Source organism: Macrobrachium rosenbergii, chromosome 31 (genome assembly GCF_040412425.1).
Source record: "Macrobrachium rosenbergii isolate ZJJX-2024 chromosome 31, ASM4041242v1, whole genome shotgun sequence".
Classification (NCBI taxonomy): domain Eukaryota; kingdom Metazoa; phylum Arthropoda; class Malacostraca; order Decapoda; family Palaemonidae; genus Macrobrachium; species Macrobrachium rosenbergii.
Genome location: NC_089771.1, coordinates 19,208,923 through 19,281,011, shown reverse-complemented (window position 1 = coordinate 19,281,011; position 72,089 = coordinate 19,208,923). Strand labels below are relative to the sequence as shown.

Below are 72,089 nucleotides of genomic sequence, written 5' to 3'. Positions count from 1 at the left end.
CACTCTGAAACATAAGGAAGAAACTCCAGAAATTATGATTTGCGATTAAGAACTTTGGCCTGGTACTCTGCAAAGCACTTAGCAAAAATATACCTTGCTCCCTCTTAGTAATGTTACTTTTTATATTGCTATAATTCATTATTTCACCTTTTATATTTGTTGCTTTTCTTTCTTGATCATGCCACAATAAATTAAGACCATCATAATTCAAAATTATACTAAAGCCATTATCCTAGTATGAACAGTAACTTTACAGAATGCTAAGTTTTTGTTAAGTGCTTTGCAAAGGTGAGAGTCAAAGCTCTTGATAGAAAATTATAAAAAATTATACACATTTTTCCTTATGTGGTGAAATACCACCACCACAGAAACATCTCTAGGTTCAAAAAGTCTGTTTCAGACAAGGATACAGGGCCTTTTCCAAAAAACAGACTAGGTATTGTATCCATCAAACAAAACAAAGATTTCACAGCATCAAAACAATGTACAATTCTGAAGCAGTCTTTCAATTTTACTTCACACACACTTATTTGAACTTGAAGACCAGACACAAATACCTTGACTTTTTTATAACATTAATAATCATATTCCTTCAAGAGTATCATCTTTGAACACATAATGATAAATTAGATTCATCTTTAATCAAACCCATTTACTGTAGTTGTCACAAAGTTGAAAATTCCACAATTTTTGGAAAAATTACCTTTACTTTTTACAAGCATAAACAAAAACAAAAGGGGAACACAGTTAAAGACAGGCAACTCTGAGTGAGTATTTAAGGCATTCCTATGAAGCATTCAAGGGTCATGAATTCTGGTTGAAGTTGCAACATTTACTGACATTTTAGGAATAAACTGCCTTGTTGCAACTCTGCAATAGCCATGAGTAAATTCAACAATGGGTTGAACAAATCATATCTGGTCTTCTATAACTGACCCATGCCATTGGAGGAACTAGACCCTTGGTAGCTGACCTTGATCTATTAGGAATACTAAAGTGGCAGGTTCCCAGTTTGGAATGGCAAATTATTAATAGCCTTAAGGATGTCTGTCATTTCCTCTAGGGCACTGCATCTCAAGACAATGAACTAGTCCACCTTATTTGCTTCCAGGATTAGAGATGTCAAGACTTCTATTTATGAGAATGCATTCTAGGACTTTGGCAATGCAGTTCAGGGACTTTCGTCATCCCAGGGAGTATAGGGTGTCTTGTGGACATGTCTGTCAAAATCAATAGACATGCAACTAGATGGAGTTTGTAAAAGTGATATACTAATGGGGAACTGATATGAACAAAAATGACGAGACAAAAATATGAAAAGGAAAAATTAAAAAATAAAAAATGAGGCAAGACATGAATGCTTTGCCTCACATATACTTCTTCACCATGTGCTATTTCACATTTACGTTTTCTGAAAAGCCCAAATGTTCGTCCTCCTTCCACCACCCCCCTCCCTCTAAAAGGGATTGAAGGTTTGAAGAGTTTTTCTGCTTTTTGTGTCTTTTTGCTTTCGTTTGCATCACCCTGTCTTCTTGTTAACATTCCCTTGTGAGTTTTGTATACGGTATGCAATTTCTCTTTTGGTATTCATAGCCTCCTTTTTTATTTAATTCTGTATACAGTGCTGTCTTGCTTGTATAAAATAACTTTTGTCTCTACATAGCCTCTATTGAGATTTTAATTATTTATCCAATATCCAGTAATGTTTCCAGTGTATCATGTTTTTATGTATTTTTATTTAACATTCTTTGCATGCTCATTTATGATACTGAACTACAGCCTAAGCAAGGATTTTCAGCGGGTATTCTGTTTCCGGTAACGGTTGCGCTGGGCTTGTTTCATCTTTATATTTGTTCATATTTTTGTTTTTATTTCCTAAACTACCTGTATGTGAATTAATGTTTTTTACTATGGTATTGCTAGTCTTACCAACGGCTGTGATAATGTTTAGTTATCCTTACTTACACTTCAGAACTATAGGCTTGACCTTCAAGAGAATATTCTTTGCATATTCATAGAGAATTTGTTATTTTACACATTAATTCGGATTTTTGTTTTTGTTCTGTTCACTGTAATGGCTGCCTTGCACTTAATCATGGTTTCATATTTACTGCTATTTCAATGTCTTCCTTTCTTGAGCTGTGTAAATAAATGTTTTCTTATTGTTATTGTGCTAGCCTTCGGGGAAATGTTTTTGTTTTTGTCATGTATGTCTTAAACATAAGTGCAAGACATGTTATATAATGTTGTCAGTAGATATGTTCAGTTCAGAGCTCTTGCACTAGCATTGCATCATGTTAAAGCGTGTAAGTATAGCCAATTATCATTGTGTAGTGTTGAATACGACACACAGGCTTCAATCCTGTAAGTTCTACCTCATGTATGTAGGATATGATTCCTTATTGTACATTAAGCTCTGATGCTCATATGTTTGCTATGATTCCATTATATACGCTTTCATATTTTGTATAGTACATGCTTACCGCCCTTCTTCAAAATGTCCGCTCTGTAATAAAGACACAAGAAAGAAAGTGGTCTAATTAATCCCAGTACTGTACTGTACATCAACACAACTATTGACAAGAGATGAGATTCAACCTCAAATACTGAAAGACCATCATTCACTCCCCACAGGTAAGAGTGAAGAATTGTAGTATGTGTTATATATGCTAACACATGCGACAGTTCTCATCACAGTAACTGTTGCCTTGCAATCCAATTTAATTTTTATAATAACTGAAAATTTAATTTTGTAATTTCTTGGGTTATATGAATAAATGTTGTTACAAATACTTCAGCTGATGCCTTACTAAGCATTAACTGGATTTTTACTGCTTATTACTTTCATTATCTTACACATCAACTGCTTACACAAGGGCAGGAAGAAAATTGTGAAATTAAAGTTTTGACAAATAAATAAAACTTAAGAACTAAGATGTGAGGACATAAAAACAACACAAATGGGACCTGGCTTTTTTGTAGTAAAGGGCTCTTGTAATAGTTATGTAACTGTCCCGGGTCTTATCTAATGGATGCTCTTCTGGAGAAGGGTGCACAACCTATGGGAAAGTGATTATTCCCATTCACTTTTCTTTCCTGAAAGTTTTCTGTGAAAGAAGTATAGGGCAGATCTAGTTCTAATTTAGCTATATAAATATCTTATGTGAAGTCATGCGTGAGGATGGTGAATACTTATCTTGTATGTTTTTCTTATCTTTGGAAAGTTATATTCTCTTACAGAGAAATGCTGCTTTAATACCATTTAAAAGCTTCTTTATAAGGTATGAACCTCTCTCTTTCTCTCCACCTTAACTTGTGCTACTCGAGGAAACAAGTTTTTGAGTTCTCCAAACTACAATTACTCCTTTCATACAAAAGTCTGTGGTTAACCATGGGATGTTATTTCACTGAATCCCAAAGAACACATAAAGTGGCTCAAGTGCAGGTTCATGCTAACGTTGCTGGCCACTAAAAATTCTGGCTATTAACCACTAAAGTGGCTATTTAAGGCAATGGTCCATCCGTTGTATGACCAAATTATTTCGAGGCTATGGGTCAGATATATAGTGTACAGTCCCAGCTTTCTATTAAAGCATTACCATTTTTGCTTTTGTAAAATTTTATGCAAGCTCTCACTCTCTCTGTACCGTACACATAAAATTCAAAATTTGTACAGTAACTGTTCTTCCTCATTCACTCATTAACGCTGCAATATCAAAATTGAAAAAAAAAAAATTATTTATTTTGGAAAATCTTTTGATAGCTTGAATTTTATTCCTAGTTTTCATTTTAAGGGTAATTTAACAAACATCATTTGGAATCATTCTTCCAGCAGAAAATCAATAACAGAATCATACCTTTGACACAAAATGCTGTTGTATTTGTCTGGATTTGCTCATCTTCCACAGGAACTAAAGATCTGTCTTCCTGAAAACAAAATTTGGCATTTGTGAAACCATGGAGCAATGATGAGAATTTTAGCAAAATTCTTCAGCTGGTAGTAAGGCTGTTTAGAATAAGATTCACCCAAAGAAAGGGTTGCTTTTGAAGGTGGGTGGCTGGGGAAGGAGTTTTACTGCCTGGGAAGTGGGTGGAAAGGCAGTGTTTGATGGGTAGAGAGGGGAAAGCATGCATTTAACCTCATAAGAGCTTTTATGTTTAATGTTTTTACATTAATGATTGTTCCACATTTTATCAAAGGATATTAGGATATTAGAGTACTGTGTTGTAACCTGTAATGAAATAATCCAAATGCAAGAATGCAAGAGAGAGAGAGAGAGAGAGAGAGAGAGAGAGAGAGAGAGAGAGAGGTGAGAGAGAGAGATGAGATAATAACCCATGCACTCCTAACACTTTTTTACACACCTCTCACCTTTTTTATTTTTATTTTATGCTATTCTCAATTTTATTTTTACTGTGGGAGTGTGGGGGTGTGTTTATCACAGAATCATCGAGAGATGAAGGTGATCGTGCACACACAGAATGAGAGAGATAAGGCAGAGGGCAAGGTAAGTCTCAGTACTCAGTTGTCTCATGCAGAAAGAATGAATAATGCAGAATTTTGAGGTGGAATTTTAGTACTCTGATTCAAAAGAGGAGCCATCCTAAAGACAAAGACCCAAGACAGACTATTTCAACAAGCCATGACTGGCCTGGAGTTGAATATGTTATATTACTTGCTTTGAACAAATTAAATATTTTACATTTACTTTGTATTTTGATCACACCAGGTATAAAACCGGAGATCACTTCTACTACAGAACTTCATTTCACAAATTTTATGACACACACATAAGGCTATAGTAAAGTAAATTTGTATATGAAAAACTTTTTACTTAAGCATATTATTACAAGTAAAAAACTGCAGTTTTAGCAATTTACAAGTCATCCTTGAAATGCTGTTTTTACTTCAGGTCTGGTAATCCTGAATTAAATGTTACATGCCAAGGAATAGTTATCAAGATCATAAAGACACTACCGTATCCAGTAATACTTACTATATCCCTTGTTGGTGTACTGATAAGTATGCAGCCAACATATTCCATAAGAATAAACACACCCCCAAGAAGGAAGAAAACATTTGGAACTTTATCAAGAAGATCGTCATCATTAAAGTACCTATGGAGTCAAAGGAGATTTATCGGTCATTTGCAAGACTTACAGTAAGTTGTATAGACTTATAAAAACTATACTTTTAATCTGCTTTGCAATGAAAATGTAGACAAATTGTTTACAACATGTAAAGTACTTGACAGTCCAAGAAATTACTGTAATGAAATATTCAAAATATGTGATATAACCAATAGAAGCAAATTACACATGCAGTATTCCAAATGAAATTAAGTATATTTTTAGAGGAAATATATCCCAAATGGCAGTTGGAAGTACACTCTACTTTCCACATAGTCCCTAATTCTACGTATCTAGGTGTAATAGCTACTACAGTATTTACAGTGGTGTAGTTGGGACTTGAAGAATTCTTAATTTCACAAGTCTTGGAATGGAGATCACAATAAACATCGAATACACTTTTTCATATAATGCTTATAGAATGTGTTTAAAATTATAAATTTTTTAAAATAATTTTTTCAAACAAACCCATACTGATGATCTGGCCACATGGTCTACAAGTGCCCCAAGCACTTCAGTCTTTTGTTTAACATGCAAATGAAGAGCAGCAATAACTCTGTTAACATTCCTGTGGGGCCCTGGGTCCCCAATAGTTATCTAATAACTTTTCATGTATGCTGGACTGTTAGTTACTAGAAATCACTGGTTTGGGAGGTGGAAAATCTGTATTATATGTGCATGTAATGGGTTCTTAAGACTTACAAAAAAAATTAATTTGTCTCACCACACACCCATCAGGCTAAATGGCAATTTAGGTACGTACAGAATAGACCTACTTGCTCAATGCTCCCAAAATAGTCGGCTGGGACCTGTAAAAGCAATTAGAGGGTTCCTGGGGTTGGGATTAATGTATAACCAAACCCCATGGTTCTACAAGAAACTGGGAATTTGTAATAAAAAAAAAAACCCTGCTGACAAAAAATTAACTTACATAACTGTAAGCCTGTCAGGTGCTCCTGGAAAGGACTAAGCTTTACCAATTAAGTGAGACATAGCAGAAAATAATCCTGGAAAGTCTATGCCTCAACAGATTCTGTGACAAGAAATGAAAAGGCTAAGAAAAGAGATGGGTCTACTAAGTGAAAAACGTCAACTGAAGCAGGTATTACCTGTTCTGCTGTTACTAAAGATCTTAGCAAGAATGAATCTTGCCTCCTCAAAGTTATGTCCATAAGGTCTCGAAAGTTATTTAGCACATCCAAGAAACCACTATGAAAACTAAATCCACATGGGAGAAAGCTCTGCTCTTGTAGACAAGAACCTTAATTTGCCATGCGTTGCCTTCTGTTATATTACCATACTCATTTTTTGTGCTTTGAAGATAAAGACCAATATCTACCAAGAAAAATGCAGAAGATTCTCTTTGTTTTTGGTATTGGCTAAGACAGATATAGTGGAGAAGAATGAACTGGACTCGCCTCGGTAGCTGTAGTTTGTGCCCTTGCTAAGAAGTCAGCTGCAAAAGAAAACCCTATATATTTGCAATCCTTGATATGAGTAACCTTATGGGAGAGCAAATGTAGTTCACCCTGTCTTGAAGGTGCAGAAACTATAGGAGAGATGGTCTAGGCAGAATTCACAAGTGAAGCTTGAAGCTCATCTTTTCAGGAACCTCCTTCTCAAAATGTTGATATAACAGTTTAACCTCTCCTGGAGATAGCCCACGAAGCTCAAAGACTTAAGAATGAACAGACCTTTATGTTTTAATAACTAAAACTAACAGCTTCTGATATCTCAGGAATAAAGCTAAATTGGCCAGAAGAGGGAATAGTAACACTGACTGGGTTACAGTACTTCTTTCACTGCACCAGCTGGTTCCACTTTACCTGGGAGAGCCTGAGTGCTGAAACATATAGCTTGGAGATAACTTTGGGTATTCTACTGTAATTCTACCTCTGAATTTGTAAAGGATATGGTTTTAGGAACTTGATGTATAATAAGGTTATATCCAGACCTAAAGCACAGAGGCTCCAAAGAGGTCCATCAGATATTGGTAAAGTGAACTTGTGTAGTGAAGACCTCATGATAGCACTGTAAGCAGTAGTGTCAAATCACCTGAAGCATCTATTCTGAAACTCATGAGTGAAAAATATAGAAGTCTATAAAATCTGGATATTTTTACTCTAGTAAGAATGAAAAAATCCAAGTTCAGCTGCCATTTACCTGAATGGTTCTCAACATATGTATTTTACTCATAATATGACTGACTGGAAATATGGAAACACTTTTGTTCACTATAACAAATTATCATAGCAACATAACCTCTGCTTCTGAAATGCATCCACAAGTTTTAGGAATAAAATGAAGAATAGGATGCAAATATATAATAATCATATATGAAGTTAAAAATACCTTAATAAACTTACATTTCTTTAACTAGAGATTTCAAGCCAAATATGGATACTATATTATCTTGTTAATACTAAGTTTCCTGGTATTTTTCAGGAAATTTTCCAAAAATTTGAATACTGTACTTTCTTTCTGACAGAAAAATTGCAAGGCTGACAAGTTTATTGTGCAGATGATGCTGTCTTAATCAGCAAAACAACCACAAAATTTGCAAAGCTTGCTATTTTTAATAGAAGGGATTATATATCTTTAGAAATGGAACTCAAACTGAAGAAAAACTGAAGTAATGACAACAGAATATGCCCACAGAGACCATGTTACAGACGGAAAAAGGACCAATGAAGTTAAATCTCTCAAATATTTAGGAACAATGATATCCAATACAGGTTCTTTTGAGTTGCAATTTAGTGAAAGACTAAAAACAACAAATCAAACAATGTCAGCTTGAATACGATTTCAAAATCAGATAGACTGAAAATGCATACAAAAGCTAGATTATGCACAAGTTTACTATGAACTGAATTGCTACACAGACAAGATTATAGTATGACAATGAATCTATGCACAAAAGGTTTTGTCATTCTGAGAATAAGGCTTCAAGAAGAGTATTAGTGAGAGTCAAGTGGCAAAACAGTGAGAAATGACAACAAAAGGGAAATGGAGGAGGTTCTGCATGTACATGAGATAATGATGAAAGGGAGATGGAGATGGCTTCAACATACCCCTTCTACAAACCATGGGAGAACAATACACAATAGTGTCAGCTAGTTCATGTGGGTACTTGAAGAGCAGGAAGAGCCAGACCTTAGATGAGAATTATGCAACAGGAGGCTGAAAATAAGTGGTGATTTGTGTCAGATAAAACACAGGAAAGACGTAAGTGGTAGAAGTTCACCAAGTCACTGTGTTACTAAGTGTTGGAGGAAAAGACATTTAATTTCACCATTATATAATTTTATCTTTACAAATATTACCATGGAACTTTCACTCAACATTTCATGTGGTACACATACGTTCTGCCTTTTGGCTACAAAAATGGGCATTATAGTGGAGAGGCAATTCTATGTGCCCATTAGTCCATCATGCACTGGCAAAAAAGATAGATACAAAAATTAACTAAACAAATATTAAAATCCTTTTAGGCAATCCTCAAAACTCCTGGAAACCTGTAAAGATCTGGGGATCAAGAGAGCTCTATTCAGCATCACAGGCAGCGATCCCCCAACAAAACATTAGGCTATGGTTAAAACATCAAATTAATTATTAATTTATGCTTTTAATTTACAATACAGGTGCATGCTTTTTTGTCTATTAACAAAAGACTGAAGTGTCTGGTGGCATTCAGATACTATGAATATGGGCTACTTATAAATAGTAATGGGATTGTGGTTGTACATACGGTCAAAAGCTGAGCTAATTACAAATTTCCAAAATCAGTATCATATAGTTGCAATCAATTCTCCTTTTTATTAAGTAATGGTAAAGTGAAGATAACGAATCATATTCTCTTGACATTCATGAAAAATCTAGTGAAAGCTAAAAAGTTTTGCCCAATACTAGCCTTGGAACATGATTCGTATCTGCCTGTCAGAGTAACTGTCATGAACAAAATATACAGCACAGTATTCCATTCTTCCATCATATTGTTTTTTCTCTGCCCACTGACAATACTATGTCTCTGGAGACTAAATACTAGACACAGAGGAGCAAATGGGAATATTTCATCGCTGCTTGTTATTACCACCCTTATACTTGAGGTAACTAAGTTTTTAAAAAACTTTGTTTCAGAGATTCAAATTTCTTAATTATGATAAAGCGTTCAGTTAGTGTTAATTAAATACAAGATATTAACAGTAATTAATTATATCATACCCATCTGAATCAGGAGAAACGTTATCTGGATTCAAGAAATATGTCTGAATTGTGGTAGACAGCAGGGCACCAAGACCAAAACCTCCTACTATCAAGCCATTGATTAAGCCTTTGTGCTCTGGGAACCACTGAAAAGGTGGAAAATTGCAGTGAGGATTTTGTTTTTCTCCTCTGAAATAAAATTCATTCTATGTTTAGCAATAATACCAATCTTATCCATTAAGTAGTTCAAATACCATATCAGGTTTAACATATGCTTGAGTAATTCTAATGCTATAATTTCTGTTCACAATTAAGTTCAGCTGGCACAAGCATATAAGTTCAAAATACTTAGTAAAGTAATACAGTACATGTAAAAAACTATTACCACATAATTAAAACTTACCAATCTAATACAGGATGAGAAGTCAGTAGTGATGTGGATCAGTAAACATCTACCCAATAGAGCTTTGTTCTATTGCCAAACAATCCTATGCTGGTCATAGGTGAGTTAACATTTTAAATACAGTATAAGCTTGTTCCACAACAAACCCATCGCTATTTGAAGTAGCCCAATCTAGTGGTCCACAAAATCCCAGACACCACAATTCCTTGCAGGATCAGAAGAATGGCAGTAGAAGCATCGCAATGCATGCACTCTTGGATCCTCAAATCTCAATTCTTGTGTTTGGCAAGTTGATCAAAGCTCATCAAAGTTCTATTTTGCAGTTTTGATTTTTATCTTTTACTCTATAGACGTTAATCTCATCAGTAAAGCTTTTCATTGCCTATACATTTACCTTACCTATAACATACATTTACTTTGGGTCAGTCCTATTACTGTATCTGTCTTTGTACAGTATATACTACTTAGTACTGCCTGGTGTCATTTACAATCTGACCGTGCTCCTTTTCAAAAATGGTTAATCATTCAGGCTTTCCTTATTTTGTACTTTTACTGCATGATGTAGTTTGTACTCTGCCCTTTCACTGATGATTTGCCAGCCTCGTTCATACAACACTTGACCATATGTTTGATTTGTTTTGGTGATCATTTTTATATTACAAAGTGCTAATTTTACTTTTGAAATTTTCAATTCAACTGCATTACTAGTAAACTGGGATGCTTCGGTTTTATAATATGTTTTAACACAACTGCATCAGTTTACAATTGTCGATACTGTGCAGTTAGCACTCTTCAAACACCAAGAAAACTGCTTGTCAATGAGAAGTATTTTAATAAGAGTGTTACGAAGTGTCTTAGGAGTGCCATTATATCTCCCATAAGGGTTACCAAAAGGATTTATCATTTCATTGTGTTTAAAATTCAATCAGGGTAAAGTTAAGGAAGTTGGACCTTTAGGTAAAAACACTGTACAGTACATGAAAAAATTAATGAAAATTAAGAAAGACAAAGCTGCCACATTTTCATCAAAATACATCAGTCAATTTTATTACTGGGACATGATCTTTGCGTCAGTTCTTATACAAGAGAAAAGAACTAGTCACCTGCAAAAGGCAATGTTTCATGGATTTTCATCAGGTTCTCCAGTGGAATCTGTCCTTAAGTGTGAGGTGAACAACTCAAGGTAGGTAAGGTTAAAGAAGTAAGACACCAAGTATGAAGAGACTAAAAGTAAAAGAGTAAAACACAGATAAGGTCAAATTTCAAGACAAACCCTGCTTGGAAACAGATCAGTTGCTTTCAGCAATACAGTGACATGTACTACACCTTACATCTATTTTACTGCATCAAGAGAAAAAATCCGAAACACACAATAAAGAGGATCTGGATGTACAAGCATGAACTATAAGCCTACACATACAAATAGGAAATATAAATTATTACAGAAATAAAAGAAAAATAAAAAATTAAGAATTCATTACCCTCATGCCACATGCCAGTGGAGATGCGTATGATAGAGCAGTGCCAAGTCCAGCCATCAATCCATAAGTTAAATAAACAGTTGCCAGTGAATAGTTTATAGTAAAGAAGGTCAACATTATTCCTCCACTGAAAAGAAAAAAAAAGAAAAAAAAATTATATATATATATATATATATATATATATATATATATATATATACAGTAAACCCCCCGTATTCGCGGGGATGCATACTGCACCCCCCTCCCCCGCAAATAGCTAAAATCCACGAATACCTAAAACCCCTATAAAAATACTTAGAACTGCCTATTTTGATAGTTTAAACACACAAAAAAAACTCTAAAAATGCTTATACCTGAGTATTTTAATATTTTTATCACAAAAAATGCATTTAGTCATGAAAATTATATGAAAATACAGTAATTAGTGAATATTTCTCAGTAAAAAATACTGTGAATGGGCGAATTTTCCGCGAATAATATATAATATAAGTTTCACAGAGCAATCATAAATAGTGAGACCTGAATAAGGGGTTTACTGTATGTATACATACATACATAAATACATACACACACACACACACACACACACACACACACACACACATATATATATATATATATATATATATATATATATATATATATATATATACAGTAGTGCTCGAGTTACGACAATTCTACTTACAATAATTCGCTTTTATGATGGGGTTAGCAATTAATGCTCGATGTGACAATATTTTGAAAATCGTATTTTAAATTTCCTCAGAGCAACTGGCGCAGGCAACAACGTACAATCAGGAAGCGTCTGATTATACGATACGTTAGCCCGAGGCTGGAATAGGTACATTAATTCAATGAGCTGACCTCACTTGCTCTTGTTGTGTCGGAAGTTAAAATAGGTCAGTGTTCATTTGCAATTTTTTTGCGTTTGTAAACACAGGTAGTGCACGAGTGACGATAATTCATCTTACAATAATTCGAGTTTACGATGGAGTTAGCAATTAATACCGGTACGACAATATTTAGAAAATATTTTTAAATTTCGAGCGGGCACAGGCAACAGCCTACACTACAGTTGCCGTAGAATCAAGCAGCATGAGAGACCAACTTACAATAGACCAACTTCTTTTTCTCCATCTCTTTATTCCATCTTCCATCAACTATATTATACACTTTGGTAGGTCCTTAGCACTCAGGTTTTAATTTTGATCTGTCTTCTCATTATGCATCTGCATATTGAGAAGACAGGTCAAAATTAGGCCTCTTAACCTTAAGGGGCTGGCTAATATACATGTACACCCCCAGACTGGGCAAACTTTAAGGTTGGGCAATTTAATAAAAAAAAAATAACACATCAATGGAAAGAGGAAGAGATGCAAATACATACAGTGTAAGAAAAAAAAATAAATTCTAAAAATTTTTCCCTACCTTCCACAGGTAGTTGAAAGTGACTACATGTATTCACAACCATGTGTGGGGTCTCTTTTACAAGACACTCGTAAAAATATGCTAACTTTACTAAGTTATACATGTTTTATTAATAATTTATTTTACTGTATCTTGTTTTGCAAAATTATTATTACAGCTCACACAATATCATAACAGTTAAGAATTAAAATCAGTAACAAATTCTGAGTGTATTCACTGTAACATATTTATGAGATTTACTAACAAATTCTGAGTGTATTCATTGTAAAATATTTATGAGATTTACTGAGATGGGGAGATGCAGTAACTTTTTGTGAGGTATACATGTTTTTTTCTAATATTTCTTTGCACTTTTCTTTGCAAAATTACAATTGTAGTTGACATACTATCATAAAAGATAAGAACTAAAACGAACAGCAGTCTCTGGGCATATTTATGAACAAATAAAGAGACGTCATGGGATAGAGAGGGGCAATACATTCCCCCATCAAGTCTCAATGCACACTGATCCCCCTCTGTCCTGTGCTGAGCTACTACAGCTGCCATGTCATTTATGGACAACTGAAGTGCTGTGAATATCTTTCCCGCTAAATTCATCCAAATCATATGGCGTGTAATACTAACACTCATATGAGTTAGCTCATCCATCACTCAAAACCTGTTATAGATGATGATGCCTGTTCATTAGGGGTTAAAGATATAGTAACTAAAATCAAATAATTCATGAAAAAAATTTTAGACATCCTGGATTAGTTCCTTCCTACTAAGATTACTACTATTTTCAGAAGAGTAGTTGGACTTACAAGTTTTCCTTCTGTTTTGAGGAAGGGAAACAATTGCTGCATTACCTAAGGTTAAGTCTGTCCTCATGCCCCTCAGAATATAAGCTGATTTCAATTGCCTGTTTTATCTATGGTTTTTCAAAAGATGCTCTCTAAGTGTCTCTGTAGGTTTGCTGAAGATAACAACCTTCTACCAACATTAAAGCTTGGGTTTCTTAAAGCCCTTGGTACTTCTGATGCACTCTTGCCAATATCTACCATCTTGCAGAGTTCTCTTGATAAGGGTGCAGAGGCATGCATGGTCAGTCTAGATTTTAGTGTAGCATTTGACCATGTGAATCATGAAGGACTTACCTATAAGCTTAGATTGAAACTGGTGGACTTTTTATTAATGTTTTAAGTGAATTTTTAATAAGCAGAACCCAAGAGGTCTGCGCTGATGGCCATTACAGTAGCTTTAGTAGTCATTTCAGGTGTTCCACATGGTGGTGTTCTTGAACCTTGGCTATTTATTATGTATATTTTTAGTGACATGTGACAAGGTCTGGAGAACACACTGATTGTATATGGAAATGATGCTACTCTTCTAACTGCTGTTCCACCTCTGTGCCTTAGGTCTGTGATGGCAGAGTCTTTGAATAGAGATCTGACATGTTAACCCTTCTAAAACTCAAAGGATGATTGCCAATCAAGAACACTTTTGCCTTTGTATCCCAAATTCCATCTGAATGGTACAGTTTTAAATGTACAATGACTCTTTATGATTTATATGTAACTTTTGAAAATATGGTAAATCGACTTTTGAGAAGCATATAAGTAATACTGCTTCCTGTGTTTCTCAGAAGTTGGTATATTTTACAAGTGCTTTCGAATGTTTTGTGATGAAACTATTCTATCTATTACAGTATTATTACTATTTTTTTTTGTCTACCAGTCATGCTATTCGACTGGGTGGTTTTTAAAGAAAGGGGTTCTGGGTTGCATCCTTCCTCCTTAGGAGTCCATCACTTTTCACACTGTGCGCTGTTTCCAATAGAACGCTATTCTGCATGAGTCCTGGAGCTACTTCAGCTTCTAGTTTTTCCTGATTCCTTTTCAGGTATCTTGGGATCATGTCTAGTGTTCCTGTGATTATGGGTACAATTTCCACTGGCATGTCCCATATCCTTCTTATTTCTATTTTCAGGTCTTGATACTTATCAATTTTTTCTCTTTCTTTCTCATCTACTCTGGTGTTCCATGGTATTGCTACATCAATGAGTGATACTTTCTTCTTGATTTTGTCAATCAGCATTAAGTCTGGTCTACTGGCACGTATCACCCTATCTGTTCTGATACCATAGTCCCAGAGGATCTTTGCCTGATCGTTTTCTATCACTCTCTCAGGTTGATGTTTCTACCACTTATTACCACAAGCTAGCTGGTGTTTCTTGAACAGGCTCCACAGGAGGGCTTTTGCTACTGAATCATGCCTCTTTTTTTACTGGTTCTGTGCAAGTGCCAGACATTTGCTTTCTCTGTGGTTTATGGACTTCGTCTTTAATGCTGCACTTCCTGCATATGGGTGAGATGTTATTTCCATCTATTGTTCTTTGGAAATATCGTTCTTAGGGCCTGATCTTGTGCCGCTGCTGGCATTCCTTCTGTCTCCTTCTTGAGTTCTCTCCTCTGTAGCCACTGCCTTGTTTCACAGCTGGCCAGTTCTTACGTCTGTCTCAAGTACTGTCCATGCATTGGTTTGCTGTGCCATTCCTCTGTTCTGTTTTTCATTCTCTTGTCTGTATATTTCTGAGTCTTCGTCTACTTTTATCAGTCCTTCCCATTCACGCCTTAGCCGCTCGTCTTCACTGGTTTTCAGATACTGTATTGCCCTAGTGCTCTGCTCTCGATGCTGACGCAGTCCTCTATGCTTAGTAGACCTCTCCCTCCCTCCTTCTGTGTTGTGTATAGTCTGTCTGTATTTGCTCTTGGGTGTAGTGCTTTTTGTATTATCATGTGTTTCCTAGTTTTCTGGTCTATGCTGTAGAGTTCAGCCTTTGTCCACTCCACTACTCCTGCGCTGTATTCTGATTACAGTACTGGTACTGCTCATGTGTTTCTGGCTTTCGCCATGTTTCCAGCATTGAGTTTTGACTTGAATATTGCCTTAAGTCTCTGCATATATTCTTTCCTGATCATGTCCTTCATCTCTTGGTGTTTTATATCCTCTCCTTCTATTATTCCCAGGTATTTGTAACCTGTCTCATCTATATGCTTGATGCTATTCATATCTGGTAGCTTTATCCCTTCAGCCCTTGTTACTTTGCCTTTTTGTATGTTGACCAAGGCACATTTTTCTATTCCAAACTCCATTCTGATGTCTCCAGATACAGTCCTTACAGTCTGGATCAGGGTATCTATTTCCTTGATGCTCTTACCATACAGCTTGATGTTGTCCATGAATATCAGATGGTTAATTCTGTTGCCTCCTTTCTTGTGCTGGTACCCCGCATCTATCTTCTACAGTACTTTTGCCATGGGAATCATGGCTACTACAAAGAGTAATGGGGACAGTGAGTCGCCTTGAAAGATCCCTCTCCTGATGTTAACCTCTGCTAGTCTTATCCCAGAGCTTGTAAGTATTGTATTCCAGTTAGTTGTGCAATGTATTTTTAGGAAGCTGATGGCATTTTCCTCAGCCCCATATATTTTCAAGCATTCTATTAGCCACGTGTGCGGTATCATGTCGAGGCTTTCTTGTAGTCAATCCATGCCAGGCTTAGGCTGGTTCTCCTTCTATTATTATTCTTCATTTAAATGGCACAGTCCAAGGTTGGAGAAGGGTTGCCTTCCAAAGCTGAAGTGTTCCTTCCACCCACTGCTTTTGACTTTAGTGTGTCCTTCTCCTAGAAGAGTTGCCTGCCAAGGCTAACAAATCTCTTCTACCCTTACTCGTGTAGGCAGGGAAAAGCCACATTAACCCACTACCCAGAAAGCTTCTTCTTCCTTGTTTGGAGTACTGTTCTCCAGCATGGTCTTCCAGTGCTGACTCTCATCTCAAAATATTGATAGAGTTGTCATCAGTCAAGTTTATTTTGCCAATTCTTAACACTGACTTGTGGCACAGACGTAAAGTAAGCTCATTATGTCTGTTGCATAAATTTACCACAACAACATACATCCTCTGCTGCAAACAGTAAGTCTGTGAGAGAGGAGCGAAATAATGAGCAGGAAGACAAGTACTGCTGGTTTACTGATGAAGTGATCCACTTATAAAGTGGCGTGCGGACGTCTACGTATAACGCAGAGACCGTGGGTACAAAGATTTACAGGTGACCTAAGGTCAAACTATTTCTCTACAAAAAACAGGACAGGTACATACAGGAAACATATTGATTAACAATGTCTGGTCTGATATAAAAATACTCTTGTTACACATATATAATGCATGGTCACTTGCACAGACAATAAAATATACAATTCATAATAATGATAATAATTTGTGTTCGTCGGAGCCTAGATCGAATGTGAAGGTACCGCAGAAAACAGGATGTTCATTACAGAGAACGCGTTGAGTGGGAACTTTACAATACTCCCCCCCAAACCCAAGACGTAGGTAACGTCTGATCAAAGCAGGTATCTGCTGGGGCGATGGAGGGGGCCCCGCTTACTCGATGTCAACTGGAGGGGGTGGTTGTTTTCTCCGGCACCCTCTGGAGTGGTGTGTTGGGGTGGCCCCCTGCCTGGTTTCGGGGTTTTCCGGGGACGCCCACGAAGTTTTCCTGTGCATGGGGCTGGCCAGGGGGTTGCTATCTCCTGCGGGGAGCTTTGGGAACCGCCCCTGACGTCCTCCTCCAGGAATGTGGGCTTGAGGCGGTCTATCGATACCCAATCTTCCCTTCCATGGACGGCTACCCAGAATGCCATGGTGGCCTGTGTAGGTGGCCGCTGCCTCCCCCATTTTTTTGGAGGGGAGAAAAGGCAGGGGGCTTCACAATTCCGGGCAGCTTTCCCGAACCTATGGTGGTAATAGCAAAGCCCCGGCCTCTCCCTCTTCCGCTGGTGGGGTGGCTTCTTCTGGGCAACAACATTGATGCCCTTCATGGTGGGGTCCTCCGGCTGAAGGCAGTTGATGTGGTGTGCGGGCGTGGACACCCGCTTTGCCGCCTTCGTGGAGTCCGTCAGCTGCTGCGCCACCCTGATCAGGTCCTCGACCGGCAGGGTGTATGCCTCTGTGATCTGCCCACGGACCTCTGGTAGTAGCTGCTGCAGGAAGATCTCCCTTGACAGGCTGATCTCTTTGCGCCTGCCGTTGCTGTCAGTCTTGGGGAGGAGGAGGAGGAGGTCCTGGAGGGCATGCCATGTTTCCAAGAGGTTTCCCTCCTGCCAGGGGATGAGGGTGAGGTCGAGGGCGCGGGCGGCTCTCTCACAGACTGGCAGGGAGCAGGTCTCGACGAGAGTGGCTTTTAACTCCTGGAAGGTAGTGGAACTTGACGTCGTCATTAACCATGGGGCGATCTTGTATATCTCCTCCGGGAGGGCGTTGATGGCAATGTCCGCTTTCAACACCTCGTCGGTTAGGCCTGCTACCCTGAATTGCCCCTCGACTCTGTAGAGCCAGGATGCTGCGTTTTGATGGGTGAATGACAGCAGCCTTATGCTGAGGGTTGCCTTTAGTTGGTCTGTCGGGGGGTCATCGCACGGGGTGCAGGTACCGGCGCGGAGGAGCGTGCAGGAGGGGGTTGCACAAGGGAGAAGTCTGCCTCCGAGAAGTTTGGGGTAATTTGTATGTGGTTGGGAATGTCTGCGTCCATGCTCATTCCGTGCTCTCACTTGGAGTGTGAGGGAACACTCGCGTCAATACAGGCAGTCCCTGGTTAACGGTGGGCTCGGTTAACAGCGATCCAGTTTTATGGCACTTGTCTAGCTACGAAAATCGACAATTTTCGGCACCGAAAATTGCCAATTTCCGCTAATTGGTGCCAATACATACCTAACAGAGGCGCCAATAACTGATAATCAGCGCTTTTCGGGGCTGATAACCCCCAAAAATCGCCAAAAAAGCGCCAAAATCGCTGATTTTCAGTTAGCGGCGATTTTTGGTTATCATCATACCCTCAGAAACGGAACCCCACCGATAACCGGGGACTGCCTGTACACGCTTGGGAGCGTGCCATGTGGGTCCGCTAATGTTGCCGGTGACTTGCCGACAAGGGTCGGTAACACCCAAAAGCTTTGTTACAGCACCGTAGTTAGTCCGTTAGGGGCGTGGGTTGGTTCATTGGGCCAAGACTTAGTCGCTGTTTGGGTCCGTTAATGGCTTCCAGGAACCAATCCAGGGGTCACCATGGTGAGAGGTGTGTGAAATAATGAGCAAGAAGACAAGTACTGCTGGTTTATTGATGAAGCGATCCATTCATAAAGCGATGTGCGGATGTCTACATATAACACAGAGACTGTGGGTACAAAGATTTACAGGTGACCTGAGGTCAAAATATTTCTCTACCAAAAAACAGGACAGGTACATACAGAAAACATAATGATTAACAATGTCTGGTCTGATATAAAAATACTCTGTTACTTATACATAATGCATGGTCACTTGCACAGACAATAAAATATACAATTCATAATAATGATAATAATTTGTGTTCGTCCCAGCCTAGGTTGAGTGTGAAGGCAAAGCAGAAAACGGGATGTTCATTACAGAGAACATGTTGAACGGGGACTTTACAAGTCTCTTTCTGGTGTTAGGTTTAATACTACTCAGTTGGCTAAGAGTCTTATCTTGTCTACAACTAAATTGTGTAATAGTCTGCCTAGTGCAGATGTGGAATCTTTTGATCTCCAAATGTTTAGGGACCAAATTCATTTAAACTTTCTGCTGAAGTTTCCTGAATTCAGGTTAATAGTTTTATTTTCTATTCCCTCATATTTATTTATCACCTTTTCCTATAAGCTGTCTCTCTCTGCAGGCTGATTTCCCTTTGGAGCCCATTGGGTTGACTCTCTCCATAAGGATTTTCATTCAGCTGAAGATTTAAAGTAAAAGAGAAAGTACTTTACAAAAACACCAAAAAGCAAATAACAAATACCAATTGGAAAAAGTAAATTCTAGAACAGAACTTATTACAACTTACCTAAATATTGTGCTCCCGATTAAACATGTAAGTTTGGGACCCACACGCTTCTCAAGTAAGCCACCTACGACCATAAATAGCCCTTGTGATGCTAATGTGAAGGAATTCACCCACACAAAATTGCTAACAGTGACATCGTTATTTACACGTAAGTGCATATACGATACTCCATAGGTCATTATGTTACCTAGAAAAAAAATACAAGTCATTGTTAATATATGTAACAAATACCAGTTTATTTACATGATGTCTTTTCCACTCGCAGAGATGAACCTGAGAAATTTTGCCACATGGCAATAAGAGGAGCACAATAATTATCTGTTATGACATAGCATAGAAAGCAAATCTTTTAAATATATTTTTTTAAAACCAAATTTTAAAAAAATGTAGTAGAATCCCAGGCACTTCATTTCTTACCCAAAAGACAATGATCTGCTGGCCAGCAGTAATGAACATTCACCATGCAAATCCTCAGGTCCCAGTATATATGAATCTTATTTTTGTAGTCTGGTCATTTAGGTACAACAAATCAGTGGGAATGAAAGGTAAGAATTCTGATTTTAAGCAAGGGGTTTGTATGGAGAAACTAGTTTTCTTTTTAAAAAATTACTTTGACTTCATAACTGCTTGACTTACTGTGTATGCTACTGAGATGGTAAGAACAGAGCTGCTAAAAAGGACCCATCTGAAAACTCCTGGGATTGAGAATAGCAATCAACCCCAACACTCTATCGGAAATAGTCATAGTTTGTAACTGTAAGAATTACGGAATTGGAATATAAAATTTAGGCCAAAGGCCAAGCGCTGGGGCCTGCGGTCAATCAAAGCTGAAAACATACTGAAACAATTAAACAAGGAGAGGGTGGAAAGTAAGATGGAAGGAAGAGAATACGAACAGCTATACAGTAAAAGGAATGAAAGGGGTTGCAGCTAGGGGCCAAATGGATGCTGCTAAGAACCTTGAGTAATACCTAAAGGGTGCCGCGTGAGGTCCGTTAATGGCACTATCACCCTACATGGGCTTGGAATTAAGGTAGCAGATGACGCCACTAACCATGTGTAAGTACATAAGTAAAGTTTTGAAGGATGCTTTAATGGAAGAAGAGAGGTCTCAAGTGATGCATACAGTAAGTTTGCTGACTCTAAACTAAAGCAGTCACCACATATCCAAATGTTACTAGGGTCCTGACAAGCAGAGTCCAGGCTACCTTTGTACTGCATCCTCAAGAGAAGTTCATCATTGTCTGATACCTTCACTTCACTCCCAGAGAAAAAACAATTTGATGCCAAGAACTTACTTAAAAAGCAGAAGAAAGAACTTTGCTTAGGTGAACAAGTGTCTATAAATATGTTACAGTGCTGCCATCCATTACATTTCTTTACGCATCCAAAAAAATATACTGTAATTATTTCTTAATGGCTTCTTTCAGACTATGGTCTTGGCCATTGGGGTGTGTAATGATACCTTAATGTCATTTTAACACCTCTTTAAAGTTAAGAAAAAACTAATTATTTAATGTTTAAGCAAACCAAACATGAAATGAGCAAAAATAATATCTAACGCAATTCTAAAAGGTATGGTCAAAATGCTGATCATCAGTATTTGGATACTATATAAAATGCTGCTTGGTAATGACAATGGTCATGTGTATAAAACAAAAAATTGAAATGTTGCTGTAAAATTGCAGAGGATTCACAACAATAAAGGACTGCTGAAATACTGATAGTAAACTGAAATTCCAAAATGAGCAAAAAACTGAGTTCACAGTGTAGTTACTGCATACTGATGATGAATGGCTCCACCCACCGTTTTCAGTATTTTCATTAAATACTGATCACTTACATTGGTTATCTTGTCTGTTTCTTTTTCTCTCCTCAGAGAGAGAGAGAGAGAGAGAGAGAGAGAGAGAGAGAGAGAGAGAGAGAGAGAGAGAGAGAGAGAGAGAGAGAGAGAGAGAGAGAGAGAGAGATTTTCTCACTCCCCCAAATAAATAAAAAAAATTCATTCTGAATCAATATAAATAATACTATGCACTAGTGATGAGTCAAAGTTACCAACTCAACTTTTCCCATACTGACAGAGTATCATTTGAGGCCTTCCCTATAACAACAGCATACCTGTATGATTTTTTGGATTATGAGTTATGCATACCATAAAAAATGAGGTTAGGACAAGTTGGGTTGGTTGGGTAAGGTTAGGTGAAACCTACCATACATATTAATGGAGATAGCACAATTTGAAAGATGCCAATTTTCAACTTTGTATTTCTCTCATTTTTTTTTATTGTGTGCAGATAAGGTGTTGTTCTAGTGAATGCTTCACTTTGAAATTTTTATCTTATATAAAACACAGAGCTGACACACACCTGATTTGTTAAATAATGCTACACATGACTGATAAATCTGTTAAAGAAGTTGCATTATTAGTATTACTATTCATATAAAAAACAACACTTTTAGTACTGTAGGGTACTTTAGTAGAGAGATCCAGATTTGAAAGAAGATACATCAATGAACAGATAAGCGGATCTTATTTCACTCCTCCCCTTTCCTTTTACCTTGATGACTGGTGAAGTGTTCTGCCCAACTACTCAGTTGAAACTATAATTAGTGTAAGTGCAACAATACACTGCAAGAGTATTTTAAAATCATTTGTTCTACTTTGCCAAAATTAAACTATAATTAAGTGGTACTGTACACTGTTTTATTAATGATAGTGCTTCAAATTATAAGTGGATAACCACTGAAACAAAGACATTATGGCATGCTAGGTTAGCCAAGGCTGGCATTGGAGAACTTGAGTTCTTTTTCCCATATTGGTGATTTTTTCTATTAAAGGAAAATAAGGTTAGTAAAATTATACTTTAAATCTTTATCGCATTCTGGACTTAAAAATACAATTTTCCACTGTTTCAATGTGAGGTCTGAACGTTTCTGATGTTTGTTTTGTTAGCAAATGACCTAACCAACCACACTAGCCTAACCTTGGTAATTCTAAATACTAGCTCCACGCCTGTTTTTACCTTGGAAACTGGTTTTTTCTACACTTTTAGGGCTTCTGATACTGGCGGTGAGTTTGTTTGTTGTTGGCCAACTGTTATTTGCCCCCTAACTCTACTCAACAGTAAAGGGGGACTCTGGGAATTTGGGTTTTTGGGTGGGGGAGAACACTGAAATGGAGTGGACATGTTTATGTTGGTGAGGCACCCTCTGGAGGGGAAAAACAAGAGGGAGCCATTCGCCAACAGGAGGGAGTTAAATGCATTTCGCTGTGTTTAATACTGGCATCAGGGGGATGGAATGTCCCTTCGCCGTGTTTAGTACTGGCCCGGGGGGGTACCCATACGTTAACAAGTTATTGCACTTGCCGAACAGGATGTGAACCATTCCAAACAGATATACCTGTGCTCTGTCTTATGAAGAGCACGTATGGAAACCCCTTGTTGGATGGACTTCGGGGGATAATTACAGGTTCATTACATTCGTGCAACAAACATTGAAGATAAATCCATAATTAGCAACCAAAAAACTGTAGAAAAAGTCAAGCTCGACGGAAATCGCCGCCGCGGAGCTACTACTTAGATCTACCCTAACCTTACCTAGGATACCACATCCTGGTAATCCTACAGTTTAGGGGTCTAAATTCACTGCACTACATAAGGTCAAGATCTGCACACAGATTTATCAAATATTTATTGAATCATGAAAAACAATGAAAAATTAGCAGTTTATCTACTTACAGAAGCAGAGATTGTTAAAAAAAAACAAAGCAAATAAAGGGGAACATAAAAAAAAAACATGGCTTAGGGGATACGGACCCACAGAATTTTCAGAAAATTGTAAATCTCTGCTTCTGTAAGTAGATAAACTGCTATTTTTTTCAGATTTATAAAAAATTGACTGCTGAAGAGCAAGAGCCCATGCTAGGTTCCTATTCCTGATTCCTAAGCTCTCACGCCACAAACAGTGGCATGGGCACACGACACTATAAGTCTTGTGATTTGCATACGTTTACTCCTTTTTTTTTTTGTTTTACAATCTGCTTCTGTAAGCAGATAAACAGCTCATTTTTTTTTTTTTAGCAAATATAGTTCTGTTGCAAGATCTGTAGAAAGAAGAAACTGAAAATAGCAAAGAAAACTTAAACAAACACACTTAAGGGAGCAGTGAATTTGGACCCCCAAACTGTAGGATTACCCACATCCTTACCCTAATGCATGACATGCCTAGCCTAGGCTTTTAGTTTGAACAAACTCCATAAAATTACCTTAATCTGAATGGGAACTATCAGGGGAACAATTTCCATGTATTTTCCCTCTGTGGTCCTACAAACTATAAGATATATGTATGCGGTCCACTTTCTCTAAAAGTTGGCTGCTTAGGCCATCCGCTGACAAAAACTAATGTGAAAAAAGTTCAAAGCATATTTATGATAAAACATATGAAATGCAATACTGATTTAAAGTAAAATAACACCAATCGCTCTCACCTTCACACATGTCCATTTCATCTCGATCTGTCAAGCTTATCGAGCTTCTGAACGACAAATCTTCTGGGCACTCCCTCATTTGTGATAATATTATAACAACTTAAAATAATATGGTAACAATGCATTTTACTCACCAAAACTATAAACATTGCCAAGGGTCAGATGGACTAGGATTCCACCAGCGGCTGAGGCTAATCCCTTTAGTGTTTTCTTCGAGTAATTTAGCATTTTAACTATACTGAAATTGATGAAAATATGTCAAGCCTTCAAAAAGTAATTCCCTTTAGATTGTTAAAATCTATAATTTTGTTTATGAAATACCGTACACGATCAACATCAAAATTGTCCTCTTTCGTTCCCCTGACATGGAAAACTAAGTAGCAGCATGACACATTCTATGTAGAACTGATATCACGGTAAATACTGTCTCTATATCAGTTGAGGAAAGATAACACATCGATAATCAAGGGAAGGATGAACAAAAACAAACATGAGCACGTTACCAGATACACTTATTAAAGCATGTAAGCTAAGATGATTAGCTTTCAAGCTTTAACCGTACGAATTATTCAATAAATCTCTAGTCCATTGCTGGCAATGATGGTTGTTAACGAGTCATTCCGTTTGCTTTTTTTCACCCTTTTTTTATCGTCACTTCTCACATACCCGTTCAGCAATTTTAATCCTTATTTGTTTTGGTGCCACATTTTCCATTTATGATAGCAGTTTTTAAAAGATGTCCTCTATACTCTCTTTCTTCATCTCTAAACTCTGTCTGAATACCCATCTGGTTTGGGTCCTTATCTTCTTTTTTACATTCGTCTACATCTTTTTAAAAATCTTACTCTTTTAAAACATTTTGAGTACCGAAACGCCTGCATCATTTCCCGAAATTTCACGCAAGTATTGTATATCAAGATGGAATCTTTGTTACTGCTCAAACTACTTGAGCAAAGCACCAAGTATGCTCAATGAAAACAACTCAGCAGTAAATCAGAGCAGTGAGAGTTGGTGGTGTTGCCTTCTAAAATATACTGAAGGGTTAGGCGACTATGCCTAATAATCAGCTGGCCTAGAACAATTTCACTCTTCCTATTGCTTGGAAAGAGGACGAACAATAACTTATGTTGCTTCTTGTGTGTTTCTTTTTTATATTTCTTATTTAGTTAGCAGAGGGGAAGACCATCTCTTTTGCTATTTCCTTAAAATATATGATCTTAAGGGTAGTCTTGCGTTCTTGAAGAGAAATTGACTTATTTGATAAATTAATTGAGTCAGCATTGTTTGTATATTTGTCGATTTCATTATTATCTTGTCTCTTTTCTTTACTGTTTCTTCCTTGAAAACTTTAGTGATCTCTCTACTATAATACAGGAATAGGTGTTATTTATAAACTGTATCAACAATATCATCGCGCCAGCATTATTATCTAACTGTAATCAAAGAGATAGTCTCATGTTTTGTAAAAGAAAAAGATAATTATATTTTTGTCGATATGGTAAAGGTAGAGTTGTTACTTATAATTCGTCACAGGTGAATATTTATGTTAACGTATGATTCATTTTGCATTTTTATTTGGGGAGTCAGAAAAACTCTCAATCATGAGATTTTTCTCTCTCTCTCTCTTTTAGTACCAGCGATGATGGAAACCAGTGTATGCCTGCTAACTGAACTAATAAATTATATACCTGCACACTGTACTAACTTGACAATCGACTTTTGTGGGCTACAGCTATAGAAGAGGGGGGGAAAAGAAAGAGAAAAAATAACAGCTGCAAGCGATCAGTATTTAGTCAAAATGTATACCGTCGTATCACAGTTGAAAAGTGGTGGGTTTAATATGGTAACTTTCACATCAGTGCAGTGGGGTGAAATCACTCACTATATCATACAGCTCATTTTGGAAATTCTTTTCATTCTTAATACTGTATATCATGACTGAACCTTCGTCATTGTTAAGCATCATTCTATACAGTAGCCAAACGTAGATAGCTTGAGGTTTTACTTTATATTTTTCTCCCTTTTTCTCTCTCCTCGACCAAAAATTCCTTGTGACTTAGTTTTTTTTTTCTCTCTCTCTCTGTCTCTCTCCCCTACCAGCTATCTGCTATACAAGTGCTCCATTCTCACACCCCCCCCTCCCCATCACCTCTCTCTCTCTTTAGGCCAATAAATATTTGGAACTTTATCCATATTATTCGGGGCTCTTATCCCATTTAAACAGAAATGTTCATTGTCCAGTGGCCATACTTGTTATATTATTACTCATATGATCCGAGACATATTCTTGTTTAAAATTATCATTGCTGATGATTGTTATTTTTATTACATTATCAAAGTCTTGTACAGCACCACTGAACGGTGGTCCTGTCACCGTGAGACTATGCAAAAAGAGCAACAGATACCCTAGCACTAAGAAAGCCTGCCTCCACCCAGTACATATTTTAAGGAAATTTCACTGGGCGACCAGATGGATATTATGATTTGTAACATGGGGAATATTACAGTACTATACTACTGCCGAGCGCCGTAGACGCGAGCCATAAAGCTAGGTGGTCTGGGGTGAGCACTCCCCCAGCAGGGTCAGGGGCAGAGCCCCGAAAGCTAAAACTTTTAGTGGGATTTGAAGTCAATCGAACACATTTCAGTTATCAAAATTACAATTGTAGATGTTCAAAATTTTATGATTAAAGAGGATAATTTCATGTCCAAACCCCTGCCGCAAAAAACTGATAGTCAACCCTTGCCCTCCCTCGCAAAAATGGATTATTACAATTGTTGTAACTTCCATTTCTTAATAATTCCTGTCAATTTTGGGGATTTGTCTGGTCGCCCAGTGGTAAAAAATTCTCCTTACTAGGCGACAATTTTTCTTCACTGGGCGACCATTTGGTCGCCCCGTTATAATGATAAAACGTGCACTGCCTCCACCTACCCACCGCCACTCAAGAATCATAACCTTAACCTCAAGCGGTTCATGAGCTCAACAAGTTAACAAACGAGTTACACTTGAGGCATTAAATGTGTTATTCAGCAATAAGTGCAGAACTCAATGAGGCCATCATGGGCTATGTTAGAGTCTACCCTCTAACTCTAGAATACGATGAATAGGTGGCAGCGGGCATAGCAATGGAGCAGCTTCTTACAAACGGGTAGGCAACACAGCATCCACTGTCAACAAAATCCTGCTCGTCCACCTCTGACACCACAAGCAACATCTGGGCAAACAGTTCAAGTTTTTTAGCCAGTAGGCAATGGGAAATCCAGAAATAAGTAAAAAAAGTGTGTGCCTCTTCAACTGCACCTCCATCTAAGTAGTGGCTCATTTTGTATGGGAGACACATTATGAGCGAATTTCTCGCCTTCTTCACCACTTAATATATCAGTCTTCCCTAGGCCTGCATATCTGACAAAGGACCCTGTGCTTCTCTCTCTTCTCCATTACCTGGCATAAGGCATGGATTCCACCAACTGTACCTATCATTTTCAAAGTGCTTAGCTGTTGTCTTCTGATCTTGACCTCCTGTTTAAGTCTTCCATCTGGACTAGAATATTGAATTTTTTGGGCCAAAGGCCAAGCACTGGAACCTATGAGGCCATTCAGCGCTGAAAAGGAAACTGAGTAGACTAGAAAGGTTTGAAAGGTGTAACAGGAGGAAAACCTCACAGTTGTACTATGAAACACTTGTAAGGTGAGGGTAGATTGCAAGATGGAAGAAAGAGAATATGAATGGAGGCACAATGATAGGAATGAAAGGGCTTGCAGCAAGGGGTCCAAGGAATGCTGCAAAGAACCTTAAGTAACGCCTACAGTGCACCACATGAGGTGCACTAACCCCAACGGGGGTCTTCCATCTATAATTCTTTCAAATATTTTCAGGGTATAGTCCATTAATCTCCCCTCTCTCTTTAAAAATCTGTATTGGTGTGCTCTCTCTATTTTTGTGGTATAATTTTAAATTACATAATCTCCTTCATTAGCCCCCACAGTACATCCATTCCCTCCTTGACCAGTGTCTTCTATGCCTCAACAAGTATAGCATCTGTTCTGGCAACTTTACACTCTTCCTTCCTCACAGCTTCTTTCACCCCTCCTCTCATTACTGTATCTCATTTACCGTTCCAAAATTTGAACCTCCATCTCTCCTTGTGAACCTTTTTTTTTTTTAGTAGCTTTTCAAAGTACAGTGTTCCTTACAGTGCTTTATCATGTCCCCCTCTTTCCTTTGCACTTTTCAATCTGCTCCCCTGATTAGCATTATGTGAGTTATGTCTTTTGTTTTTGTTTTTTTTGGTTACCCTGAAAGTCTTTCCTTTGCCTTCTTTCATTTCTGAATCATGATATAATTGACAGTACTGTATGCTTTACTCTTGGCTTTACTCTTGGCTTTTACTGCTGGCTTCTTTCCTGCTCTCCTTGTTGATTATCCTGTCATCTCCTGTGTCAATTCTCATTCCTTCATTTCCTTCTTTCTTTTTGTTGCATATTGCAGTTCTTCATTACACCATCAAGTATTCCTATTTTCCCATTTTTCTCTACTAAGTTGTATTCACTATGCTTTAACATTATTTCCACTGTCTAGTTCCACCATTCATTAATGATACTCATCTCTCAAACGAACTCTTCAAATACCTTGCCTTAAACTCCCTTTCAAGGTTGGGCTCTCTTAGTTTCAAACACTTGGTTTACTTCTGACCATGCATTTTCCTCTCACCTCCTTTTATTTTCCGTTTCTAGTCCATAACAACTAGCATAAGTTGTGCACCTACATGGTCCCCAGGGATGACTTTGCAGTTCTTCAGTTCCATGAAATCTTTTCTTGTGTACAGGGAGTAGTTGATTTGACTAGATCTTGAGGTGCTCTTGTATGTGACAAGGTGCTCTGCCTCTCACAGAAGAGGTTATTCACTATTCATATGTCAAATGATACTGTAAAGGTGATTATATTTTTGCATTCACTATTTTAGTTTCAGCCACATCATCCCTGGATGCAACTTGTAGCATCACTGCTTTGACCAACATGCCTGTTTAGATCCCCTCCAACAATGGTTCTTTCATCTCCAATCAATGCCACTTCTTCACTCAAGTATGCCCAGATACTATCTTCCTTCTCTTCAGTGCATCCTATTTAAGAAGCACAGACACTCATAACTGGCAAGCATCCATTCCCTCATACATAGCCTTACCCTTATGGTCTTTTCATTCTTCCTACGTACCCCAGTGACAGTATTTTCATGGTCTCCAAAACAACACCAGTTTCATTCCTTCCTCCTTACTTAGACTGCTGTTTAGAAATTTGTAATCATCTCCCAGTCTCCTTGCTTTATTACCCTTTCGACGAATTTCATGCATACACAACGCTTCCACTAAACAATACAGAATATATGTACACTGTACATGAACACTGATATGTTTACAGAATATCACTGTACACAAACACTGAAATACATGCATGGAAAAGAAAAAGATACAGTAGGGTACTATATACATTAGAGTGCTGTACATTACTAGGTAAGATTCACATCAAAAATAAAAATTAAACTGTGGAGTACAGTATAGGAAATATATAAAAAAGTTTAGCACTGAAATTTTCTCTCTATCTCTTACCTGTCATCACTATCAAAACTGCTTGTGTGGGCTAGACTTGACAAGCTTGTGAGGAGGGTTTCCAAGTCCTCCAATTCCACCTACTTTGCCTCCTACTCCTCTAAGAGGTCACAAAGTGGTGAACTGATCAGAAGAGGCATTGCAGTGTGTAGAGGGTCTTCAATAGGCAGCAGAAAGACATCAGATTCCTGGCTGGAAGAACCTGGCAAGTCAACAAAGACTGTGAAATGCTTGCTTGTGGTTCCAACCTGAAGGACCAAATTACTTTAGAAGTGGATAGCTATAGGCCTGGATTCAGAGTTGGGGGTCTGAAGAAGCTTCTGAATGTACAATGATGAAAAGAATGACAATTCTGCTTTGAAATCACCTGTTGTTGTATTTCTTGAGCTCCTTCAGCAAACTCCAAGGACTTGGTGAACGAGCTGCATTCAGTGTGGTAGTTCTCCATCAGCTCTCTGAAGCTATCCAAGATCTCCATCATCTCCTTGTAGCTTGGGGGTCACAGTGTGTCAGAATCATCATCTTCAGGGGCAACTACAGCAGCTTTCTCATTGTTGGTCACCAGCTGGAAGCCAGGATCATTACCATCGTTGTCCAGCCACCCTTACACATCAACCTCGGGAACATTTTCACCTCCTGTCAAAGCCTCGGAAGTCAATCAGGGCTTCTTCCTTTAGGATGTGGTTTCATGTATACTTCAGCAAGTGCCTAAGAAGATTCTCCCGAGTCCATCTCCCCCGTGTATCTAAGCGTTGCTTCTTCTCCTCCTCCTCCTCCTCGGACACCACCATCTCCAGGAACTTCCTCCATTATAACTGTTTCATTACTATAAAAACACCTTGGTCCTCTGGCTGTATGAGTGCAGTTGTATTAGGAGGCAAAAACGTGATCCTAATATGACCCTTGTCATGAACCCAGTGCGTTATGGCAAGATGCACAGGCCCATTGAATAATAATGCAAGGGTCCTCTGTCTGATGATGAGCGAACCAAGCCTTTGCCAAATGATACCAAATGACTGGGAGACTATCATCAGCCTACTTTGGGAACATGGTTGCTTTGCAAGTCCAACTACTACTGGTTTGTAATGGTGGATACCAGAAGTATTTGTGCCTAACAAAGCAGGCACATAATTTGCAAAGCTTTCAACTAGGTAAACCCTTTTTCTTTTCCTCAGCCAAGGTTTTAGTGGGCAAGGAGCCACAGAACAGACCAGTATCATAAGTGTCTTAGATTTAACTCAAAGAAAGGCCTTCCTTTTTCATCAAGTCTTTCAACATCTGCTGAAATTCCTTTATTCACTCATCGGAGGCATCCAAGGCTTTCCAATGAGTCTTCTTGCTGGAGAGAACATGTCGAACTTTGAACCAAAACAGTCAACCCTTGGACACTATAGTCTGTATCCCTATGCAGACCTGCGAACTTTGTAGCAGCAGTCTCAACTCCGCACCATGCACATGCACCCCAGCCAACCTCTGCTGATGAAACCAGATCAAGGTCAACAAGCCCCACTCCTGGAAGTCTTCCTCCCAAGTCAGTCAAGTACTTCTTCAGTCTGCCCTTTGCATTGTTAATCTCCTGCAAGATGGACCATGTTATGCCACATTCACTCATGGTATGGACCATGGACCAGCTGGCCTTGATCCTCTCTAAAAGGTCAGCATCTTCCTGGTTCTCTTTGGAGCAATTTCCTTCAGTGTACAGTTGAGTGATCTGTTGCTTGTTTGAACAGTTCAAGAGTGGTTTCCTAATGCAATGATGTACCCCAAGCACATGGCTTTCATTGCAGTGCCTGCAGCATTGCAGGTCCTGCTGGTGTTGCGTATAGTGTTGTTTATCTTTTGCATAGCCCCACCTCCTATGAGGGCAAGGAAGGTGTTGACCCTTCAGAGGAAACTAGAAATCATCAGAAAAATCAAATGAGGATGTTCTATGTCTCGTATCATGAATGAGTATGGCATTGCATGGTATCAAGACTGGAGGAGGGGGAGGAGAACTTGTAAACCTCCTCACAAGTTTTTCAAAAGTTGAACCATCATAAGCACTAAGAGCAGAACACTCGGGTAAGTGACAGAGAAAAAGTATTTGTATATTTGTAGGTTTGCTTTTTTTGTGTATGACATATTTTAAAGAGTATTTGGGGAAAATGAAAAAAAGGGTTTACTTTCTTTGTGTACATACATTGTATTTTAAAGACGGTGATAAGGTAAAAATAAAAATAAACTGTTTGCTTTATTTTGTGTACAATGTATTTAATAGACTGTGTTTGGGCAAACTAAAAAAAAAAGTTTGCTTTTTTTTTGTGTACGATATATTTTGATGATTGTCTTGTACAAAGGGTTTTGGCAAAATGAAAAAGGAAGTGATATACCCATACTGTAACCTACTGTATTGTGTGTTGTGTAGTGTACTTAACCCAACACATACATATACATACACACACAAAGGCTAAGCTTACCCACTGAACTAACATAACACCACCACGTAACTTAATCTAATGAAACTTCCTGAAAACCTTATTCTAATACACAGATCTTTAAATAACAACATATACAGTATTCAACTTACAATTTTGTTTTTTGTTTTAATTTTGTTTGAAAAATTAAGCACTCTTGGATTCAATTTCATCACCTGAGCTATCCATCGGAGGCAGAGGAGATATATGGGGGTGTTGTAAAATCTCTTCTGCTAAACTGAAGTATGTTTTGGTTTTTTTCTTGTAAATTATAGTGGAGTTATTATTAAAAAGATTTTACCTGATGTCCTAACTGCAACCTTTGTCAAAATTCTTTTTTCCTAACTGATGCTATATATTTCAATAACATTAAATGCTTACATGTAAATAAAAACCAAATTCTTAAAATTCTCTCTGAAAATGGGGGTCTTATATGCCATCAGTTACAATACGTACTTTTATTTGTTACAGTACATGAGAATTGCGTATGCTTATCTGAAAAATGTTTGAGGCAGGTCACATCATTACCTCTAACCCATAAAAATGAAACACTGAATTAAATCAACTCAGTTTGAGGTTAAAAGAAAAACTACATACCCAAATGCAGTGCTACTAGAATCCTTTGTACTGCCTATATAATTTTAAAGTATACAATGCGTACTTCAAAAGATAATGGTGTATCTATCAAATACTTTAATAATCAAAAAGCGACATTCCCTTATATGAGACGATAACATTTTACCACACAAACCCTATCTGCCAAACTTAATCCTTAAAATCATTATAGACGAGACTGAGGTATCAGGTCTAAGGCCCAAAGTTTTGAAACTGCTGGACATTCCACCCCCAAGTAGCTTAACAGCATTTTATCTGAAAAAAAAAAAAAAGTGAAAATTGTATTGCATAAATTTGACTTTCTGCCGACTTTTGATTTTGTATGAATTACATAAAAGGACAAGGACAATTTTGGGGATTTTGACCGACTCATCCTTAAAAGGAAGCAATTAAATCAAAGTAAGAAAAATGAGACCTTAATTAAAAGTTTTTTCTTGATACAATCTTACAGATAAACTTCATGAAAAGTATAAAAGATGACTCAATGTAAACTGTATGAAAAATTCCCCTGAACAGAATACTGATAATGACGACATATCATACTTAAATGGATATAAAGACAGAACCATCAAGGAAGTATTAAATCTACACTTTCCAATATTTTCGAGTATTATGATAAAATACTGCACTAGTTTTTCATCAGAAATAGTAAATTAAAACTACTTGAAAAACAGTCCAGTCTGGGCAACAAAACTTAGATATTGGGTTGAGGATAGGGTATTTCAACATTAAAATGTCAACATCATATGTTCTGAAAGATATATTACAACTAATTTCAAGTCCTCTATTAAGGTAAACTCTAAATCTACAGCAAAGTCACAAAATTATTATTATTTTTTTTAAACAATTACTATTTCAACAGTACAGTATTCAGCTTATAGGATTTTAAAATTTTTTTCTTATATTTTCAACAGAAGGAAGAGGATATAACAGAGATATAATGCTGTTGATTTCCACCATCATTTTGACACAAACATGGGTGGTCATGTACGCAGTAGGGCATAAATCAAATAAAATTCTTACAATGCCTATCACACACAGCCCAGCACCAAGGGTGCATGGGTCGGTGTAGCAACAAGCCACCCACAGGCTTTTTTACACTGCAACCTAGTTGAGCATACCAAGCAAGTAATATGCACAAGAATATGGTCATGCCAATGATAGGCACCGGAGGTTGCAACAGCTAACAGTTCAGGGACGAGTGGATTATTCCCTATGCACCTCTGAAGAAATAAGAGCAGAGAGTCAAGGTTGGTCCTCCTTTTATGAGAAGTGAACAGGTGACATGGAGTCACTCACCAGGGCAAACCCAAGGAATGGTCAGCCATGAGTAGACTTATGAACCAGATAACCTACATTACCAACGATAACCTGTCTCCATTAAAAAGGTGCTAGGATATTCGTCATTGCCAACAGAGGAGCAACAGCTGCAAAAAGACCTCTTGACCTACTGGCAGAGGGTGGCCTTTCAGGCCTTCTTCCAGTGCTTCTGTTGATCAAAAGGAGAGGAAGACAAAGAAGAAAGTGAGGAGGAAGAAGATGAAGCACAGCAGCGCTTACTCGACCTCCCCCGAACATGGGTCCCTCTATACTCTTATACATCAGCCAAAGCCACAATCAGGGTAGAATCTTCATAAAGGGATGGAAGCAGGAGCTGCCAGAGCAGCTATACAGAAGCAGCAGGAACATCAGGAACAGCAGGAGTTACCTAGGTGAAGTTTTGAGGGTAACCAGGGTACAAGATATGTGGTTCATTAAACAGTGTGCAGTGCGGAAACTTTGGGTAAAGCCAAATGTTCCATGAAGGTAAACAAGGAAGGCTCTCCCAGAATGCTTACAGAAGGTCAAAACACCTTCAGCAACTCCATGATTTCTTCAGAGTATCCCAGAGTCAAACTATCAGAGGCCAGGTAGGTAAGTAAAGAGCATTAGGGGGAAGACAGGCCCCCTAATTAAGCCACTGAAGAAAAAGTAACACTACCAAAGTGAGTGGGTGGGTGGATTCCCTCATCTCCTCAATTGTTACTGGAAGTTTACTACTTTGTTATCAAGCTTCAAAGGGGCTTCAAATAAAACATGCAAGTAACTAATCATACGGACCAAATAAAAAAATTCACAATCCTACAAATCAGCATCTGAATGGAGGATGATGGATTAGTACCGAATGTTAATATCTGCCAGACTGAAAGGTTATTGTGCTCTATGAAAATATTGATTGAAATCAAACATCTGGTTTGGGTCAGTAACTGCCCAAGTGCTATGCTCACCTGTATAAGAGTGAAAAACATACCTCATTCAGGGGTAAAAAGTCAAAATAATAATTTATACAACACATAATGAGTCACTAGTAAGCTGTCTAAAAGAACAAACTTATAATTTATAAGAATATAAAAAAATTTACAACTACCTTTGGATAAAATGTAAGATGAAATAATTTTGTACATGGCAGGAGCAGGCACAGCTAGATTTATATGTGGAAATGTGGCTTTGTTGGAGAGATCTTTTGTGTTGCAAACCATCAACCCAACAACCTGTAGACCTGAAAAACAGTTGTGACTACTGTACAGTATATGTGAAACAAGAAAAATAAGAGTAAAAGAATCTCTCAAGATATGCATAAATAGATGAATATCTCTCAAGATATGCATAAATAGATGAATATGTTTACAGAAAAACACAAACATAAGTTAGAAAAATTACAGCAGCAATGCAAAGTTGCAAAGCAGTATTAGAGATTCTTAAAATTATTAGTAAAAATAAAAAACATGGTCAGAAAGACCATTTCATAGTTTTACTGGTACGGCAATGGTAGTCCTCTGGTACTGGGCAGTATCACATTGCAGCACCTAACTAGTCTGTACCTGATGACTACAAAAAATAACTGAAAGTACTAACACATGAGGCAAAGGCATTAAAAATGATGTTTTGGTTGAGCTGGGCCATAGAGTTGTGTATTTACCTTACCTGTTTTGAACAATGCCCAACCCTTCAATGTTTCAGGTTACTTATGGCTCATTCATGTCTCCACTTTACAAGGACCTTCATCTTTTGCGTGTACAACTGTGCTATTATATATTGCATCACTTTACGAAATATATCGTTCAGATCATATTTCTTTTTTTATAGTCCATATATTAATTAGTTTGAGATACTTTTTTAAAACTTGAAAAGAGGACTCAATTAAAGCAAGTAAAAAATAAAACCGCATGAAAATTCCTCTTCTGATACTGGTTTTTACGCATTTTGTCCGAATTATTATGAAATATTCCATTATGTTTAGATAGGAACAGAACTACCAACTGTGATCAGCTTATCATCCTTTTAAAGATTTATCTGTTAAAAAAAATTATTTTCTGCAAATAAAAAAAATTGGGCAGTATTTGGCATATATGATATTATCAGATTATCATCTGGTTAAAAATCTCACGTGAGCAAATTAGATATAGTAGTTAATAGAAATGTTATATAAGCTATAACTTCCATTCTATGACTAAAATACAGTTCGATTGACTACAGTAATAGGATTTGGACTGCAGTCTATTTTTGGATGCGCTACAAGTTATAAATCTTACAGATTGCCAATTTCCTTTTTTATATCATTCCAAATGTAGAACTGACATATAATCTTTTTACAAAAATGAAGGAGAATTTAAATATATAAAATAAGGAAACTGGGAACATAAGTTTGCAACCGAATGGTTTAATGCAAAATCGTTGGATAAACAAATTGGTGTGTCGCAGTAAGGAGTGTGACTAAGCATCTATTTCACAAAATGGAAACTTCTGAAAAACAACGAAGAGCTTTCATCAGAATGCTACAACAACGTGAGTGCCAGAGATATTGCCAGTATATTTGATGTAAACAAAAGCACTGTTACTAAGTGGATTCAGCGTCACAGAGAAACACAGATGCTTAAAGACAAACCGAGGTTAGGACGACCACCCTGCACCACAGCTGACGAGGATAACAAAATAGTTGAAGCAGCTCGACAACAACCAATAATTACAGCTGTGGCTATTAAACACCAAATTGGGTATGATGCTGGAGTGCAGGTAATAAGGAAAAGACTGCATGCTTCAGGCATACACCATAGAGCACCTGCTATCAAGCCTGGATTATCTCAAGCGCATAAAGATGAGAGGTTGGGTTTTGCTCTAGAATACTATACTGCTGATGCCGAGTTCTGGAGCAAAGTAATTTTTTGTGACGAAAAAACATTTTCAACAGATACTCATGGAAGAGCACACTGCTGGCACTTGAACAACACAAGGTAATAAATCTTGACTGTTTAGGTAGAAAGAAAAAATTAAAGTCATCTTTATATTACTTACATATAATTATTAAGTAATAGGCTTAGGCCTAGAGCTCAAGAATAATTTCTCAGAACTGGTTTCGAGAGCACCCAGAAGTCATAAGGATTAACTGTCCCGCGAAATCCCCAGACCTTAATCCAATTGAAAACCTTTGGTCACTCATGGTCAGGAGTTGGGATGACCACCAAATTAAGATGAAAGATGCCTTAATATCACATACCATGGAGATCTGGGAGTCACTTAGGCCTAGAAGGGATGGTAACAACATAAGCGAGAGCCTAGTGAAGTCAATGCCTACACGAATGAACAGATATCAATGCTTCAGGGAGTTATACAAAATATTAGGATGTAACACTGACGATGGTTTGACAAGCAATATTAAAGTAAATACTTTTTTTTATATAAATGGAATATTTATAATCACTGTTGTTCTTTAATTATGTTGAAAAGGATACACTCACTTATCATTGAATGATGCTCTTTATATATATTCAAAAGGATTTGTTAAAGTTCTATTGTTTATATTTTTACTGTATCAAAGTTTTTAATGTTACGTTACAGTTCGACTTTCTACCCACTGTCAATTATCTACTGCACCATTGTTGATGTTAATTATATATATAATTATATAATTTAATTTGCATTTTTCTGTTTTACCTTACTACGCAAAGTATAAATATTTCTCGTTTAAGGAATGAATAACTCAGACCAAATGGACAAGTCATTCACCTCGTATGATCAATTATATACTTGTATAACTGTTGTAAAAGTATATATCATTGGTTATGATGATATCATATAAAAGCCTCTCAACAAAAATATATGTAAATTATATGATACTCTCTTTTCACGGAGCACGTGAATATTAGTAGGCCTAGCCACACATTTATAAGTTATTATTCATCTTTCTATATTTTTCATATGATAAATATACAAAAGGTAAGTAATGAATATTTTGTTTATCAATGATAAATATACAAAAGGTAAGTAATGAATATTTTGTTTATCACTCTGCATTCACAAAACATGCAAATTTTCTGTGATAAAATAAAAACGCTCTCCAGATCCCGCCAAAATTATGTAGGCTGAGGCACACAAAAATTCCTTTCTTAAGAAAAAAAGACCATGACCAATGAAAGAACAATAATCATGTAAATCTCCTTTATATGAGAATAATATATAACTCAGATAACAGATTACTAATATTAATTTGCTAGTTACTGAGAAACTGTCACCACAGCGCATCAACTGTGCGCCTGCGCCACCGGGCGAATAGTTGCCAGATACCTCTCGTTGAATATCCTAGCTATAGGCCTTATGTCTGAAATATTAAGGCAACTGATGCAATATTTTGTAACGCAATTATACCCAAGGAAACATGTAGAAGTTTGTATACAATCTGGACAAAAAATTTGTTTTCTCTAAGTGCAAACTTCATACTGTATTTGGAACTGGCCTCCATTCAAGTATTTCACTTAGTACTTTGCCATTATCTCCCATTAGGAAGAATCACTAAAGAAAACTGATAAAATTCAATAAACTCATCTGACCAAACTTTTATGGATACTGAGAATAAGTCGAACAGAGGTCTACATTCTGAGTGTGCACACAATTACAAATGACAGCTCGCATTACAGAGACTTAAAATATGCTTAAAAGTAATGAAAACATCTGAAAATTTTGTCCACTGGAGTAAGGACTGTGTTAAAGCTGGCAACAAACAACTGCCAGCCATTATTTGAAAGCTAATATAGAATTTGGTCTACATCTCAGCCAAGGAAGTCACCTGAAGTTCACCCAGAATTGTGTTGGTCTCTTTCAAGTAAGGGAATAAGTCTTGAAATATCTCAATCCTGTTTTTCTGAAGTCATAAATAAATGCATGTAATTGTGACATTATAAGACTAATATAGTATACATAAAGAAAAGAAAGCTACATTATCATCAATGTTCAATAAATACCAAAACAAATACTGTATGTATTTCTTTCCCCATGGGATTTTCATCTGTATTATTTTTACACAAAATTTCAATCATAGTTTTTTACTTCTCTCCTACCTTTTTATGAGCACATATATTTCTTTCCCCCAATATTCTAATTATTATTTGCATTTCTCTCCCACACAATTTAGAATGCAGGATAAGTTGTGGAAACCAATAATCAAAAGCTTATATAATTACAGTCTTTTACACAGTGCCTTTTGAAAATACATTGGCATGTTGTGATTGCTGTAAGGATTCTACTTAAAAATCTACAGGCTACTGACATGTTATACATATGACAACTTGGCAGATATAAATACCAAAACATAACTTACCATGCTCTGGATGATACGATACAATAGGACCACCGCTGTTCCCTGCATAAACTGAGCAAGTTGTTTGAAACATCACAGGCACTAAATTGTCTTCTCCACCGAAGAGTGATGTTAGTTTCGCAGTGTGCCTTTCATCAATGCCTTCCATGCCAACATTTACAGAATCCCTATTAGTACACTGGGACGAAAAATGTAGACTTTCATCCTGAACTTCCCTTTCATTGTCAAGACCAATTTCCTCGATATTCTTATTTTCAGAGTAAACAATCCCTTTACTTTGACCCATGCCAACTGGTTTCCACTGATTCAAAAAGGGGAGTTCTAGGCAGCTTGCCTCAATACAGATAATTTTTGATATAATACCATGGGAAAAGCTTGGAGCAGGAAACCGATACGGATTAAAGATTCCATGGCCTGCTACTAAAACTGACGACCCTGAAAAAAAGGTAGAAATTTCACTGACTGAGTAAGAAGAGATGCAACTGGTACATGTCAAATTTAATTTCTTACTACATTATTGTATTTCTAATAAATCTTAACTCTCTAAAATGTTCAGCTCTACATAATACTGTGCAAATCACTGTTCAACATAATCACAGAATCAAGATTTACACACCAGTTCATACAAAAAAGAAAATTACTTCATCTACGACAATACCATTAATAATTCAATCTATATTTCCTCTAATAAACTCTACAGTGTCTCCTAATTACTAATAAAGTTAATCCAGGAAGATTTAGTTTTGATGGGAATGTTTATTTTCATCAGACTCACTTTTATCCATGACTGGTGCTCTTAACCCCTTGCATCCAGATATGATCCTGTGAGGCATAACAATAGATACTGTATTGGGTTTAATCTGGATATGCTCACATGAGAATCATTATTTCACACCATGCTATAAGAATGAATTTTGTAAGAAAACATTCAAACCACTTGAAAGGGCCATAAATGACATATGGCAACTCTTATGGCAACAGTCACACCTCAGCTCAGTGATATGAGAATGAAGTCTCCCATGAGCTTTCACAGGGAAAGGAACTACATCTCTCTGTCCCAGTATATCCCTCATATATTTGCCCATATAGTCAGGGATTCTTGCTGGCTTTAGTTCTTATCTTTTATGATCCATGCCAGCTGTATTTGTAATTTTGCAAAATAAAGCACAAAAAAATATCAGAACATTTATAACTCACTAAAAGGTACTACATCTCCCCATCCCAGTGCATCTTGTAAATATTTGCCCAAAAATATACTCAAGGACTGCTCCTGGCTTTATTTCTTATCCTTTACATTATGTGAGCTGTCTTTGTAATTTTGCAAAATAAAGTAAAAAAAAAAATACTAAAAAGAACAAGTACAACCTTAAATTAATTGGTTTTTTTATGAATGTCTTGGAAAAGAGGCCATGCATAGGCTTGGAAATATCACTTTCAGTTTTATGTGGAGGTACAAAAATTTTTTAGAATTTCTCTTTTATATGTTGTGCATTTGTATGTCTTTCTCTTTCCATTGATATATCTTTTTTAATTGGCTGACCATGATGTTTTTCAGATCTTGGCATTTTGTTAATATATATCAACCTGGCCTGTAAGGGTTAAACAAGATTATCGGTTTAACCATGCCTACCACTGAATACATATATTCTAGATTTATCTCAAAGAAATCTATATCTCTTCCCAAGCATATGGGGATTACTCTATGATATAAGTTTCACTGTAAGAAATCCATCTTTAAAAAAAAAAATGCTTCCCAAAAGGGAATTTTTCTTTCTCTTCTTTTCCAATTGCTCAAGTGAAATATTTTAAAAAAGAAGTTAGAAAAGTTTCGGAAGTATTTCCAAATATAGGAACAAATAAAGTGAGTGAAATATACTGTACCAATGAATTTTCTGTTAACAGCATTTATATACTGCATAAATTTATTTACCTATCATAGTATTCTTTATTTTGATCTGTCTCCCTTTCATCCACGATTGGTGCCGTATAAAAGAGGTCACCTCTTCACAAGTGAATTATAGCCACAAGGATATTAAACACTGGAAAAACTGGATAGCATACATGAATGATTTTTTGTTGCAAATCCAGGTTTAACCTTTTAAATTACAATACATAGTCTGTATTACAAAAATACACATCAGGCCAATAAAACTCAATGAATCAAATATGTAGAGGAAAGAGCCTTTGGCACCCTAGTAAGAATCCAGGAAACATAATTTTTACTTCAAATAGAGTACACATAAATTACTTTAGCAAACAAAATGTCTCAGTCAAGATCACTATCATATCTATGCTACTGGTTGATTTTTAACACTTTCATCACAGTCACATGATCTAAAAGTACCGGATACTATGCAGTTAAGTATTAAACAACACGCTTGGGTTAGGTAGAACAGGTAATGTAATGTATCTTCTGTTACACTTCAGCTAGCCTAAACCCAACCCCGGCTTACAGTCAATATTTCACAATGCCTGCCATTTACTGATATGGATAGATTTTAACTATAACGGCAAATCACCAATAGGAACAGGAATATTGATCTAGTCCTACTGACTGCATCTTTCACTGCTTTACCAGCATCTTCATTTCCCGTGGCATCTGCATGTGAAGAGACCCAACATACTTCAACATTTATGCCTGTTTCCTACAATTTCTGAGAGGAAAATTTGTTGAAAAAAGGGATTTTTTAAATAATAATTCTGAAGAGCTTCTTCAGCACTTCTAGAGTCACTGGAAATTGCTAAGTTCTGTGGTGGCATGTTTTCGATCCAGTAATCTCAACTGCTGACCATACTGCATACAATTCTGTTTTGAAAACAGATGCATTACTGGGCAAAGGCAACTGGCTTGTTTCAATAGATGATACTAAAGCAAATGCTACACCACTGGAAAATTTGGATCTGCCCATTTAGATTATGCAATGTGGAACTTAATGTGTTATATGTTCACAGGTATATGCACTGGTCTTCGACAGATGATATAAGGGTGTATAAGCAAATTTTACACTTAATACAAAGAAAGGGGAACTCTAGTGTTGGAGGATGTGTTACACTTGTTGTCTCACTGCTTACTCACAGAGCCAAACATCTTGTCACCCCACTATATTGAGGTCTGGACTTACACAGCAAAAGAGACAAAGTGAGAGAGACTGTATTTTCTCTTCCTACTGCTGTATTTTCTATATTAAATTGTACTTAAAATACAGTATTAGGTTTTATTCCACATATTTCTTTAAATTTGGGCTATTATGCAAACACAAGCTGTGAAAGTGATGGCTAGGCCTGGAATTAACATGTAGGCTTTTTGTTATCATATTATTAATGAACAACTATTCACATAACTTTTATACTGCTTATGTGTTATATGTAGTCTAATCCACAAGGGGTCCTAGCAAAAATCTGCTACATATAACAAGGACAGAATGTAATCAAACGAGGGAAAATGTTCCAGAAAAATAACAAAACATACTGAACGGTTAATGACTTTTGTCACAAATGATAAAACTTCTTTTTGTTAAAAAAAAAAAATTAATTTCCAAAAATTAAAGCAAAGATAGTAAAGGCAAAAGTAGCCTTACACCGCATGCAAAGTACAATATACTTCAACTGAACATCAGAAACTACTGGAAAAAATTACCCTTAGGTGGAAGACTGGAGGCTAATGGCAATGCTTCAAGTAGAGTAGCAGAAGTCTGCACCAAAGCTATGTCCCACATACTTGAACCAAGTTTTCCTGCATCACCAGAGGCTCCTTGGCAAAAACCACGAGGGTTTGTACGATATATCACTTGACCTGTCATAAGAGTTCCACCTGCAGTAATAACTGTAACCTCCTGAAAAAATTATGTAAAGTATGTACTTTGAAACAACTCTAAACACATAAGCAACATCACCACTATTTTTACTAGCTTTTGTTTGATGTAACTAGCAATTCCAAATCCCAACTTTCCTAATTTCTCTCTACTGTTTATGAGTGCCATAAAATTTCTTTTGTCCAACCTGCCCACAACATACAAGATATAAAATAATTGCCTAGTCAAGCATTTCTTTATTATTATGTTTCAAATCATCTATATTACTGATTCTACTATATATTTCATAGTGCTTTCTTTACTAATTATTTATATTATTTTCTCTTCTATGGTTAATGATTATAAACTGTCTTCAAAACATGGCAAAAAGTTTAGGTGTGCTCTCAAAATCCTGATTACTGTAATAACGTTCAATTGCGTAAACAAAATATAATCATAAAATTTTGTAAATACACATTACACATAAATACGCCTTTCCTTGATTTCCAATCCAAATCTTTATTTCTTATAAACTCTTAGTTGTGATCTTCCTCAACACATTTAATACTATGCTAAAATGATTTGCGGCATGCTTTATAGCTACCTATTCTTTTACTGCCTTTTTTTACTTGTTCTTTTCTAATCCTCCATTATGTATCTTATTCTAATCATATAGTAACAAAATCATATGATCAAAATATACAGTACATAAGATCACAAACTAGTTTGTTTCTGGCTTTGGCAACCTTTTCATAGTACAGGCAGTCCCCGGTTAACGGCGGCCTCGGTTAACAGTGATCCGGTTTTATGGGGCTTGTATAGCAACGAAAATCGGCAATTTTCGGTGCCGAAAATCGCTGATTTCCACTTATCGGCGCCATACATACCTAACAGAGGCGCTGATAACTGAAAATCGGCACTTTTCGGCACCAATAACCCCCGAAAATCGCCGAAAAAGCGCCGAAACCGCCAATTTTCAGTTAGCCGCAATTTTCTGTTATCATCACACCCTCAGAAACAGAACCCCGCTGATAACCGGGGACTGCCTGTAACTACTCTGCATCACCATTTATGACATCAAGAATACAATGTCAGATGTAAAATCATATACTTAAGAATTGTTAAAATTGATACAGCATGAAGATATGTAGCAATTAGATAACCTAGACAAGAGTAGACTGCAATGCTGTTCATATTACACAGACACACCTAAAAATATTACCACACAACATAACTTTGAAACAAATGTATACTTACATCCAGTAATGAGCGCTGCACTACATGAGCACAAGTAAGAATTATACCTGGAGAGGTATTAATAACAATGCCACTGCCCCATCCACCATCACAAGAAATGGCAACCACAACATTATCTAACGTTTTTGCTATTTCTGTAAAATAATTGATGAAGTCTGAGTAAATTTAAAAACACCTGCACTTGTGTCATAATCAATTTAGAGACCAAAAAATAAAGTAACCTATATTTAATAAGGATAATACATAAATTTTATCTATAAATTTCTACAAAATACATCACCTCTATAGTCTTTCCAACATTCTAAGATCGCTATGGTGGGGGCAGGAAAAGAATACAGCATTGCCACATCTACGTATCTATCCCTTTTAATCTCACCCTTGAGGTTAATCCACTGTTTATGGCTTTACCTGAGATCTGTCATTTACTCTACTTCGTTTTCTAAAGAAACAGCTTTGAGTACATTTTGGTTGTTCTTAATGAATTTTCTTTCTTTGTGTGTTTAATGAAATAATAATCATCGTTCTTACAATATCATAATGTGCTTAATGCATTAACTCTTAAAATTTGAGGGTAGTTCGGTAGGAATGGCTTTTCAAGCCATTTGATTATTATCTGTATTCTATCTTAGCAGTTATTTATTGGTTACATGATTAGATTTTTTCAGTGCCTCTGCAGATTAATTAAACTATTCATTTACCTGAGATCCGTCATTTACTCTACTTTGTTTTCTAAAGACACAGCTTTGAGTACATTTTGGTTGTTCTTAATGAATTTTCTTTCTTTGTGTGTTTAATGAAATAATAATCATAGTTCTTACAATAACATCATAATGTGCTTAATGCATTAACTCTTAAAATTTGATTATTATCTGTATTCTATCTTAGCAGTTATTTATTGGTTACATGATTAGATTTTTTCAGTGCCTCTGCAGATTAATTAAACTATTCATTATTTACATGAGAAAAATAATTTACCACAAATTACAAGGCCCCTTGTTGTTTCTGAGAGTGAAGATGCTGGCAGTGAAGAGACCTGATCCGCTTTGACTATCTCTCGGGCAATCCATACTGTCCACTGACACTGGCTGCTTGAGGTGAACACTGTTGTTGTTCTTGATCGAGCTGGCCTTTTAAATGCCCTCACGGACCACGCATCAGTGAAATTGAGGTTTGGCAGCAGCGGCCAAAAATTATGCCATATCTCTTTGTTTTTATGAAAATAAAGGTTTGTATGGAAAATATGTAAAGTCAAATGTGTGTTTTTGTTGTTACCTTTAAATGTTTAATCATAACAATGAGACATTTGACACGGCAGGAATTCCTTACTTGCCCCACCCTAACGATCTTAGAACGGTAAACAAACTATAAATTACCAAATTTCACAATAGTACATGTTTGGATACGAGGATTTCAAGATAGAATGAGCAATTTATACCTGATTTAAAATAACAATAAAACTCAAATACATATACTATACTGTAGTATGAATTAACATGAATTTCATTTGCATCTCCAATGAACACAACTAAGTAAAGTACTCTTACTTTCCAAAGAATGATTATTTATCTCTGATTTCAATGGCTGAATAGGAGATAATCCACCTGGAACTTCAGAAAACCTTAAAGCATCCTCTTTATTATCAATTTTGTTTTTCAATAGATGTTGTAGCATCTGTAGAACAGGTCTAGCAGCTGCAAGGATAGAAAGACCAAGCCATTCACCATTTTTCCAGCAAAAGGAGGATATAACTATGGCACACAGATTCAATCTGAAAATTACCAACACAAAATTAAGATAAAGTTAACTAAATTTATAAAAAGGTGTATAATTGCTTCTTGAGAACTACTGAGTTATTATACCAAAAATTTTATTGTTTTAATACAAACCCATAATTCATATACAGTACAACCTAAATTCATGGTCTTCAAATGCTACAGTCTTATGTCTAACAAACAGAAAAAGATTGGCAGAGAGACAGTGCATGAACCACCAGGAGCCTCAGGTACCATAATTCACCTGCTCTAGTTTCTAATGTCATCTGGAAAGATACAGCAGGAGACAGCACACAGGGAGGAGGGTAATACATCGTCTGCATAATGGGTTTGTACTGACAAAAATTGATTCTGTTAAAAAAAAAAAAAACTATTTGTTTCATCCCAAACCCAAATGCTGAAAGATGCCAGTAGGATCCATGCTGATGAGCTTTTGGGGGTAACGGAGGGTTAAGCACCAAAAAGTTTGATGTGTCCAAGCAGTGGGTTTTCTTAGATAAAGATGAGCTCCTAAAGGGTAAAACTTAGTTTTAATAGTGTAGAGTGCAACCATTGTACAATTTTATAGTTACATTAAAAGAATGAAAAGAGTTGAAAGGAAGATGAGTATATGAGATTATGTTCCTAGTGTTCCATTTCCTGGCAATGTAGGTTGACAGAAACAGCCTACAAATGTTTCATATCATTTTCCTATCCTCTATTATTTTAACTTCTTTACACTTCTCTGTTAGTAATTTTCATTTGTTTAAATAATTTTATATTTTTGTTTAACTATATGCATATGTAGGAACTATTGCTTACTGGTAATATCTCTCTCTCTCTCGCTCTCTCTCTCTCTCTCTCTCTCTTCCCCAAGTGTGTAATTGATAATTACGATGTCTTCTGTTTTTCTCATCACCTTCTAGTCTTTAATTTCACTATCTTTACTCTTCTCATTCTTCATGTAATTGTCTTTTGTTGAAATGGTTTCATTTTCTATTAAATATGATTATATGAAAGTAGGTTACTTACAGCCAATGTTAGACAAGTGTTCTGGAGCCTGTGGGGCTTGGCAATGGTAGAATTTCCTTTTACTTCTACTGTATTCACTATCTTTTTATTCTATTTTATTACCTATTTTCTTTTCTTTAAGTAGCTCTGCTTCCTTAAAGTGCAATCATGTGTATATTAGTAGTAAATAGGTGTTTTTCAGTCGCAGGGGACTCTTTATGATTAGGCAGTCCCCGGTTATCGGCAATCTGGTTTTTCGGGCTTGTCTCGCGACGAAAATCAAATAAGCCCGAAAACTGCCAAAAAAGCCCCAAAAATCGCCGATTTTCAGTTATTGCCAATTTTCACTTATTGTCACACCATCGGAACAGGACCCCTGCTGATAACCAGGGACTGCTAATTATTTAATCTTTTTGAAAAGCTAAGAACATATCCTCATTAAACCGCGTACAAATGGTTGCTTACCAAATTGATCCCCTAATGATTTACAGTATATTAGAGTTACCAGTATTCACAGAGATAAAAACTCTAGGTGTATAAAGGATTACTGAGGTCGATTCTTGCAAATATTGTATTTAGGAACAATTATGTCCAATACAGGTTCCATGACTTGGAATTTAATGAAAGATTAACATAGGCAAATCAAACAATGTGCACAGAATAAGATTTGGAAATCCAACAAACTAAAATTAAGTACAAATATTATAAATTAGTCTGGTACAATCCTTATTGCTGTATGGACATGATCATGGTATGATAATTGAACTACACCTAAGGATTTTTTTAACCGAATAAAGCCTTAAGAGGAATATTAGGAGTCAGATAGCAAAATAGAATGATAAATGATACCATAAAGGATATTATGAAATTCCTTTAAGTAGATGATGACGATGAAGGAAAGGGAAGACGGTTTGGACATGTTCTTTTACCCACTCAGGGAGAATAGAATGTATTGAGTACTATGTGGGCTCTTTAAGAGTTGGATGACCCAAACCTACATGGATGAAAACCATGAAACAGGAGCCTGGGGCTGAGTGGAGATTTGTGGACATGAAAGCATACAATAAACATGAGTGGTGGAACTGCACAGAGGCCCTTTGCATCACATGCTGTTGGTGGCAATGCTCAATGATCAGATGATAAACAGATATTGTAGGATTGGGGAACAAATTAATACTCAATAATTATCATATTGCAAAAAGTAAAAATTCAGCAGTGTTTCATGCTTAATTTACTGAAAAATTATGTCAGGGGATGGCAGCACTGATTATTCAACTATTTTTAATTGCCAACAACTACATCTCCAAAGCACTGATGTGCAGATTGAAGTGTGTCCTTTGACCACACACCTGCAACAAACTCTCCGTTCAGATGTGTGCCCCACCCCTCCTTTGATGTGTCCAAAAACAGAAGCTTTTCTGGAGGACAAATAAGACAGAGATGACAACAAAGAAGAACACCAAGAGCATTTTCTCCCCTTTCCTTTCCTGCGTCTTGCCAGTCTTAAACACCAAAGGGAAGGTCAAGGCCAGAACTGAAGGAGAGGATCGGCCTCTGGAAAGATTACTGCTACAGGAGGATCCCGCACCTTTGCAGTAGCTGAAGAAGCTGGGGCTGCTACAGGGACAGCAGCTGATACTTGAGATTGTCCAGAAACACTGCAAATGATAGATTAAGCCTAGGCCATATCTTTCACAGGTATTCCAGAGATAAATGTCTCCTTAGTAACTGGAAATTCAAAATCAGATGAACTAGAGGGAGAGACAATTGCTGATGGGGCACCACTACCAACAGCTATGTAGTCCTTAAAGGAGAGGTTGTGGCCAGACTTCTCTGCTTGAGTGCTATCCCTTTAAAGAAGAGTTGCACTACTAACAGGCAGGGGGGTAAGAATGGGAGGGGGGGAAAAAGAGAAGAAGAAGGATTTGGGACATCATTACCCCTGACGAAGCTAGTGAGTACTTCTTATCACTCTTCCTCCTCTTACCAAACTTTTCCCACTGCAGATAAGCCCAACCAGCACTCTCTCTATAAAAGGAACAATACTGTACCTGTTGTTGGGGTCTACCATTGCAGGAGACGTGAAATGCCCAAAAGGATACCCATGCTCCTCGCAACAGCGCTGGTCATGTTTTTTCTTAAAAATTGAAGAAAAAACATGAACAATGCAAGCAAACTGATTAATAAAAAGCAAAAACAAGGTAGCAAACTACTCATCCAAATTCAATAACCAAATAGCGGGAAGAGAGCGAGTACAGCATGTCTGCTCTTCTTGGCAACTGAAGAAACAGTAAGTTGTGACATATATACCAGTTAATGACCTTGTTACCAAGTTCAATGACTGGTCCAGCTCATGCTTAAGGATACTCCTGTGTAAAAGGCAATGGTCTGTGTTTCCATAAGAACAAATGTGTGCAGAATATTTTAAAATTTTATTTGATTTTGCTTCAAAATCCTTTCTTTGACATTCTATGTGGCATGGAGGGTAGACAAATCATATACAGTATACTGAAAAGAATACAAGCTAACAGTGAGTGGATAGTAAACACATGGAAAATAAAACTGTCTTCTACATGTAAAATGCCATTGGATTTCTGAATTTTTTCATTATGACTGCTCAAGATGGAATACAGCCCAACTGTAAAGCCAAGCCAAATTATACTGATGGGTTACTGACCAAAAATAAAGTTTCCAACTAGAAAGCATTTAACAATAAATTCTGACTTACTTCTCATTTGTAACTGTGTAAACTGGAGCCCCTTCTCCTCCCATCATACATCGAGCATCAGTTAGATAGATATCACCATTATGTCCACTGACATTGCTAATGATACCTTTACTTAATGAGTTGAGAAAAACGCTAGGTGAAAGGCTGCCAAAGGGTGAGCTCTCAATATAAGCATTTGCACCTGCAATTCAAGTGTTAATAACCATAAATAGAAATATTTTAACAATATCACAAATACTAATTTGCATTCAAAAGAAAGTATATGTATAATAAATATAACTTTTTCCTGATTTCATTTCTTCTAGATATATATACATGTACCCAGTTCCTTTATACAAAAGTATTCTTGGTGCCCTGCTGGTTTTGGCTAATAAGCTTGTTAACAAAGTAGTTTAAGGAGTAGTGAATGGGGAAGGGAGTACCTGTCAACCCACCTGGCCGTATACCCTCACAATTTACTTTGGCTTCATGGACAAAAGCAGGGTTGGTTAAAGGTTTCCACATTTAGGAAAATGGAACTTAATTTCAAAATTGTTATTTCTTCTGCCAAACTTTAAAAACCTTCATCTTTTATAAAAGAAAAAGAAACTCACTCTAGGTGGTGGATAATGTCTCATTAGAGTTAGATGTTGATGTTCCATTTTCATTCTGGAATTTCCAGCTTCCTGGATATAAGCAGGAGCAAGGAAAGACTTCTGCACTGAATCTCCTAAACAGCCTGGCATATCTGATTCACGCAGCTACTAGGGTTCTGTGCCAGTTTGGTACTGTATATGTAAAGGCATAATTCGGGGGAGCCCAATCTCTCCCATCTATTTACCAGCTATGCAGGTCATAATTATTTTCACAAGTAAACCAAAATTATAGTGATATTTTACACCCATCTCTCTTGTTTTACAAAGAGCAGAAAAAAAGCATCCTAAGACCCAAAGATATTGGACAGATATTCTATACGTTTGGCCAAAACTATCACAAATACAGACTAAACTATCTATGGTCAAGAATATAGGAGGGGAGATACCCGTCATCCATTACACCCACTTAAGTCCACAATGAGTGAGATTCTGAAGAACAAGAGCACCTGATTGGGATTCTGATGAACGAGAGCACCTGAGTGAGATTCTGAAGAACAAGAGACATCCAATTCCATATACCTGATTTCAAGGGGTGAGCAAGAGTGCTCCAACAAGGAAGACAGGTCCATGCCCTTCAAATTAAATACTTGGTTTAGGGCCAAGTGATAGCTCTTAAAACCCGAGATGGAGAGGAACTTATCTTGCGACAGAGCAGCACTGGAGACACGTTAGTTTGATGTGAAGGCACCAACACTTCCACTTATTCACTGAGCTTGTTAACAAGCTGAATGAGCAAAACCAACTTGGTACCAAAAATACTATGCAAAAGACAAATGTTTCTATATTTCATCAGATATGTCATAATTTTTTAAGTCATCTATTTTTCCCATTTATAAAAATCATAATCTTTTATATAGGAGTACTCCTCAGTTCAAACTGGATCTAATCACTGAAACTTTGTAACTGGCAGCAGGTGGGTTAGTAGGAGGAAACCCTACTCACCAAGCACTTTTTCTTTTGGCATCAGGGACTAAGCAAGGTGGATAAGGCGGGACTGTATTAAAAGGCTAAAACTTGTATACCTAGAAAAAATACATATTACTTTAAAAATCTGTTGTTTTTTCCTATAGGAATACAAACCACTGAATTTAAGTAGGAGAATTATTTCCTATTTGGGAGGTTGTCTCTCAACTGAATGGCAAGGTGAATCTCCATACGGAATGTCACATTACTATTCATGACAGCAAGCAAGGGAAGCACCAACTAGAGCAACCTCCAATTTGGCCTGGCACTGGGATTCTGGAGCAAAAAGGACATCAGCAATCTCACTTGCATGGGAAACATTTGGAAAACCAACAGTAACTCCTATGAGGATTGAGACAAGTCAAAAAGCATCTGACATCTGGCCAATAAATACTGATGGGTTAAGATTATTGCTCTACTGCTGCTTCATCCCACTGTTAAAAGAGAGAGCAGAGAGTAATCATCTTATGAACAAAAGCTCTAAGACTAGATGCTCAACTGTAGCTTACCTGCATTTGTGCCCATTCAAGCACATGCTCATTCTGAGCTGCTGCCTCACAGGAGGGAGGACAGAAGGAAGCCAAGAATGGGGAGCCAGTATCTCTTAACATTCAACCATAGCCTTAAGCCCTACAAATACCTTACACAAGATGCTTTTCTGTCCAAGAGGAGTTTGGGTGACTACACAACTTGTTGAGCAGCCAACACAGATCCTACAGAGAAGGTATCCAGGGGCTTCTGAGCAATGTCCCTAAGGACAAATGTGGTAAGCAGGTCTGACATCTCCAGACACCTGCCCTCACTACCTGTGCTACCAAAAAGTGACTCCAAAATGTAAGAGGCAGTCCCAAGCTTCTGACACTGAGCTCTCACTGAACTGTACAACCGTCCATTTTGTCAAAGAAGTTATAAACTCGTTTGATGAAAGCATGAAGCCAGAATGAACAGGAGTTCCAGGACACCACTTTCTTGTGATTGCTGGTGCTATAAAAGATTCACTAACACTCTGACCTAAGAGGTCAGGTTCTTCTTAGGTAATTTGTTATGGCCTGCACCAGGCATAAAAGCACTTCCACCATCAACAAAGTCCCAAAGAGAGAGAACCAAGAAACTCCTATCCCTTGTCAAGGACTGACAGGTACTGGGTGACAGACAAGAATGAAAGATTCCCAAACTTCCACATGCTGGAGAAGATAAGAGATGCCATGGAACTCTCCAACACACTTCACCAAGACTAAGGCTAGGTGGAAGACAGTCTTGTGTGAGAGATCTCAGTCTGAGCCTAAGGAGGACAAGACTGCTTTAAGCTCATCTTGATCTTCAAGCAGGGAGATCTATGCCCCTTAGCTTGAAGACCTGGCTTAAGGCAGAGCAATAGGCATTCACTCCAGGGATTGAGAAGTGTTTGTCTTGATGAAGGTGGATCAATAAGTCCCCTACTTGCATGAGAGACTCCATCTATGACACTAATTGAAGATGGTCCACTTACCCTGGTACACATTGAGGCTACTCTGAAAACATATGGTTAACAACTATTATTATTGTTATTATTATTATTATCGTTATTATTAAGTACCTAACCACACCACACCACTGAGCTCAGAAAGGGAAAAAGGGGAATCTCCTGGTGTCTCAACCAGATGAGCTAGCAGACCAGGACACCACAGGGCATGGGAGCAATGAAGACCTACTAGGATAATCATCCAAATTGACAAATACTCAGTTGAACCCTTGGCTTGTTTCAAAAAAGGAGGACGAGAATGTCCAAGATCCTCAAAGTAGATGCTCTTACCAGAAGAAGACCCCTTCTATAACATCAAATACAAAGGACCCTCTTTCCTTGTTTAGACAAGGACCTTTGAAGGTACCTTGACATCTGCACTGTCAAGCAAGAAAAACCTCTCTTGCAGGAGCTGCTGGGTAACGTCCAACCATGCAGCCGGAGGATCTGTACAGACTGATGATACCCTGGAATGTGTGGATGATGAATGAGAGTGGGTCATGCAGGAATCTCTCTGGATGCTTAGATCAAGAGAGCCAGCAGATTGAGAAATCACTTGGCATGGCGACAATGAGCAGATATCAGGGTAATTCTGTGCCCCAGTCTGATCAACACTTAGTTAATCACCTGGCAGATCAAAATGAATGGAAGAAAGGCATAAGCATCAAGACTGCCTCATGGGTGTTAGAAGGCATCTTCAAGGCTGAGATCTAGCACCATGGAGAACACCAGGAGCTTCCTGTGTAATTAAGTTGTGAACAGGTTGATCAGCCTTCCCACCATGTGAGGATGTTAGAACCACTCTCTCCCTGCTACCTATCCCTAGTGGTTGTGCTGGTATGACAAACCATTCCTCTTGCCCAGAATGTACCTGCCTGGCTGCTCAAAAATACAGTGAACTGCTTAATCACTGTCACCCCCTGCTTGTTGATGTATGCCACTGCAGTCGTGTTGTTCTTCAACGACATGGAGCAACCCATAATACATTCATGGAATGCTTGCAGGGCTAGCAGAACCGCTTACATTTGCAAAATATTGATGTGCAGATGAGGTTCATTTACTGTCCACACACCTAAAGCATATGTGACCCTTAGGTGTGAGCCCCACCCCTCCTCCAATGCTTCAGAAAACAGAAGAATCTTTGGAGGTCTAAAGTTCAGGGGAACTCCCTCAAGGAAGTTCCACAAAGAGATTCAGCTTCTCCCAGTTCATCACAATCCCAAGGGCATGGCAAAACGAGAGGAATTGGTCTCTGTTCTGGGGCAACTGCACCTCCAAGGACACCAGAACTAGCCAGTTATCCAGATAACACAGCAAACGTATACCTTACAAATGGGCCCAAGCTGACATGAAGGTAAATGTCTGTGTGAACACCTAAGGAGCTGTCACCAATCCAAAGCACAGAGCTTTGAGTTGGTAAACTGCTTCCCTGCAAACAAGCAGGGGTATTTTCTGGAGGAGTGATGGATGGGCACTTGAAAATAATGTACCTTTCAAGGTTGATTCTGTGAAGATGTCTCCCAACAGTAAGACAATTACTACTAGACTCGACAGGGTTGCACACTGGGTGCAGAGACAGCGACAGAGATCCTGCAGAATTAACCGAGGATAAGTGGTCTAGAAAAGAAGCACAAGATGGGCTCCCTAGAATACTGAGGGAAGGTCACTTGAACAAAGTCATTATCTCTGGAGCAGCCAACATAGTAAGGGTACGTGGTGGCCAGGCACGCACAAGCATTGGGTTTTCACAGAGAGAGAGAGAGAGAGAGAGAGAGAGAGAGAGAGAGAGAGAGAGAGAGAGAGAGTCTGGCACACACCTGACTTGCTAACTAGATGACAATGTGTTGATCACCTATCCTCCCACCTGTGACCATCTCCCCTCCGACTGACCCAGATGTGTACGTGGAGAAGGAGCAGGGAAAGGTTTGGGAAGAGAGGGAAGGGAGCTAAGGAACAAGAAAGATTTGGTGGTGTCAAAGGGGGGGAAAACTTCTTCCAATGACACCAACTAATGCCTTTAAAGGTGCATACACACTGCGCTGATGTTTCGTGTTAACACGCCTTTAGTCTTCTCTTCTTGTTCCCAAACTGATTCCACTACAAAGGGGACCAACTTGCACACTCTGTACACAGAAAATCAGGACTATGAATGGGGGTTTTCCCCCAGTCATCTACTTACCACCAGTTAATTACCTTTTTACAGTTTCAACAACCAATTTCAACTCAAGCTGAGGAATATTTCCATATAAAAAGCAATGATTTGTATTCCTGTACGAAAAACTAAATCAACGGAACCATACCTTTATTTGCCACTGAAGTGTGTGTCAGAAGGTTCTCTGTCAAAAAATACAGTTCTTTTGCTGGTACTAAGGTGCTGCAATTTTCCTTACGATCCTTCTGAATATTAACTTTCAGCACAACAAATAAGGGCAGAATAATGGATGCTAAATCGCTGTCTAAGCCTTCGTCTCCATCTTTTTCTTCAGTCAATTTCCATCCATCATATGGTGGCATCATGGCAGAGAGACTATCAGTAACACCTGGCTGCAGGAATAACATGCTAACACTGGCTGGGTGACTAAAGTAATGGGGAGTCTCAGGTAATGAAGATACCAAGGGTAAATGCAGATCTCTGTCCTGTAGCCACTTAGGATGGGAATAATTTTGAAGCATCAATGGCTTTAATACTGGAGAAACCTGTTTTGGTAGTGCCTGTAATGAATCTAACAACAGATTACTTGAATTTGTCTGGATATTCTTATCACATATTATTTGAAATTTTGACTCTGTAACATCTATGACTGTTCTTAGATCAGAGCCACTCTCATTAATGGCAATACCTTCCCTCTTCAGGACTTCTAACAATGGTGCAGCAGTCTTGTCTTTTAAAACATCAGTAACAATAGTACCATGTGTAAGGATCCAACCACTGCCCAAGTATATCCCTGAGCAGCTAACTTTATCTCTGGCACTCTCCTTCCCAAGTGAAGGAGGCAAGTATTCCACAATAACTCCAAGGCCACCCATCTTTTCACTTGGACAAAGTATGGTTACTGATTCACAAAAGTATCTAAATACAACACTGTACTTTATTCAGTCAAAAACCATACATCTCAGTACTGTCACTATTTACAACACACATTGTGATATTCACAGAATAAATTACTTTGATGCACTCTCCCTCTCCTCCTCTTCCAGAGCTTTAAGAAGTTCTTTTTCCTTCCTCATATGGATTTTTCTTATGCACTCTTCTATTTCCTGGAAGGGAATTATAAAATAAATCTCACCATAAAGCATACCAGTATATTTCAAACAGCATGCATTTACCTATTACCTATTATTATTCAATTTAAAATGTCCAGTGTATAAATGTTTTTATCCACAATAAAGCTAGTAAAGAATGCACTCTGAGTTTCGGTTAACAGTATTTTTAATTCATGCCTTTCGAATAATTCTCTATTACTGTATATCTGTATATTAATAATGATAATTGCAAGTAGGATCACAGCACCTTAAACAGCTGTGACCTCATTACCTTCCCGTGCATTTTCTCCAGTGGAGGGTAGAGTTCTCTTCTCATTTGGACGACCCAATCTTCAAAATACTGCGGCTGGTTGAAGAAGTAAAAGACAGCCACAGGAAAGCTCATGTACATGGCCATCTTGGCAATCTCCAGCTTCCAACCACCCATTGTTGATCTCTGAATACAAGCAGAATTCAAGAATTCTATTTAATTTTTCACCTCAATCAATAGAGTGAGAACTCAATTAGTTAAAATGTAGGTAACAATGCTTCCATTCTGAGGCTTTAAGGATGGTAATCATGGCTAATGCAAAATACTGTATGATTATTTGCTTGTTTATAACAGCTCTTCTTGAAGAAATAGATTTTTAAAATTTCTCGTATAAGGTAATTAGTTTTTTCAACATTACCTGTAATATAAAAAGTACAGGATATAAAAGACTAAGATAAGTGACAAAAATATTATGCTAACAAAAATAAAGAGCTTATGCATGAAAATCTTAATTAATGCCCATGCACACTTACATCCAAAAGCTTTCTATGAAATAAAAGAATAAACAATCACTTTGGAAAAAAATAAAAAATCAGACAAATAAGAAACTAAACAATTTTTTACGTAATTTGTATTTTCATGGATACACAAACCAGAACCTTTTATTACTGTAGTATTCCTCAACATGACATGGAACCAGTCTTTGAAACTTGGTAATAAGGTAGCTAGCTGGTGGTAGGGGTGACCAGGGAAAGAAACCCACTAACCAGATGTCACCAAGCATGTTTCCTTCAGCATCAGGGGTGGTTGTGATGGGTTTATGATAAAAGGCTCCAGTTGGTATACCTAGGAAAAGCACTAATTACTTTAAATCTTTGTTATTCTTCCTAAAGAAATACAAGCCATCACCTTTTATGTTGTACATCCACTCCTTACGTGAGAGTTGTCTCTCAACCGACTGGCAAGTCAAATCTCTACCTTGAAACATCATATTCTTGGTCTTGATAGTGAACAGGGAAGTGAAGACTCCTGTAACCTCCTATTCAGTCTGGCACAGGGATGGCAAAGTGATATGCCCCTGTGATCAAGTGGGATGTGTCTGAAATCCCACTTGAAAAGGAAATCCTAGGAGAACCAAGTGTGACCTTACATGGGGTAAAACAAATCAGGGGACTATTAAATATGGTCAATATGGCTAAAGGGCTCTCCCAATGCCCACCCCACCAGCACAATTAAAAGGGAAAGAGGAGAGAGTGACATCTTACTAGTCAAATCTCTAAGATTAAGTGCTCGATTGAGTTTCGACCTACATCTCTACCCTGCACTTGTCCCAAAGTGCTTCCCAGCAGACTATGGAAGAATAATGAAAGAAAAAGAAGTTGGCCACTCTACCATTCAACCCTAGCCTAATGCCCACTAAGTGAGATGCTTTTCTGTCCTAAAGAAGCTTGAGTGACAACACAACCTGCTGAGCAGCTGCCAGAAGTTCCAATGGTGAAGTTCTACGGAGCAGTGTGTGTATCTTTTGAGTAGCATGAGGTACAGGTGGTCTGATGCTTCATATATCTGTCCTCATTAACTGGGCTATCAAAAAAGTTACTCCAAAATGCAAGGGGCAGTCCCATGCCCCTGACTTCATGAGCTTTTGCCCAGATTGTTCAAGTGTCTACATTACTGGGAGAGTTGTAAGTGCATTTAATTACAGCATGAAGCCCTAAAGAAAGTGTTTTCTGGTACACTTCCTTCTTGTCCTTGCCGGTAAGTGCAACACACTGGGCATGGAAGCCTCTCACTGTAATCACCAACAAGGTTCTGAAGAGAGGGAATAAAAAACTCTTATCTCTCATCAATAATTGACATGTTCTAGGTTTTTCCCACAAACTCTGGAACAAACAAGGAGAGAATTCTAACCTTCTCAGTGCTTGGACAAGAAGAAAGGCTGTGCAACTCACCAATAGGCTTCACTAAGTCTAAGGCCAGCAGGAAGACAGTCTTGAGTGTGAGATCTGGGTCTGAGGGCTCCCACAAGGGCTCTCACAGAGTATGAGTTAGGCTGCAGATGATGCACGTCACATTCCACTCTGGAGTCTGGGACCCCCAGGAGAGCAAGAGTGGTCACAGCTCTTCACAAACACAGATGGCTCAACCAAATCAGATATATATGCCATTCAGACTTAAGGCCTGCCCTAAGGCAGAGTGATAATCTTTCTCAACAGAGACTGAAAGGAGTTTGTCACAATGAAAGTGGACAAGGAAGTCCACAACCTACTGAACAGAGCACCATCAACCAGAGAGAGACGCCTTCTACAACACCCATTATAGATGACCCACTTCCCCTGGTACTCATCAGAAGAGCACTTTTAGAGGTTTCTGTAGTTAGAAGGATTACACCAGCAGATGAACCTCTGAATGTGTGGGAGAGTGGGCCATGAAAGCTAAAAGGTGTCCTCTAGGACAGCGTCAGGATCTGGTTCCTTATTTTGCTATGTGGTGGACAGGTTAATCACAGGTTTTCCTTTCATTTCAACAAGTCTTTCCCCATGCACAGGTGTGACTACTCTGTCCCAGATACCTGCCCTTAGTACCTGAGCTGGTCTACCAAAACATTCTTCCTACCTGGCTCTTATAGTGGAAAATTATTTTGGAATAGCTGACAATAGTTAAGATACTCTCAAGGATTTTAGATGTACCACTCAGAACTGTGAGTTGGCATCTCCCTCTCCAGAATGTACCTGGCTGACAACTCAATCATATGGTGAATGGCTTACTCATGCATCTGCTTCACCAATGGACAAGTGGTGAAAGGAAACTTTCCCCCCACAGCTTGTTGACATAAGCCACAACAGTCATATTGTTGCTCATCAACCCTGCGGAGTGACAGATCACGAGCTTGAAATGCTTGCAAGGTTAGCAGCACCACTTGCATTCCAAAATGCATACAGGCTGCTCAGTTATGTGTCCCACCTTTTCTTCAATGTGTCCGACAAAAGAAGCATCTCTGGATGTGGGAAGTTCAAAGGAACTCCCACAAGGAAGTTCCTGTAATTCAGCCACCAAGCAAGATCCTCCCTTAACTTCCTACTCAAGGGCATGAGCTGAGAGGTAGGGTCACTTGAGGCTGACCAATGTTGTTTTAGTGCCACTGAAATGAATGCAGGTGGAGTTGCCTGCACAAGACAAAGTTCTCCAAGGATGACCAGTTACCAAGAATTAATTGCTAAAGCTGGGCTGGTTCATCCTACCAACACGAGAACTGCATTTGAAAATTCGCTGAGCTTGCTGACACGAGAATCTAAAGCAAAGATTCTTGCTGCTGCTATGTCTAAGCATGCCCAGGAAGTTAGCCTACTGCTTGGCCATGAGATCTGATATCTCCACATTTATCACAATCACAAGGTCATGACAAAATGTGAGGAGACTGTCTCTTCAGGAGCAACTGCACCTTCAAGGATGCAAAAACTAGCCAATCATAAACAGACAAAATGGACGTACTTCCTGGAGAAGTGACGGACAGGCACCTTATAGTACATTTTCACTTCATGTTCAAAAACATAATAAACGAAAAATCACAAACACAATATATACTGTACAATAAAAGAAAAGAAGTCTCAATGTAATGGTTGCTCAGAGCGCAGCAAGGCACTGTAACTCACCTCGACTACAAAAAGTACAGTACTGGCTTATGGTAGGTAAGTGTGGGTTTGCCTACATCCAAATCTAAATCTAATTACCAAGTTTCAATGACTGTTATGGAATCATGCTGAGCTATACTACTACATACAAGGCAATAGTTTTAGTCCTGTAATCTGTATTATGGATCACTTAAAAGAAAATCCTTCATTACACATTATCATCTTGATGTCTTAGGTTATGTTGGGGTAAGAAAAGGTTATGTTAGGATGCATCCCTTTAGTATGATAACCTAGTTTATCATAATAGAATTTGATCAGTTCCAAACTTATTAATGGTGGTCAAAGCCCCTGGCCATAATTTCTTCAACAGAATGAGTCACATAGCCCTGACTCATTCCAACAAAATAACATATCAGATTCATTTAGCAGATGGATATTCACTAACAGGTAAACAACAATCTGCATCAATTGTGCAATTCATTTACAAATCTTATAATAGATATAATTATCCAGTACTGGTTGAAAACACTCTTAATCCTCAATAGCACAGGTCTGTCATGGCAAGCGATATTCCTTGGATTAGCCTATAATCAATAAAAAAAAAAATAATAATTTCTTAGCTCTTGATGGCATATGAAATGTCACAAGAAAAGGAACAAACGAAGGCTAACCAAAACTAACCTTTCCAAGACAGAGTAAGTTAACACCAGTAGTCTTACCATGAGGAATCCCCAACAGAATTTTGAGAACTAATCTAGGCAGACAGGTCACATGGTATGGTCTAAGCTACCGCTTAACTGTAGTGGGCATTTCAGAAGGAATACGATCTAACCAGAACTGAGTAAATGTCAAGGAGATGGCCACACAGATATATTGGTAGAAGTAAGAAATACAGTAGCTCTGCATGGGGTATTACTTTGGAAACTGATTTTTTCTATAGTATTTTAGTTGCTTATCAAGAATTCACGGTATTTCTAAGCATTAGCTCCCATTGCACGTGCCTACTTAGATCTACCACACTGACCTTTATTTTTTTCGGTCAACTGTAATTCACCTGCAATTAACCTCAGATGTTGTATGCTGGCCATCCTGGAATGCTATTGCACATCCGCAGTGTTATAGGGGAGCTTTTGGTAAAAAGTGGAGTTTCCTTCACCGGGGGGTCCAGGGGGCGGAGCCCTGACTAAGTAACACGGCCTGCTAGGTTAGGTTAGGGTACATTAGGTTAGTATGGTGTCTTTTCTAATAGGTTTCCTTAGCCAATCCCTTCTTAAACATATGGCTCCCTAATGACTTGCATATGCGCAGAACCATTCCATAACAACAATATAGCGGTCTGGTCTTTCTCCCAACACTTTCCCCCCCACCCAAAACCCAGTGTTCCCAAAGGGTCCCCAACCATGTTGGGTAGATATGAAGTTAATAATAATTGACCGACAACAAACAACACACCTCCTTCATCAGCAACACTAAAAGTATAGGAAAAACCAATTTCCAAAGTAATAGTCCATGCGGAGCTTTTGCTTAGATTTACCAATATATTTATGAATGGAATTTTTAGGCTAAATAATATAGAGAAGGATATACAGTATATAATGCAGTGCATGTGGGATAATCAGAGAAATGTACTGAGATAATGAAAAATTTACTAACATTTATGTTTTTATGTTCATTCCTGAAGGGCTGGTACTAGGCTAAACACAGGAGAATCTCCAGTGAAAGTAAAATATAAATGAAATATGAAAGTAAGGTAATATTACAGTTTCGTTCAAATTCGGATATGTATTATTTTTTACTTATCATTCATGGGTAGATTACACAGTTTCGTATGCTGGGTCAGCTTAACTCATTCTTCCTCCGACCCAGATCCCTCCGCCAAGGTAAGTAGTTCTACCTAAACAGCTGACGACCAACTACCGAAATGCCCCGAGTCCCACCGACCGACCCGACATGCCCCGAGACCTACCTGCCCCCGCGACCTTCCCTCAGTCTCTTCCGGTTTCAAGCCTTGCAAACATGGCTACTTGCATGAACGCATCCTACCCACATGAATTTGCATCTAAGAATCCAGTGACCCTCATGGACTTAGGAGTTTGTGCCACGAAGAGCGTTTGTTGCCCGTTTACCTAATGAAAAGTGGCCTACTTGGCGATTTCAAGCGGGACTTGTGCAAAGTGTGACGAAGGCACCGTCTGTCCCTGATCAAAGCATGGCCAAAGCTTCATTTGGCGATGTAACCTCCAACGATGTCGGAAAATTACATCCATCCGGTCTGGCTCTTTCTTTTTCGGTTCCCACCTTTCTTTCAAAAGCATTTTGGTGCTGATTCACAGCTGATCCATGAACTTCCCAGAAATATGTCCGGATGACTTTTGGATATTGGGTCTCCAATACCTTAGTAGACTAGTTTTAATTTCTGCCGGGAAGTTTGTATGATATTTTGATTCAGGACAACCGGAAAATTGGGGGCCAGACACATCGTGAAAACTGACGAATCCAAATTTGGAAAGAGGAAATTCAACAAGGCAGACGGTCGGGTTGTTGGTTCTCGCGGATTGACCAAAAACAAAAGAAACATTCTTTCAAGTTGTACCAGACCGATCCGCAGAAACATTACTTCCAATTTTAATTGAAAACATACACCCAGAATCAACGGTAATTTCAGATTGTTGGAAATCATACCACACTTTAAATCACCATTTCAAACACACCTTAACATCAATCACACATTACATTTTGTTGATCCCGACGATACAAGCATACACACAAACACAATAGAATTCATTGAATAGACAGGAGATGGAGCGAATATTGTTCTTATTAAAGAAATCAAAGCAACGAAAGTTACAAGGTAAGACTACAATTTCTCCCTTCAAAGCCATAGCAAAATTGTAACTAGTCAACAGTCAACACTGAAAACTGTAATTTTACCAAAAAATAACACCACGAATCCCGGGTGTTGACTGGTTACACTCTTGCTAAGTTAGCTATGGAGGGTGGCTGGGTATTGTCTACCTTGTAACCGTCACTTTTGATGGGATGACAATAAGGAACAACATTCATCGCAACATCTCCTGAACCATTAATTTGCACAAGATTCGGAAAGCAAGTTTTTCAGATGAACTCATCTCAAAATGAATGAGGCGCGTTACATTTTTCGTGATGCTGTGGGTTTCGGCTGTCATTTTCAGAGCGAGACCCACCACCAGGTGGCAGGGGTACCGCGGACGGATACAGTCAAGATGGCGACGAATCGACTAAACCGACCTAACCAACCTAGGTCGGGCGTACCTTACATTTGGGGCTTCGCCTCCTGACCCCACCGACACCTAGGTCGCCACCAAAACTAACGAAACTAACCTAACCTAACAACACAGGACGGGCGTGGTCTCATTTGGCCGGGGCTTCGCCTCGACCCCAGATGGGCCGTGAAATTAGTAACAGGCAACTATTCAAAACAAATGCACTTCACTCGGTCGGAATCGCCTGAGAAATCCGCATCACGGTCGTGGCTCCATTTTTCTTCGCTTTGGCGCTGGGGCACTGGCCGCGGATCTGGACAACTGGAACCGGGGGAACAGGACCCGCGGTAATTGACCAATCCGCTTGGATGGCTGCGCCCCGATTGTTACTGTTTCGGGAACATTAGACCGCATTTTGGCGGGTGTTGAAACGGGTCTATTCATATGCACGCTTAATTAATTCAGAAAGCTTTAAAGGCAAGGGGATAGTTATAACGTTTTTTAATACAATACATAGAAAAATATGAATTATACATGGTTTTACGGTACCGCTTTCTAGTAGCAAACATTACGCTTCAACACCCAGTGGATTCTATTGTGTTTGTGTGTATGCTTATATCGTCGGGATCAACAAAATGTACGTGTGATTGATGTTATGTGAAAGTTTCTGAAAATGGTGATTTAAAGTGGTATGATTTCCAACAATCTGGAAATTACCGCTGATTCTGGGTGTATGTTTTCAACTAAAATTGAAGTAATGTTTCAAGATCGGGTCTGGTACAACTGAAAGAATGTTTTTGTTTTCGCGGTCAACTCACAGAACCCAACAACCTTCGACACGTCTGCCTTTGTTGAATTTCCTTTCCAAATTTGGATTCGCCAATTTCACGATGTCCTGGCCCCTCGATTTTCGTTGTCCTGAATCAAAATATCGACACAAACTTCCCGCAGAAATTAAACTAGTCTACTAAGGTATTGGGAGACCCAATATCCAAAGTCATCCGGACATATTTCTGGGGAAGTTCATGGATCCAGCTGTGAATCAGCACCAAAATGCTTTTGGAAAGAAAGGTGGGAACCCTAAAAGAAAGAGCCAGACCGATGGATGTAATTTTCCGATATCGTTGAGGTTACATCGCCAAATGAAGCTTGGCCATGCTTGATCAGGACGACGGTGCCTTCTACACTTTGCACAAGTCCCGCTTGAAATCGCCATAGGCCACTTTTCAATAGGTAAACGAGCAAAACGCAATCTTCGTGGGCAATAAAACTCCTAAGTCCATGAGGGTCACTGGATTCTTAGATGCAAACCGCGTGGGTAGGATACGTTACGCAAGTGCAGCTATGTTTGCAAGGTTGAACCGGAAGAGACTGAGGAAGGTCATGGGCAAGGTAGGTCTCTGGGGCATGTCGGGTCGGGTCGGGTAGGACTCGCATTTCGGGTCGCTGGTCGCCAGCTGTTTAGGTAGAACTACTTACCTTGCTGGAGGACTGGGTCGGGAAGAATGAGTTAGGGCGCCCAGCATACAAAACTGTAATCTACCCGTAGACTTCAAAGGTCAATTACGTTGCTACAGCCGCCGACAAAATATTACTTGAAATTTTGTAAAGTAAGGAAAATAACATAGAAAATGTCAATTGCCATAGTCTAGCTCTGGGTGGACAGCCGGCTTAGAATTACCCATTATTTACAAACTTTTCTATATTCAGTAAAACTAAATAAATAAATACTAATAAAGATATCTTCATGCGGCCATCTTTACATTTACCCCAAACCTACTGCCTAACTCCAGATAGTGTACCCTTGTCTGGCTGGTGGAGAGGGGGGGGGGAGATTTTGCCATCTGGACCCACCCGCAAATTCAAATAAGTTGTGACCCTAGGCTATTACCCAACACTCCACCTGCTAATAGCCTTGAGGACAATGATGATATCTCACAAGAAAGTAATACTTATAACTCGCCAATCCACTAACCTCATCCTTACTATCCTAGCCTACTGGATTGGCTTATGGTTCTGATTAGAGGATTTCTCTTCTTATCTGTGAATAGGGGTACGATAACAGAGATAAAACAGGCCAGGCCAATATGACATAAGGTATGGATACGATTATGTAACCTTGCCTACTTCTTGCTTTAACACACTTGCTACAGCCATAAAGTCCGTGACTTTTATCTATAAAAATATATAAGGTATGTAGTCTTTACCTATTAAGCCACAAAACGGGAAAAGTAATATAATACAATTTATATACACAGGGAAAATTAAGGAATGACTTACTTAACTACGACTCGCTAAAATTCTTGAAGTCCGATTTTGTTACGTAGCAAGATTTATTGAAGCATTTGCGCCTCCAAATTCGACCTTATATTTTATACTCTGGTGTCCATCTTCTAATCTTAAGAATGGAAGTCCATCTCCGAGTCAGGTCTCTGGCGTTTAGACCCTTGAGGAAGGAAAAGATGGATGAACGAAGTCTTGCTTTAACAAGCAGTCACCCAGACTAAGGATTAATCTGAGAAGAAGAAGAACGCGCTGTTGTCAGTTACTTCTATGAAAAGAGTAAAGGATAAGAATTAAATTAAACATTTTGAAGTACTGTAAATTAAATTAAAAGTAATGATGATTAAAACTGTAAAAAGAAAAGGAAATGCAGCCCTGTACTTCACGCGAATAGTATAGTTTTGCCCGCAACTGTGTTTGTGGAGTGAGCCTGAGGAACCATAGAGAGTCAATCACTGGAGTGGCGGTCTCCCTGCCGAGCGTGTGACCTCGCGCGGCCACATTGAAAGGTCGCGGTGCAGCTCATGGTACATACATACTACACTTTATTACTATTATATTATATCAATATTTTCATTATCATTATTTTTATCTTTTTTACTCTTATTATTATTATTATTGTTGCTGTTGTTATTATGATGATGATTATAATATTACTTGACCCAATTACACGGAGAAAAATTACCTTACAAAAACAGGTTGTCCTAAGCACTCCAACCATTGTGGTCAAGGTCTAAGCATCTGCTCTTGCATCTAAGCAGTGTTTAGCATAAATGATTCTTGTAAATTACAGGACTTTCTTAGTATACATTCACTAAACACTAACTAAACAGTAATGTACAGTCACTAATCACTAACATTCACAATACATTTGCACTCACTAAACACTCACACTTGCTATACACTCACTAAACACACACACTTACTATACACACTCACTCAATAACAGTAAACACTCACTGAATACCCAACATTCACAAGGCACTCACTATACACTAACACTCACTAGCCACTCACTGTACACTGAATGCTTGTAAAGTCACCACATCGGCGCCAGGATAGTTTTCGGCGGGCGCCATTAATTGTTCCGCGAGCTTGTTTTCGGTGACTCCCATTTTCTTCAAGCTCAATTAGTCACGCCTAAAACGTGCCAGGTCACGCATTTTAATCATTTTTACTTTATGCGTATTTATACAAATGTCACACATTGTGTATCACATGTTTCTTCATTCACAGGCATCAAGACTGTATCCATATTGTAGCTCTGTATGTTTTGTATTGTAATTTGTACTGTTCACTGTATATTATTGTTTATTGTTTTGACCAGGTCACAGTCAATTCCATTGTCTCCCTCGCGTCTGTCGCCAGTCGGCCGCAATATGTTTTCGCCTGGATCTGCAATAAAGCAGCAGTAACTTTTACCTGCTCGCTTTGACACCCATGGTGGTGACCTCGAGTATCCCGGAGCCATTAGCGGACTCCACACGCGACTTAGTCTTGGCTCCAGGATTTCTCCAAAAACGCCTAGCAGCCTAAACACGGCGCTGTAACCAGCTTTGAACGTGCTGACTCAGCCGGGCGCACCCCACCAGCGCCACTGGCGGAACCACATGGCGCACGCAGCGCGTACGACGCCGAGTACCCACCCAGTAAGGGGGCAAAGGAGGAGCATGGACGCCGGATATCCTCATTCATGCAGTTAAACGCGACCTCGCCGACTCGAGGTTTATCTACCCCACACACCTGCGCTTCGCCCCCGCATCGGCGCCTCCGCAACCCACACCAGCGCCTCTGGAACACACGACGGCCGGCAACACAATCGCTGGCCGCCTCACCGCAGCCGCCGCCACGCAGGGAAACCCATCGATGTGGCTGCGGGTGGGAGAGCCACTTCAGAATCGCGGGACCTGACGGACGCAAATCCACAGGCCACATACAGTGCTCAACGCCCGGAGGACGTGTACAGAAAAACCATCTCACGAGCACCAAACACACACCCTCACATAGCACCACAAAAAGTCTCCTCCGGTTGCTCCTGCCCATCGGCCAGCCGGGCCGCCCGCGTTATCGACCTTGCCATAAACCCACGCCACGACCAATTCAAGAGACGCTGGGGCATGGTCGAGATTCTGTCACTACCAGACTTGGGTGGTACAAAGAAGCTGCAGGAGATAAGCTTCACACGGAAATCTACTAACACCCTCCCGGGGTACGCAACCAGATCGCCACCCTACACCATGCCTGTCGAGACTCATAGAGACGGCTTACCACAGACTCCGCCAAGGCTTCACAGCTGCTAAAACCGGCCAGCCGGTCAGCTCCGTCCAGCCTGAAGAGGACGTGAGCAGCCCGCCAACGCCATCGCGCAACAGACGCCCACCGTAACCACAGCAGATGGAGGTCCCCGGGCTTCTGTCGCTACCACAAGTGGTTCGAAAGGACGCCTCAAACTGCTCGTCGCCCTTGCTCGCCCGTTCAAAACGGGGTGGCGGTGGCCAGCAGGACAGGGCCGCCATGGCAGCCGAAGAACCCAGGGCCTCAAAAACAGTAGGTTTTACGCCCCGCGAACCGCTCTCCGCAGTGGGATGATGCTGGTCGACACAGGGGCCTTTTAAATCGGCTTCCAGTATCCAGAGAGGACCGCAACCAGACACCAGACCTCGCCGCTCGACGGCCGCCAACGGAACCCCATCCTCTCCTCACGGCAATTGCGGCTCCTGTCGATCTCCATCCTGGCCAGAGTTACCCTGGGACTTCATCGTCGCGACGAGGGGAAATCCCACCTGGGGCCCATTTTCTGGCGCACTTTGGCCTCGTTGTCGACGGGGGCGAAGCGCCTCGATACCGACTCCCGCCGTCTCCCATTAACGGCGGACCCAGTATGCACACCCCACGTCGGAGTTCTGAGATATTTAAGCCTGAGCTCTACGCAAGTCCCCGCCCTAGCCAAGCACGGCATATACCACCATATAGACCAGGGGCCCCGCACATAAGTTCCGCAGGCTTCTCAGCTTCAGGAGGCGAAAAAGATTCGGGAGATGGAACAGATGGCATCTGCAGGAAAGCCTCCAGTCCATGGGCCTCCTCCACATGGTGCAGAAACCGACTGCTCCTGAGACCCTGCGGCGACTACAGGCGGCCTCAACATTGCAACAGAGCCCACTCACTACCTCTACCCAACATGCAAGACCACGGCTCTTCACGGGGCCAAAATATTTACCAAATTGACTTCTAAATCTTTATTTCCAGGTACCTGTTAAGAGTGACATACCAAAGACAGCTCATCACGCCTCTTCAACCTATGTGTTCGCCTCCACCTCTCGGGCTGAGGAACGTCGGCCACCTTCCAGCTGCCATGGACAAGCATCCTGGGGACCTAAAATTTCTGCCTGCTACATGCTGACGACATTCTCATATTTTCCAGGGTCTCACAGCGAACACCAGAGACATCAAAGCAGTCCTCCAGCGCCTCCAAGAGAACGGCCTCAAGGTCTGCTTTCGACAAGTGTACCTTCGGGCCCAGAAAGCAGAATTCCTTGGTCACAGGTGTCTCCGACAGCGCGCCCGCCCTCTTACATCGAAAGTAGCAGCCGTGAGCTAAGTTCAACACCCACCTCCATCAAGGCCAGTCCAGGAGTTCCTGGATGGTAAACTTCTACAGGCGGTTCATCCCTGGGACGTGACACACCACGCCCCCTGAGGCAGTCCTAAAAGGCCAACCAAGTCCCTGTCTTGGGACCCAGCCAGCAGCAGGCCTTTTTCCTTGACGTAAGGCCGCTCTCACCGAGGCAACCGCTTTGGCACACCAGGGATCCTGGCCCTCCAGCTGACGACAGACGCCAGTAACGTCGCCGCGGTGCTGTTCCTGAGCAAATCATCAACGGCGCCCCCAGCCCATCGCCTTTCTTCAGCAAGAAGTTCAGTCCCGCAGAGACCCGCCAGCACCTTCGACAGGGGGAACTCTACGCTGAGCACCGCGCAGTTCCACACTCCAAGTCCCTCCTGGTGGACGCCACAATCTTCAGACCACCAGCCACTGGTTCACGCCACGTGGCAGGGGGACGATGGTCTTCCCAGACAGCAAGCCACCCTTCTCATTATAGCCGAATTTCTACCTGTTCCACAGGTACCTCCCGCAAGAAAAAATCCTGAGCAGACGCCTCCAGAGTCGAAGCGAACGCAGTGCAGCTTGGTGTAGATTACCAGACCTTGCCAGAGAACAGGCCGCTGACCCAGAAACCCCAGCATACCGCACCGCCATCACATCCTCAGGGCGGGACGGGACCGCCCCCGAAGGCCCCAGCCTGCTCTAACATCAGCACAGGTCAGCCCTGCCCTTTGGTTCCAGCCTCACGCCGCCAGGTATTCGACCATAACCACGGCTCACCCTCCGCAGGACACGGCCAAACTGCTTTCAAAAAGTTCGTCTGGCACGGGTGCAAAAGGACGCCACGCCTGGGCAAAACAGTGCCTGCAGTGCCAGACCAGCAGTAGCAGGGCTGTCACACGTAGTCGGGGGTAGGCGACTCACAGCCAGGGCGCCGCCGCCAGATCCATCGACGCCGCCGCCCCCTTCCCATCAGGCAGATCCAGATACCTCCTGACGGGTGCAGACTGTTCGGGACGAGGTGGCCCGCCACACCCATGCAAGAAGCCACCGCCAGCGCCGGGGCGGCGCCGAGGCCCTGCCTCCAGCTGCTAGCCGCCAAGGCCCCTGACCATCACAACCGACAGGGCCCCGCTTTCCTCCGAGTTGTGGTCTGCCCTGGCTCAACTGCTGGAAACCACGCACCACACCACCACAGCGCATAACCCAGCGGGCCAACGGTTTGGCCGAACGGGTTCCAGGTCCTTAAAGTCATCCTCATGGCCCGCTGCACCGGTGACTGGAAACATCAGCTGCCGTGGGTCCTCCGGGTTGGAGGACCGCCCCAGAGCCGACGGCACCATCCGCAGCTGAACAAACCTGGAACCCTCGCAGCCGGGAGAGCCGTGACGGATGAACGCCACCCCCATCACTGCAGAGCCCGCGACGGGCCGGCAGTTCGCCGCCTGCAGGCGCCATACATCGACAAAGCAACCACCTTCATGCCGCCACAGCTGTCATCCGCCACCTCCACGTCTTCGCAGAGTCGACGCCCGTCCGCCCACTACTAACCAAGCCCCCTACAGGGGACCTTTCCATGCTGTGCTGGAACGAACAGCAAGCAGCTGGCACTTGGGCAAGGACGACTGGGTTTCCAGACCGGTTAAAGCCCGCCTTCCTGTCGGAGAGTCCCGGCAGCACGAGAGCACTTTCTTCTGCCCAACCGCACTCCAGCACGCCTCACTTCGCAGCGCCGCCTCTGCGGGAGCGGGACCGCCAACCAGCAGCCTCACAGGCGGGAGGCCTCCTATCTTCAAGGAGCCGCGGCACCTTCAGCCGCCCTGCAGCAGATAGGGATTAGCCAGACGCGTCCTCGCCTTGGGGAGACATTTGTAAAGTCACCACATCGGCGCCAGGATATGTTTCGGCGGCGCCATTAATTAAGTCTCCGCTGAGCTTGTTTTCTTTGGTGACTTCCCATTTTCTTCAAGCTCAATTAGTCACGCCTAAAACGTGCCAGGTCACGCATTTAATCATTTTTACTTAATGTGTATTTATACAAATGTCACACATTGTGTATCACATGTTTCTTCATTCACAGGCATCAAGACTGTATCCATATTGTAGCTCTGTATGTTTTGTATTGTAATTTGTACTGTTCACTGCATATTATTGTTTGGTTGTTTCGACCTCAGTCACAGTCAATTCCATTGTCCTCGCGTGCAAGGCCAGTCGGCCGCAGCAATATGCTGCCTGGGATCTGTAATAAAGTAGCAGTAACTTTTACCTGCTCGTTTCTTTGACACCTTACATGCTCACTGAACACTCATAAAAACACCAAACACCACTGCATTCACTAAGCACTCACTACAACTAAACAAACAAACATCACAAGTACCACCATACACTAAACACTCACTAAAACATTCACTAAGCACTCACTATACACAAAACATTCACTAAGCACTCACTATACACTAAACACTCACTAAACATTCACTAAACACTCACTAAACCCTAAACACTCACTAAACATTCACTGAATACTTACGCACTAAACATTCACTAAACACTAACATTCACAAGACATTCAATAAGCACTCACTAAACATTCACTATACACTTAGCCTACACTCTAAATATTCACCAACATTTACTAACGCCCATACACTCACTAAACAGTCACAATAAACATTCACTAACATTCACAAAACATTCACTAAACCTTAAACACTCACTAAACATTCACTGAATACTTACACACTAAACATTCGCAAACATTCACTGAACACTAAACTAAACTTCACTAAACCCTAAACTAAATATTCACTAAACCCTAAACTGAACATTCAC

The 72,089-nt window shown here is 39.3% G+C and overlaps 3 protein-coding genes across 11 annotated transcripts in view; all 3 read right to left on the bottom strand.

Annotated features, from left to right (window-relative positions):
- The window catches only part of LOC136855393 (oxalate:formate antiporter-like), a 27,621-nt gene extending 2,763 nt beyond the window's left edge, over positions 1-24,858 (bottom strand). For 2 of the 8 annotated variants that reach the window (XM_067132337.1, XM_067132338.1), the window contains exons 1-6: positions 24,036-24,165; positions 19,547-19,733; positions 11,218-11,344; positions 9,352-9,479; positions 4,998-5,118; positions 3,858-3,927 (exon numbers count right to left, since the gene is read on the bottom strand). In XM_067132337.1, the coding sequence (XP_066988438.1) occupies positions 3,858-3,927; positions 4,998-5,118; positions 9,352-9,479; positions 11,218-11,344; positions 19,547-19,733; positions 24,036-24,114 (712 nt within the window). In that variant the 5' untranslated portion in view covers positions 24,115-24,165. The other 6 variants (XM_067132342.1, XM_067132340.1, XM_067132339.1 and 3 more) reach the window with 6 other exon arrangements.
- Positions 24,859-32,539: 7,681 nt separating this feature from the next.
- LOC136855391 (uncharacterized) lies at positions 32,540-56,006 on the bottom strand. The gene is made up of 8 exons (XM_067132331.1): positions 55,280-56,006; positions 49,881-50,061; positions 45,935-46,158; positions 44,391-44,524; positions 42,980-43,175; positions 39,343-39,777; positions 35,119-35,250; positions 32,540-32,966 (listed from the first exon to the last, which is right to left on the bottom strand). The coding sequence occupies exons 1-8, from the start codon at positions 56,004-56,006 to the stop codon at positions 32,878-32,880; spliced, it is 2,118 nt and encodes a 705-aa protein (XP_066988432.1). The 3' UTR covers positions 32,540-32,877.
- Positions 56,007-56,046: 40 nt separating this feature from the next.
- Positions 56,047-65,898, bottom strand: LOC136855392 (protein PET100 homolog, mitochondrial). Of its 2 annotated transcripts, none has more exons than XM_067132332.1 (3): positions 65,648-65,898; positions 56,515-56,679; positions 56,047-56,237 (listed from the first exon to the last, which is right to left on the bottom strand). In XM_067132332.1, the coding sequence occupies exons 2-3, from the start codon at positions 56,668-56,670 to the stop codon at positions 56,142-56,144; spliced, it is 252 nt and encodes an 83-aa protein (XP_066988433.1). In that variant the 5' UTR covers positions 56,671-56,679; positions 65,648-65,898; the 3' UTR covers positions 56,047-56,141. The 2 variants fall into 2 exon arrangements, with proteins under 2 accessions (XP_066988433.1, XP_066988434.1); XM_067132333.1 differs by lacking the exon at positions 65,648-65,898 and adding an exon at positions 65,343-65,490.
- Positions 65,899-72,089: the final 6,191 nt, after the last annotated feature.

Bases quoted from the DNA above. Each gene is read 5' to 3' on its own strand.
- LOC136855392 (XM_067132332.1), bottom strand. From the start codon at position 56,670: ATGGGTGGTTGGAAGCTGGAGATTGCCAAGATGGCCATGTACATGAGC. The intron at 56,238-56,514 runs GTAATGAGGTCA...ATTCCCTTCCAG, and splicing joins TGGAGAAAATGCACGGGAAG to GAAATAGAAGAGTGCATAAG.
- LOC136855391 (XM_067132331.1), bottom strand. From the start codon at position 56,006: ATGGGTGGCCTTGGAGTTATTGTGGAATACTTGCCTCCTTCACTTGGG. The intron at 46,159-49,880 runs GTAAGTCAGAAT...GGTAATTTTCAG, and splicing joins TACACAGTTACAAATGAGAA to ATTGAATCTGTGTGCCATAG. The intron at 35,251-39,342 runs GTAAGTTATGTT...ACTGTTTTTCAG, and splicing joins ATCGTATCATCCAGAGCATG to GTCTACAGGTTGTTGGGTTG.